Source organism: Pseudorasbora parva, chromosome 21 (assembly GCF_024679245.1).
Source record: "Pseudorasbora parva isolate DD20220531a chromosome 21, ASM2467924v1, whole genome shotgun sequence".
In the NCBI taxonomy this organism is placed as follows: Eukaryota; Metazoa; Chordata; class Actinopteri; order Cypriniformes; family Gobionidae; genus Pseudorasbora; species Pseudorasbora parva.
Window position 1 is genome coordinate 30,534,725 of NC_090192.1, and position 60,948 is coordinate 30,595,672.

Here is a 60,948-nt window from a genome sequence, read left to right on the forward strand (position 1 = left end):
CAAATTTGTAATTTCAATAAACTCACAATTGTAAGGCAACCAGGTTACTTACTTTTTAAGTTAAACCAACAAAAGACAAAAAAAATTTTAGATCAACATTTTTTCTGAAAATTGACTGTCAGTCATTATTCACCTTTTTCTTATGGTTTCTCAATTAAATTCATAAAAGTATAGAATATAATAGCATAGTTCTAATAGTACAATGTTTACTACGGGCATTGTAATGCAATGTTACAACGCAACCCCTGCACAACTGGGATTTAAACCACAGCTAGTGTCTTCTGCTGTTTAGATCAGCATTAAAGAACAATCTCAACTGTTACATAACAGATATAAGATTACAATAATATCAGATTTGTCTTATTTTAAATAAACACAAAAAAGCAGAGATGAAAAATGAACTTAAGACATGTACTTACTTTACTTGGTGTAGTTAAATAAATGTTCAGTGATATCTATATATTTTTTCTTAAAACACTATGTAACTAGTAAATACTTTAAGTTTAGTCATTCTGGGATGTGTGTAAAGTTTTAAACCATGTGTGTTATAACTAAACTCGCATTAGGGTTTTTTTTCTAGTATAGATTTTTTGCTCCGCTCACCCCATATGAATTTTTTTCTTTATAAAAGTTATTTGAAAATGTACATAGGATTCATTTAATTTTATGACTTCAATAAAATTATTGTAAACCTTCAATAAGAAAACTGTGGCTAATACAAAATTTTGGGGATTTTTTCTTTTTCTATTTTACGCATTATGGTGTTGCGCGCTGCTTTCTGTGTAAACAAACAGACTTTCTCGTTTGCGCCAGAATTAAACGACTGTAATTTTTGGTCTGTTTTTAAGAAAAGCAATTAAAATGGCTTAAATGAATAATTTGAATATAACTTTTCATTTGAGCTGCTTTTATGGTGTGTGTTCAATCACATCATCCGTCAACCTTACTTCCTCATTCAAAACTTGATTTTGGTTTGGAGAAACATATGGGTGAGTAAATGACTTGAATGATAGTACATGTCTATTCCTTTTCTTTTCCATATTTCTTCTGCTTTTGCGATACGAAAAGTACACCGAAATTAAAACAATGTAGGCCTACTTGAGTTAATTAAGTTGAAGTCTCATAAAAACTTTAACATGTATAGCTAATTCAGAAGTCTGTTGTTTTCCTCTTGTGTTACTACATTATAGCCTAGCTAGTAAAGTCATCAAATAAACCCCCCTTACTGGAGAGTATTTATGTAAATAAGGCATTCATTTTTGTTTGTTCATTACAGCGTTGAGATATTATTATGATACTTTTATGTTACTTTTGCGCTGTTTTTGAAACTTGAAAGCTCTAGCCCCATTTACTGTAACTGCGTAGAAAAGACCAGCACATTCTGTGAATCATAATCTCTCCATTACACTGGAAGAAAGTAAGTCACAGGTTTGGAACCGTATAACAGAATTTATATTTTTGGCTTAAATTGTGTAATATTCTGTGCAGTAAACACTTTCATATGACCACAAAAAAGTTCAAAATATCTGCACACATTTTAGTGCTGCCATTTCAGAGCTTTTTTCATCACTATTGAAACTGACTAAGTCACTTTTACCTGGCAGTTTGACAATAACCATGAAACAGCAGTCTTAGGTCTGGCAAAGCAAAACCACAGAAATAAAGAAATATCAAGGGGGAATAATAGAGATGGAGTGTATCAGGAGGGGAAGTAGACTCTACTCAGAGACACGGTTGAGATTACAGACTCAAATGAGAGCAAATGTTTACTAAGGGCTTGACGAGAGCAAGAGGGAGCATTCAGTCATCAAACAAACAAGCACAAACACAGATACACACACACTTTCTGCCTGGCGTTTGCTCCGTTGCTGGAAGATCTCATTAAACGCAGGTCAGCTTTTGTCTGCCCACCTCTGGGCTCAGACTTCACTAATCTGCCATCACAACTGCATTGTCCAGCATTACACACACACGCACAGATTTCCAGACACAAGAGCAAACACACGCTTGCTCCCTAGTGTGTGCTCTGTCTACAGGTCTCCAAATCCCGCCGCAAACAAACCACAGCAACACTGCTGATCTACTGCTAGCTTTCAGCACAGACCAAAAAGAGAGAGAGATGGTGGGGAAAATGAATGACAGAGGGGTAAGGCTGCCTGCTTTCATTTCACTTTAACCCTCATGTGAATTCTTCCCCTTTGATACATTCAGTCTGCTTAATGAGAAATGGGTTGAACCGAGCAAAAATGTCTCCTCAGACGGTCTCAGTGTATCTGTGCATACTACTGGAAATGTGTATACATTACAAACGGGTGTTTTTGATTTGAGGGGCCAGCCATGGTTGTGTTTGCAAAGGAAAATTTCACACACAAATTTGCTATATAATCAGCATGACTATATAAACCTAAAAGCGAAATCATTAGAGAAATCATTTTGAGACCCTAAATAACGTATTTAGAATGGAATACAAATAAAAGAATTATGAAGGCGATGCTGAAGGACATCTGACGGCACAGACCCAGAGCCCAGAGACGACAGCCCACGGTGGAGACGAGAGAGGAGGGAGGAGCCAAGGTGGCGGAGGCTGACATCAACTGGGAGACGACCGACAGAGGCGGAGCCGATGGATCCTAGGGTGCAGACAGAGCCGCGTGGGACGAGCAACATTGCTGGCACAGGAGGCCTAGGCGATGCTGCGGCCACAAACGTCTGAGGTGGAGCCAGACTGCAAGAGGACTGAGGAGATGCCAGTGTGATGGAGGACTGAGGCGTATCCGAAAGGGAACGAGGAGCCCGCTGCAGCCATAGGGGTGGAGGAATGGAGGTGGTGTGATGAGGTTGTAAGACTGAAAAAACTAGTATATGCCGAAATGTCTGAATGAAGAACAAGGACTCTCTGAGAAAATAAAGGAAATTAGCATCTGAGCTTATTCATAGAGTTAGAGTCTCTGTCCGAGACGACATCACACTGAGTGAATCATCTATGAATGACTCTAATTTACATGCCTTTCCTTTCACATGAAACTTCCCCCAAACTACTGCTCCCACAAACTTGAGATCACCTGAAATGCACCAGAAATCTCTTTGTTACAATGTCAATCCTCACAATGCAGTATTATATGTGTTTGATATCATTTGAAATGTCTCAGTGCGACTGGTACAAATATCTCAACTCCACAGAAGTTAACCAAAAGATAATCAATGTTTTAAGGGTTTAAAGATATCTTTCCTTGGTGTATGGTGGGTGTGGCTTTCAGCCATTTGGCCTTTGGATCAATACAAGTCTTGATCAATGCAAATTCCCATTGTGCACTCGTGTTTACATTTGAAAGAGTTTGTGCATTTGTTTCTGGGTATTTAAGGAAATGTTGCAAAGAGATCAAGGCTTGACACTTTAAACCGGTCAGCCCGTAATGCTGGATGTCTCTCAAGATAGCCAGCATTATGTAATTTTCAGAAGTCAGGTATACATTTCATTCTTCACTTCAGACTATTTGATGTTATATATGGATTACCTTTGAATTGACTATGTAATTGGCTTTATACATTTACCTGACTGTTAAATAAATTGTTACACTTTGATGGATTCTGACTTGCTCTGGAATTATTCAGGTTGGGTATAATTTCAACAAAGGGTTAAACGGAATAATTAAATGTGTACTTAAACTATTAAAAATGAATGACCAAATAACCAATTGGCATTCTAACCCAAATTCTAAATTATAATTAAATGGAGTCAGATAACGAGGAATTGGAATAAAATCCCCTTTTTCCCCGCTGAAAAGACGAACGCGCAGCGAACTTCACCCGCCGATCGTTAGCCTTCATTGGGACGATTTGGGCGGCCTTACAAAATGGTGACCAGCCTCCGTGATGTTGCAACTCTCTTACGAGCAACGTCTTTTCAGCAAAGTTTCGATTTTAAAATCAACAAGAGGTTTGAGCTTCTCTTTCTTCAGCTGTTCTGGTAAGTAAAATTCTTTTTGCCTTTTTAGAAATGTTTAGGGAAAAACAGACGCATCCCATATAGACACATTAATAGAATGGGTCGGAATACCCAATGCTAGACCGGAACCGCAATCCGGTGGGGTTTAAGAATTTAGATACAATCACATATCAGGGACATGATAGCGACAGCGCAGTAGAGGAATTAAAACTCATGTTATGGATTTTAAAATATTTCTTTGTCGGCGTAGACCTACAACAACTAAACCTAAATTGGAAAAACACCTTCCAAACTATTTCCTGAGACTCGATAAGCATTTGTAAATTAGAGCGTTTTTAAAATCAGCTAAATGCTTTCTCCGTTGTTTTATTAGCTGCAACAAACTAGCAACACACGATGAGAACGAGCAAACAATAGAATTAAAAATCTAAGTTTGTAAACAATTGGAAGGCATTTGTGATTTGATAGATACGCACGTTGATGCATTTGTTTATGAAAAACAAAGTTGGGAAAAACAGGCTGATGCATATGCAACATGTAAAAATGAAGAGAACTTTTTGTTTGATCAAAATTGGCTACAGCTATTATTGCCACACAGCTAAATTACTCGTGGCTACAAATGATTAAGAGGTGGTACGATTCAAATCTAAGATTGATACACAGAATGATAGTGATGTTGTTACTGTATTTTTGTTAAGAAACCTCATGATGTTTCTGAGTGGCTCAGCGAGCCCACGGGGCGTACAACGCCCACTCGGAGAACAAAGACTTTCTCTCTATGTTCAATGGGAGCGTTTAGCCAAATAAGTAACACCTAAATCTATCACATTTTGTAAATTCAGTTAAAATTGCCACTGTGCACTGAGCAGATTAGTCTGTAAATAGACTAAATCAAGCAATTAGGCATTTATAATCTAAAAAGAGATACAACGAATGTGCTTGCATCAGTCTTGAACCAGTCTTTCATATTCAAATGTATTGGCATGAAAATAAAATCCGAAACCTCACTCAAAACAGAATTCGAGCAGGAATTTGACTGCACTCAGCATGTGCTGCTAGTTCATTGGATGTTAACACCAACAGAGTCGCTCATTGGCCTTAAGCCTGACTGTTGTCGTGCAATCAATGTACATGCCAGCCAGTTGTGACTGCAGGGCCGAATCAAAATCATTATCTTTAAGACACTTTGGTAAATATGTTGTTGCGTTCGATTTAATTTTGATTTACTCTGAAATTATTGATTTTAGTGCATTAGGATGTATTGTTACCGCAAATCTGTCAGGTTAGTAACGGACTGGAGTTCAGTTTTTGGGTGAAGCTTTGAGGCACGCCGACTGAGATTTTAGAGTTCCGCCTAACGCTTGGTATTAGTTCGTATGCATTTTCAAATTTGTAATTGTACTAAACACGTGCGCATTGAACACACGATAGTTGTTTGTGTTAATAAAAACACCTAGGCTATTTAAGTTTATTCTTTAAAACACAAGATTGCTTTACTGTAAGTGTATGAAACACTTAGGATAAAGGTTGTAGATGCTATATGCATTCTAGACCATGTATCTTGAGAAAAACTGAATAAATGTGGTTCTTTGTTGAATTTGTTTGTCTCCCAGGTGGAGCATAGGATTGCCATGTGGCTACAGTGTTATTCAATTGCATTAACCATGAAAATGCTATAACGTATGTTGTGTTAATAACTCAGTGGATCATGTACATCCATGACACCACAAGACTACGCTCAGGTTAGTACACGGACTAAAACACAGTTTTTCGGTGGAGCATAAAAGCACACCAGGCTGATGTTTTAGAGCTCCGACTAACACATTGGCGTTCAGATACGTAGACTTGGACTGCGGGTTGAAAGACTAAAGACGTCTTCCGTTTAGAACAATAACAAATTGTTAGACCAATCTAAATAGGGCAACCCTAATTCCTGATTGTTGTAATATTGCTCTAAATTACGTAGACGTGGAAAACCACGGCATGATTATAGAAAGTCACCATTAGAGATAGTAAGTTGGTCACTTGAATCTGTGGTGATGGTCATGGGCCTCTGATTGAAAGCAGTTTGCATTAATTACGAGAATTCAAACCCAAGGGGACTGAACAAAAATATCTTGGAATGATCAACGTGTAGCACGGGCGTCCAAGATATCAGTCGTATGGCCTCTACTGACGACCAAGACTGACGAGTTTGTGAATACTCATGTTATCGGAATCTTGGTTTACTGACTATAACGCAATATAAAAGATTTAACCTCTGTCTACTTGACCAAGACTGATAAGTTTGTGATTATGGGCCCGCATACTGGAAAGTGCGAAGACCCTGTGACTCTAAGAACCTAATGAATGATTTCAATAAAGTAAAGAGTTAAGCAGAATAATCAGACATTTATTCATATTTATAAAGTATTAGAAATAATTAAAACGTTTACATTATTGAGTCAGATAAAATATTGAGGTAATGCATAAAGAAATGTATTCGATTTTAATCTTGTGTTGCATTGGTTCAATTCCCAGTGCCAAAAGGGAGGGGTTGTGCTGTTATCTTTTGCCTTTACAAGAACACAAGCTATATGTGTGGCACTGATAATAGCAAACCAATTCACCCTTCACCACATTTTTTTTTACAGGTCACAGAGACCTCAAATAATCGAATGTGTGTGCGACACCGTAAAACAAAATTCAAAGCAGACAACACCAAAACAGGTGAATCAGTTTCTGCCCACAGATCTGACTGTAAAGAGAGCAACTGGAAATAAAGCCATGGGAACCAACCCATCGGAATTCATGACAGTATGAGCGATAAAAGCTCTGATTAATCCAGAAAAATTCTCCAGCAGAACTGGGGTCTCTAATGCTCACAGCAGACTGTGAAGGCTCGACTGTAAGAACAGTTTTAAGGTGTCACACACTGTACTAAAACAACAGCAACAATTCAGACCTGGCCGATGAAACTCTGTTTCATGTGACAGCCAAAAGTTGAAAATTGCATCAGGCATAATAGTGCCAGTCAAATAAGTCCACATCTGACTGAAGCTGTTGATAATGTCAGAATTAACTGTGATTCTCTGCATTATTTTTGTCTCAGGTTTACAACTGCAATTCCTTGGAGGATGGACACCAGGATGGGGCTAACACCCCCATCAGAGCCAAAACAATGGAATTGTCAGAACAAGAGATGGGTGCGAAAACACTTGATGGGGTCATTCACACTTCACAAAACGTACCTCCCGGTGTAGCACTGGAACTAAATTTTGCAACACAGATTGTTATTGATAAGATTCCACCCATCTCCCAAAAACAAACACGGAACACACACTTCCTTCACTACACCCTCATATCACCTGAAACAGATCAAATCTGTATCAGGCTGTACACTACACATCAAAGATGGCATAGAGTCCAAAAGTGTTACTTCACTAAACATCTATTGTCCATCTTTTCACACCAACAGATCCAAATAGCTTCAAACACACAGGACAGGATAGTTGGTCCCATGATGACAGTCTCACGAAGACACACATAGCAAACGCTATTCACTACATCCTACCAACTCATAGGACTGCTCACTCACTCACTCACACTCACTCACACACACACACACACACACACACACACACACACACACACACACACACACACACACACACACACACACACACACACACACACACACACACACACACACACACACACACACACACACACACACACACACACACACACACACACACACTGTGACAAGGAATACACAATCTCCATTATTGTATGACTAAACATATTTAGATCTGCCTTAATTGCATTGGAAGATTCCTGAACACACACAGTGGTTATTATATATATATGTATATCTTCATAATTGTGATTGAATATTGAATATTATTGATGATGTTATTATTATATGCATATCATCTATTTAAATATATAAACTGCACTGACTTTTTGCTACATTTCCTTAGGTAATCCAGACCAAGAATACTTAAATTCCGCTGTCACTTTATCACAGTGATAGTGAAGAACTAGGTGATTAAATACCACCCCACCAATTATGACCTTAAAAAAAAAAAAACACTTGAGAGAAGGTGTACCAATCGCACTGCTGACGTGAACCCACATTGTTTTTTATTTTTGTTTTCTTGCATTATATGTTCTTATGCATTTCTCTATGGCTTTAAGTTCATCAGTGTTCAGTCGTTAAGTGGACATTAAGACTCTTTTCAGGTGTCAACTACGGAGAAGCCTTCCACCCATTGAAATCTACCCAGTGAACCACACCATTGGAGGTGTGAGGATTACACAAGGAGAGTCAGATTATTGGGAAAGTGCTACAGAAGCAGAAGCTTCCCCATGAAGAAGTGACATGTTAACTGAACATTCACCAAGGTCCGAGACTGACTTTATGAACATGCTGTGCTGAACCACAGGTAGAACACCTGAACACATTCACCCACCAGCTTAAACTCAAGCTACACACACCTGGTAAGACGGTGTCCTGCAGGTGAACAAAGAACCTTCCAAAGGGCTCTGCAGCTGCTAAGACAATTTCGTCATCTCAAGGATTGAACCAACGTCTAACCAACGTCTAACAGTGATCCCATAGGACCACCTGAGTTTGACCCATTGGGATCAAGAGGTGGAACTGTAAGACTGAAAAAACTAGTATATGCCGAAATGTCTGAATGAAGAACAAGGACTCTCTGAGAAAATAAAGGAAATTAGCATCTGAGCTTATTCATAGAGTTAGAGTCTCTGTCCGAGACGACATCACACTGAGTGAATCATCTATGAATGACTCTAATTTACATGCCTTTCCTTTCACATGAAACTTCCCCCAAACTACTGCTCCCACAAACTTGAGATCACCTGAAATGCACCAGAAATCTCTTTGTTACAATGTCAATCCTCACAATGCAGTATTATATGTGTTTGATATCATTTGAAATGTCTCAGTGCGACTGGTACAAATATCTCAACTCCACAGAAGTTAACCAAAAGATAATCAATGTTTTAAGGGTTTAAAGATATCTTTCCTTGGTGTATGGTGGGTGTGGCTTTCAGCCATTTGGCCTTTGGATCAATACAAGTCTTGATCAATGCAAATTCCCATTGTGCACTCGTGTTTACATTTGAAAGAGTTTGTGCATTTGTTTCTGGGTATTTAAGGAAATGTTGCAAAGAGCTCAAGGCTTGACACTTTAAACCGGTCAGCCCGTAATGCTGGATGTCTCTCAAGATAGCCAGCATTATGTAATTTTCAGAAGTCAGGTATACATTTCATTCTTTACTTCAGAGTATTTGATGTTATATATGGATTACCTTTGAATTGACTATGTAATTGGCTTTATACATTTACCTGACTGTTAAATAAATTGTTACACTTTTGATTGATTCTGACTTGCTCTGGAATTATTCAGGTTGGGTATAATTTCAACAAAGGGTTAAACGGAATAATTAAATGTGTAGTTAAACTATTAAAAATGAATGACCAAATAACCAATTGGCATTCTAACCCAAATTCTAAATTATCATTAAATGGAGTCAGATAACGAGGAATTGGAATAAAATCCCCTTTTCCCCGCTGAAAAGACGAACGCGCAGCGACCTTCACCCGCCGATCGTTAGCCTCCATTGGGACGATTTGGGCGGCCTTACAAGGTGGTCTGAGGTGGAGCCAGACTGCAAGAGGACTGAGGATATGCTGGTGTGATGGAGGACTGAGGCGTACCCGAAAGCGAACGAGGAGCCCGCTGCAGCCATAGGGGTGGAGGAATGGAGGTGGTGTGATGAGGTGGTCTGAGATGGAGCCAGACTGGAAGAGGACTGAGCAGATGCTGGTGTGATGGAGGACCGAGGTGTACACGTAAGGGAACGAGGAGCCCGCTGCAGCCATAGGGGTGGAGGAATGGAGGTGGTTTGATGAGGTGGTCTGAGGTGGAGCCAGACTGGAAGAGGACTGAGGAGATGCTGGTGTGATGGAGGACCGAGGTGTACACGAAAGGGAACGAGGAGCCCGCTGCAGCCATAGGGGTGGAGGAATGGAGGTGGTGTGATGAGGTGGTCTGAGATGGAGCCAGACTGCAAGAGGACTGAGGAGATGCCGTTGTGATGGAAGACCGAGGTATACCCAAAAGGGAACGAGGAGCCCGCTGCAACCATAGGGGTGGAGGAATAGAGGTGGTGTGATGATTGACCAAGGGGTAGCTGGTGGGACAAGGGGACCCAGTAGAGTCAAAAAGTCGAGGATGTCTGGTGGAGCCAAAATGGAGCCAGCAGGTCTACGGAGCGAGATGATCGCAGGCTGAACCACAGGATCTATCCACTCAGATGCTGATGGTGGTTGTGGGACCTGGGGCTGGATGCGACCGGAGATTACAGGAGATGGTCGAAGGGCTGCAAACCTCCAGCAGAGCTGGATGACTGGCTGAGCAAGGCAGTGACTGAGGCAGATGGAGTTACATCCAGGTGTCTGTGCTGTCTAAAAGGTTCTGATGATACAGATAAAGAGTCCATACAGTCCATAGTGCTGTCCAGGAACAGCAATGAAAAAACAGATGGGTGGGATAGGGTGGGAGATGATACCTCCGCAATGAAGTATATCAGCCAGTCCTGGCTGACTCGTTGTGGCGGGTAGTAGCTCTCCTTCTGCAGGGGGCACACACGATTCCTCTGTGGTTGCAGGTGGTGATATGGGCTCTGGGTCCGGCTGTGTTTGGACCGGAGGTAGACAGACACCACAGGATGGCGTCCCACCAGTTTAACCCAGAGGTGTCTAGGAGGTCTATGGTATGGTGGTAGTTCACCCATATCCAGAACAAAGATTTTAGGGTGTCATTATCGAAGGGTCGGGTCATGGCAAGACAACGGGATTGTTCTGTGAAAACAAAACACTTGTGACTCATCTGAGCCACAATACCGAATTTTGCAACATATTCCATTTTGGTACGGTTTTCTGTCAGCAAGGTGCAAACGCTGAGTGAAGGTGAGGAAATTAAATACATATGGTTATGAACTGACGAACAGCTGTGATGATGATTGGTGTCCATGGAACAGATGAGTGGCGCCTGGTGGGAAACAAAGACAAAGAAACATGTAACTGATGAAAACAAACTGAAAGTCTATGAGAGTGAAAGTAATGAATGAGTCCAGATAACTGTGACACTCACCCTCATGATGTTACAAACCCGCAAGACCTTCATTCCTCTTCAGAACACAAATTAAGATATTTTTGGTTAAATACGAGAGCTTTCTGAAGCCATCCGGCTGCAACGTCATTGCAACTTTTCAAGGCCCAGAAAGGTAATAAAGACATTGTTAAAATTGTCAATGTAACAACAGTGGTTCAACCTTAATGTTATGAAGCGATGAAAATATATTTTGTGTGCACTTTATTGTATAATAACTTTATTCAACAATTTCTTCTCGTCTGTTTCAGTCTCCTACGCGGTTGACGTCGCGTAAGCACTTCCGGGTTCTATGTCAGAATGCCGGCTCCTTATTGGTCGACGCTGTTCACATGAGCACCACAATATGTGATGCCGACGCAGGAGCCAGCTGAGCACTGTTCTGCCGTAGAACTTCTGTGGCATCACTGTGAAAAAAACCTTTTGGAATCTTTATTTTTTAAGAGTACAGAATGAGTTGTTTATGAATCAGACATCACGGCTTCTCTCATGAACTGCTGAGAATGTCAGTAACAACTTAAATCTCTGTTCATCACACAGACCTACTTGTTTATGTAGTGCTTAATATATGGCCCATTTTTGCATCTTCTTTGAAGTCACCATTCGTTGCAATTGCGTGCAAAAAGCACACTCAAATATTATTCAGAAAGTCTCCTTTTGTGTTTCACAGTAGAAAGTCAGTTACACAGGTTTGGGATGACATGAGGGTGAGTAAATGATGACAGACTTTTCATTTTTGTGTGAACTATCCCTTGAAGCAGTAAAGATTTGTCTTTTTTGTTGTCAGGACCTGCAAGTATTAGCTGTGTTTACTCCTGGCTGTGAGGAATAGTCCTGTTTAAGGTAGCTCATCTGTCTGAGTCGCACTCAATCTAGCTACAGCTGGCTTACAGCACTGCCTATTTAAAATGGAAGCCTATACAATCGTAATAACGCCAGACTGGCCTCTGTCTCCTTCTCTCTCACTTTATTCTTTGCTTTTTTTGTCTCGCTCTCTTTTGATCACCCACTCATTTCGGCTCATTTGAAGAACGCTTTGTCGGCATGAGTGTTAGAGTAACATCATTACCCAGGCCATGAAGTACTAGTCATGTTTAACAGAATCTGAAGTGAATGATGAAAAGACAATAAGACATTAATTGCACAAATTTAGATGTTCACTGAATAAAATGGATTATAAAAAAAGAATAATATGTAATGTAGAATTATCCCTGCACCCTTTCTCTCTGTCTCTCTCTCTCTCAACTCCTTTTGCTCTCTCCTTCTTTCTTCCATTCGATTTTTTTTTCTCCAAATGCCTGGAGGTCCATGGAGGGTTTTTCTCTTCCTTACTGCTGTTTAAAGAGATCACATAAAATAGAAGGAGAGACACAGGGGGGGCTGTAATTGTTCTGGAATATTGTAACTATGGTGACGAGCAGCCCAGTGATTTCCTTCCTCTAGCTTTATTATGGGAGTTTATCATGACCGGTGTCAAGTTTATATGTTGAAATCACTCAGGAGCTCTATGCTTCTTCTGCCTTGAGTGGTCTGGAGGGGTGGAGGGCAGCAAAGTAGTGGCAGCCGATGGACTTCTGAAAAAAGGGAGCAAACCCTTTGGGGCTTTTAGTCAGATTTTAATTCAAGTTCCAGTTCCATTTGATGTTTACATTGTTTTTGGGTTAAAGACAAATGGAACACCATTTACTTTATGCTTAGTAACTTGAGAACATTTAAAGGCGTATAAACATCTCATCAGTGTTCTTTTATTAGATAAGGGTCATAAAAGGTTTAAAGGAACTGTGCTGCTGTACCATGGGTGCTGCAGGCGCAATGATATTACACTGATAAAAACAACTTGTAAGATTTACTTGATAAAATCTTTGTAACAATTTGCACTCAGTTTTTCTAAGTAAAATTTACTGCTGCGATATCAAGTACAACTTACTTGCCAATATCAAGTAAAATGTACTTAACTATAAATGTAACATTTGCAAAGACATTAAGTAAATGTTACTTAATTATATTTAACTTAGCATGTTGTATTTATTAAAAGTAATCAAGTAAATTTAATTTTAAAAGGAGCATAGCTATTGTGAAAATTGTATAAATCTGTATTATTTACTCTTATGAAGTAATTAAGTAGATTTTATAATGTTTGTCCATTTGACATTTTGAATTACTTAGTTGAATTAATTTATATTACTCACTATTATTATGTAAATGTTGCTATTTTAAACCAAATAAATGTAATAATGTTCTCTGCATCAAATACATTTATCACAAATCACACATAAATACAATGAAGTTGAACAGTTTATTATGTCAAAATTTAACCATTAAATCAGTAATGTTCACATCAACTGATTAAGTAGTTAAGGTACATTCATTATAATTTACAATAACTGTAGAATTAACCATGTATGGTTCAACTAAACATCAGCAGCCAACAGTGGCATAACTAACATTAAAGGGTTAGTTCAGCCAAATATGAAATGTATCACATTTGAGTCCAAAAATAACAAAAACTACGACTTTATTCAGCATTGTCTTCTCTTCCGTGTTTGTGTTTAATCCTCAAATAAAGATTCAAACGGTGAAGAGAAGCCAATGCTGAATAAAGTCGTAGTTTTTGTTATTTTTGGACCCAAATGTATTTTGGATGCTTCAAGAGACTCTAATTAACCCACTGATGTCTCATATGGACTACTTTGATGATGTTTTTATTCCCTTTCTGGACATGGACAGTATAGTGTGCATACACTTGCATACGCTCTCGGACTAAATATAAAATATCTTAAACTGTGTGTTAAGATGAACGGAGGTCTTACGGGTGTGGAGCGACATTAGGGAGAGGAGTTAATGACAGACATTTCATTTTTGACTGAACTGAACTAACTTAACCCTTTAATGACGAGCACATGCATTGTCCAGCTGAAACAGAATGGTCACTTTTCCTTAATGCTCATTCATCGACTGGATCCTCTCGATCAGCTCCATGGACGACCAACTTAAGGATATGTTCAGCGGCAACACTGCGACTGTCCTCCTGCATACAGTTTGTAAGAAAGAAAGAACACAATTCCATTTAAGAAATAGAATTACATTTATAACATTACATTTTATTTTCATTAAAAAGGTGACGTGACCTACTGGCATGACTTTCATGTCGTTAGCTCACTAAAATAGAATTGCTGACATTCATGCACTTGTTGCTAACGTTATACATCAATGCTTATTTGGTATCAGAGTTCACCTGCCATCCAAACTTTCCTTCTTTAGTGCAGAGTGCAGACTTACTTATGCTTTGATATAATAATTGCTGTGAAATTTTCAGTGGATATAAAAACAACTAACTTAGACACTTTTAAAAAATGCTAACATTAGCTTGAGGACACACACACAGGCAGCCAGCACTTAATCACGGCCAGCTAACATTAAATTATTTTGAAGTTAACCAGACAGGGTGACTTTTTCGACAAGAACGTGGCTAACTACATTTAATCCCCTCTATCTTTGACTAAACACCAGTCTCAACTTTATAGAAGTGGAATGCTTTAGCTTTAGCTACCGTTATTGTGATTAAAACTCACTTTTAGTCAATTTTAAACCGTAACGTCTATGCAATAATCAAACCATCAAAACGAAGTACATCGTTATCACAAATCTAAAATAGAAAAGTCAGAACTTACCGAGAATAAGTCAGCCATATAAAAGCGACATCCCAAACCGACCGTCTCTGCCACTGAACCGGGATCTTTTTGAGCAACAACAAAAACGGGCGGGCAGATTCACTTTGCTTTTCAGATTAAAATTTACTTAGTATTTTTAGGTGAATTTGCTGTGACTATAAAACATTAAATACTATTTGTAAATATATGGTAAAATTTACTCTTTCTTCTCAGTTAATTTATTACATTAATAAATTGTGTAAATTTTACATAAGATATATAGTTCCAACTTAATCTTGATTTTACAATGTAATAATTACATGAATTAATGTAATAGATTTTACAATACCACAAAGTCATTTTTTTCAGTGTACACAGCACCTGAAAATAGTCGCCAGCACGATGTCTGTGCAAACAGGTTGTCACGTTGGTTATGTTGACGGAAGTTAGCCTATTATTTTCAGGTGCTGTGTATATCATTGCGCCTGCGGCACATGCTACAAGCAGCAAAGTTTCTTTAAACCTTTTATGACCCTTCAGAGTTGACACGCACAGAGATAAAAATGGTATACATGGACTTTTCTAACTCTGGGGGATAAGTGAATAAGCTAAGGTCCCAAAAAGTTGGCATGTTCCTTTAAGCAAAACCCAATTCTTCTCATCCATAAGAACACTACCATTCTAAAGATTGGGATCAGTAAGTAAATAATGTATGCTTTTATTCAGCTTTTTATTAAAATGCATTAAATTGATAAATAACAAAATATTTATATTTCAAATAAATGCTGTTTCTATTCATCAAAAAAATAAAAGTTTCCACAAAAAATAGTAAGCAACACGACATTTACAATAAGAATTGTTTCTTGAGCACCAAATCAGCATATTAGAATGATTTCTGAAGGCTCGTATGACGAGCCTTGTATTACATATAATCACATTATATGTAAATGTGTAGCCTGACAAGCCAGACCCACATCAAGATGTTTGGTCTGGAAACTCAGCATAGACAGGGCTCAATCCGAGGGGCGGGATAAACGGTTGTCTTTCAAACTCCCTCTGCACGCGATAGGATAGCGCTACACAAACAACGAGGGTGAAGCAGAGCTCGTTGATAGATTAAACATTCGCCATATCCGGTCGGCTAAACTCCGAACACATCTTCCCTTTTTAAGAATGACTTCAGTGCCGTTCTTTGTTCTAAAAGCTTATCTCCAAGTCTTCCAGAGTCACGGTCAAAGCTGATTCGAAAGACCGCCGCCGTTCGCCAGTTTCTGTGTTTACTAGTAGCACGCAAACACAACTCGGCTGTCGTCATTATGGCCCCACCCACCAACTCTATACATGATGTGATTGGTCCGGCAAGAGTTGGGCAAATACAGCTCAGAAGGGTATTGAGAGTTGCTAGACGGCACTTGCGGGCAGAATTTGCTGCCGCTAGGGTGCGTCTAGATTTCTAGGCTTCAGCCTCAGCGCGGATAGTAAGGAGCTCCGTGGTCTCGACTTGTGTCCAGTTTGCACACATTTCTGCTTGTTTAATTTTAGTTTCTTTTGTATGGGAACACTCTCTGCGTTTAAAACACCAACGAGCTCTTCTGGCACTGCAGGGTTGTGTTATTGAAAAAACAAGCTCTAGGAGTCGCACGATAACTACGTACACGTTGCGGCATTAGTTTCGGCTTTTGTTCACACAGCGCTCGTCCCGGGTCGAATACCGCAATATTACTAGGTCCCCGACCCGGGTCGAATTCGGTAATCAATCCCGGGACGTGGTTGCTTTCACACAGAAGGCGACCCGGCAATGTTCCGGGAATATTGCGGGTCCGACGTGCAGTGTGAAAGGGGCTTAAAAGTGGTCATGTCTGAGTAAGTGAGTTACTTTAAAACGAATTCAATCTTTTTTAACATTTAACCCAATCAGGCCAATTTTCAAACTGGTTTCGTCCATGATAGATGGCCTTTACTAAATCCTCTCACCTGACATTGATCAATTGTATGGCATGTTTTTGGAGCTCTATATTATAATTATTTTGTATCTGCATCATCATGTCTTCAATATCTTTTCATCTAAGATATAGATGATATATATCGAAGATATTTGTCCTCTTCGGTCAGAAGAGACAAGAATCTTGTCCTGATGCCTGTTCTACTAAATGTGCATATGGATAAGAGTGTTTGTCCTGTGTCCTTAAAGCACACAGAGAAACCCAGAATCCGTTTGCAATGGTTGTTTAACAGAAAAGGAGAGTGTGGCTCCATTAATTAGCCGGGCAGAAGGAGAAAGTGTCCATCCCAGCAGAACAGAGCAGCCACACGTCTCGGCCCGCATCGGTGTGTCTTGACAACGGACTTTCAGAATAACACATGCTCCTGGTGGACCACGTTCTCCACGCCGTCACAGCCAGCCTCGCTCATTATTCATCCTGCTGGAAAGAGGAAAAAACAAAAGCACAGGGATGAGGAACATTAGCACATAATCACCCGTGTGTCTGCACCAGACATATGAAAGCGGCTCATCTTTACTTTTTTACATGAACGTATGAGGGGAGGAAGGGGGGGCGGCAGTGATGAAGTATTTGTCAAAGTATTTTGTGGGCCCACACAACAAGGCATAAGGGAGAGATGGTGCAGAAGACACACTGATAGCCCCCCACCCCTCCTCCATCTTTGACGTTTACCACCCCCTTTTCTCAACTCCTTGTTCATGTGCTCGGCTTGTGGCACAGAGTCATTTATACATGAGTGATTAGAGGCCTCAGAACCAGAAGATATATTCATTTCCTCTAAATGAGCATTCATTGTGTGACATTTGGTCGCATCTGGGTTTAAAGTGGCAGTGGTGGATCTTATATCATGAATCACATGCACAAATGGACATTTCACATTTTAGAGATATGTTAGAAAAAACCTGGCCTGAATAAAAAATACATATTTTAGAAATTTTTGGAAAATGTTCACAGTAATGACTAGCTCTTATTACCAAAATGTGTTTGGATTTGCTTTTTTGTTTTTGTTTTGTTTTTTATTATTTTAATTCAATTTATTAATTGTTTTGACATTCCCATTATCACGTCGAATCATATAACTATAATGCACTATAAATTAGCATAAAGGGAGCACAACAAATACAAAATTATTTTAAAACAAACTAATATATATATATATATATATATATATATATATATATATATATATATATATATATATATATATATATATATATATATATATATATATATATATATATATATATATATATATACTGTGTTTGACCCCCTTTCGCCTTTAGAACTGCCTTAGTTCTGTGGCATTGATTCAACAAGGTGCTGAAAGCATTCTTTAGAAATGTTGGCCCATATTGATAGGAAAGCATCTTGCAGTTGATGGAGATTTGTGGGATGCACATCCTGGGCACGAAAGCTCCCATTCCACCACATCCCAAAGATGCTCTATTGGGTTGAGATCTGGTGACTGTGGGGGACATGACAGTGAACTCATTGTCATGTTAAAGAAACCAATTTGAAATGATTCGAGCTTTGTGACATGGTGCATTATCCTGCTGGAAGTATCTATCAGAGGATGGGTACATGGTGGTCATAAAGGGATGGACATGGTCAGAAACAATGTTCAGGTATGCCGTGGCATTTAAACGATGCCCAATTGGCACTAAGGGGGCTAAAGTGTGCCAAGAAAACATTCCCCACACCTTTACACCACCACCACCAGCCTGCACAGTGGTAACAAGGCATGATGGATCCACGCTCTCATTCTGTTTCCGCCAACTCTGACTCTGCCATCTGAATGTCTCAACAGAAATCGAGACTCATCAGACCATGCAACATTTTCTGTCTTCAACTGTCCAATTTTGGTGAACTTGTGCAAATTGTAGCCTCTTTTTCCTATTTGTAGTGGAGATGAGTGGTACCCGGTGGGGTCTTCTGCTGTGTTGTAGTCCATCCGCTGATTGAACATGTTTTGGCTTCACAAATAACGAGTGGTTATTTCAGTCAAATAGATGTTTTTCCCTTGTCACACCATTCTTTGTAAACCTTAGAAATGGTTGTGCGTGAAAATTAGATTGTGCAGATTGTGAAATACTCAGTCTGGCACCAACAACCATGCCACTCTCAAAATTGCTTAAATCACCTTTCTTATCCATTCTGACATTCAGTTTGGAGTTCAGGAGATTGTCTTGACCAGGACCACACCCCTAAATGCATTGAAGCAACTGCCATGTGATTGGTTGATGAGATAATTGCATTAATGAGAAATTGAACAGGTGTTCCTAATAATCCTTTAGGTGAGTGTATATCAGAATTTTCATGCATTTTTGTTTCCTCAAAGAACCGTTTTGTAAAAGGTTCTTTAAAGAACCAATTTTTTCTAACCATAACCTTTTGTGCAATGGAAAGCTTCTTTGGATATTAAAGGTTCTTCGTGGAAGCATACACCCTGCTAAAGAACCATTTAAGAACCTTTCATTTTAAAAGTGTACTTTAAGCTAAATTACTTTCAAAAAGTATGGTTTTCTTATGATTTGGGGCTGAAATATCCCCTGATATCCAACTTCTGAGCAATACATTGCAAGCTAGACTCACTGACTGCATAACAAACATTCATCAAGTGTTTTTCCATGCCGCACAAACAGCAGATATTAATATTGCACATTGGGCAAAACTTTCAAAAAACAGTTGTTGTGGTCTAAGACAGCAAGGCTTGAGTGATTCACTCAGCATGCTGACTCAGTCGTTCTCTTGTTAATTAATGAAATTGCTTGAATGGTTTCAGGTTGGTGACTCATTGGACTGGTACACTCATTGATATCTTCCTGTAGAGCGTGGGCGTCAGGCAATGTGCAGAGCCACCACACAGGATTGAGTGCTGAGTGCATGTGCTCGCATGGCATGTTTATCCACTTCATTATTTAGTGTTAATTAAGTTGGAAGCCTTCACCAGTAAGGCAGAACAGTAGCATCTGCTGTGGGACAGAGAAAAAGAGGGACGGACAGGCTTCCCAATCTGAGAGGAGGGGGCCGCTTTTCACGACCGCGACGAACGGAAGCGAGCGCCAACACGATAAGTCTTTAGTGGACCAATTAATGAAGTATGTAAGGTGGGGAGGGGCCAATGGGACAGGACAAAGCGCTAGCATCTGGGTGGGAAGCACATTACAAGAGCCTATTCTGCTGTTTGAACACCCATAAAAGGTGCATTAAAAAAGGGAGGCCCCCTTTAACACTTCCCCGTTGTGTACTAGCCATCCCTTCGCACATGGGCATGACCATAGAGCAAAAGCGTCCAATAAAGGTTTAATGGTCCTACAGTCACAGGACGGTCACCCCGCGCTTCCCAAAGTCCCCGGACTCTAATTGTCCGCAATTAAAAGGGAATCACGCAGGCAGGAAAACTGGCCAAATGCACCTCAGAGAGGTCTTGTCAAGAGACAAAGGGGACCGCTAATGGTTTTTTAATGTAAATATTTGTTGACTTCAGCATCAGGGCTGTGGAATGTAAAAATCTGATTGAGGGAACGGGAGGAGTTCTTTTCTTTGCCAAATGTAATTATTTTCAGTGCCGAAAAACTTTTCTCTCTGTAGAAGTGCTCTCAGAGGAGCTGCTGTTAATGTTTATTTGCGCTGAGAAGAGGGAGCACATCTCTCCGTTTTGTTTTTCAGAGAATCGGGGTGCAACCATAAAAGAGGTCAAAGGTCACTTTGTTCAACAAACACTCCTTATTTATTCCTTCTTCCTCATCTGCTTCTACCCTGCCAGTGCTGTCGGCAGAGATACAAAAAGTTCCTCACCCCCGAAAACATCTGCACCAGGATGCTGTGAATAGCAACTAAGCTGTCAGGTCCCTCTCAACCAACAAATTAGCATTCCAAATAGACCTGATTAAGTGAAATGAAAAACCACTGGGAAGAGTAAATAAATAGAGCATCCTATCCAGACCACCTAAAAGATTTCTATACTTAACAAGCCCTCAGAAGGGAAACATTTTGACTACGGCTTTGATAGTTTCACATACTAACAGCAGAGATGTTGACTATTTTCATTAGGTGTCATTATGCAATGTGGAATAGAGATGTTTCTCATTGCAATCCTGGGGAAAAGGGCAAGCAGGAGTTCCTCCTTTAATGTATAATAACCCAATATGAAAATGAATCTCATGAGAATTTGTTTTAAAATGCAGCAGAACATTTAGGTACATTCTCAATTAAAAATTCATGTTACCAGCAGGCTTTAGAAGTGGATTATTTATTATATATTGGCATATGCTAATAAATACGGCTCAACATTTTCAAAGTGTGCATCAGATTAAAAATTGATATTGCTTGTGGCCCTCAGACAGTGAATATGCATCTAGTGACATGGCCGTATTTATAGGCTCACTTATCTAAGGGGTTTCAAACAAACCTGAAGACGAACTGAAGTGAATTCAACCTGATTGAACCTGTCACTTATTGTATTTAGATTCACTGGTTACCTTAAACGCACAGTATCGACTATGTTTGAAATTGCGTGCATTTTTCATATTAAAGAAATTTGATATAATTGTGCAACATGCAAGAGACGTTTACACAGCTGTCTACAGCTATTAATCCCATGCAAATCTGCAAGGCACACCATCACTGGAAGCTCATGTTTATGGCGTCTCCTGAGACTCACAGAGTATGTGTATGTCTGAACCACATATGGTATGATCAAATACCACCTCATCTATCTTCATGAGGGTTTGATTCTGACTGGGTTTGACAGCACTGAGATTTCATTGTTTTTGATAGTGAGCAGAGAATAAACTGAGAACAAAGGTATAGTGTGCTGTGTATGTTCGCGTAGATGGAGTAAGTGGGCTTCAGTGTATTTCACCGCCTGATCGTGTATTGATGTAGACCATTTCAGGCTCTTTGGAAAGCACATGGGACAGAAGTGAGTATGAGGGATCTGAAATGAGAAATATTAAGCAGACATCTGAAGAGTGGTTTGGAAGGGAAGCATCAGTGAAGACTTGAAATGCACAGACAAGACTGCCATCTTCTGGCCTTAGAGTGGTGACACATTAATGAGAAAATACCTGGAATTTGAGGTTAGTGCATTTTGAAAAAGAAAATTGCTTATATAGACAGACCATTTTGCTCTATTTTCAATGGTTTAGCTTCATGTATGTGTCTATTTTCTTCTGTAACCAACCAGACAGAAAACTATTACTCACTGGGGTGAGATGGTAGACTCATGATGCAATTCACTACAGACTCATTACCGTCAGTACATTGGTTTCAATTAATGCATGAGATAAGTTCAATCATTCCCTAAAGACAGACTTAACATAACAAGCAAGTCGGTTGCACCTTTTCCCACAATAACTGTTCACTTCATTAAAACTTTCTCTAAGCACACCACGATGGGGCGACAGACCTTCTACGGCAGATCAAGTCCTCTCAGTTGCATTTTCTCAGAGCAAATTGGGAATTGATGGCGCTCACCAGCCTCGGAAAACAGATGGTAGTACGCCAGTGAAGGACTTCAAGGACTAGCTGTAGACAGGTGAGCCACTACAGTGAGCACAAATTGTCCTCTCTCTTTTGAAAAGTGCTTAGCTTGTCTCCAAAAGAGGCTTGGGAAGGGTAATGACTGTTATATAGCTGGAGAGTGATGGAAAATGGGTACAGCCGGACCATTTTGCTACCTTTCGCACTGAGCTTTTAGCTCTCTCTCCTCCTGTTATTTTACTCTGCTTTCCCCCCCTCTGTCTCTCCATGGCAGTGATAAAGCCTGAGAGAGATGGAGAGTTTCATAGAACAAGTTTGGCAATGAAGTGCAGAGGCAAAAGAGGTCCCTTACAGACAACACGGCCTGTCAAGCAGAGCAAAAGGAGGACCGGGGACTAACAGAAAAGCAGACCCCTGTGTCAGAGAGGGAACTAGTGAGAGAAACGAGATGAAAGAGGTTGTGTAATCTCAAATGAATGGAGGGATATCAGAAAACACAACAATGCGTAACGGTGTGACTGTTCAGATTGCTCACGGTTCGGTTTGTATCACAGTTTTAGGCTCATGGTTTCGGTACGGTTCGGTATTTGTTATGTCCAGGGAAAAATGAATACTGTCAAATAAAAATAAAGAAAATAAGAACAAATATTTAAAATAAAAGCAGCAAAACAAATAAATACAATTGAGCAAATATACTAATTAGTAATATAGTTAATTAGTAATAAAGTAATACTAATTAGTTAATAAAGTGCTTTTCAGGTTTCCTGGTAGGTCTAACATTAGGGGGACCAAACGTCCTGTTTTCCCTGAACATACACATTTTGGTTATATTTTTTTTGGTTATATTTTGTAATAACACAATGTTCTATCCATACAGAGGTGGCAGACATTAGATGTATTGTATTAAATGAATAAGGCATCTTTGAGTAGACTTCGGGTATCTCATTGTCCTGGTTTTCGGTAATCAAAATATATTCACCCTATCTAACATATTTTCAGGTAGGCTACAGAAATGGATCAAATGTAAAATAAAAAATGTTGACTGTAAAATTAAAGATTAAACCTTATTAAACTTACAAAAGCTCAAATGGCAATGATGTCCTTGTCTTTTGTTGTTTGACATTAAATAAACAGCAGTAAAGGTACTGCAATGTAAAAAAAAAAAAAATGTTGGTTTAACTTTAAAAAGTAAGTAACCTGGTTGCATTAAAATTTAAGTTTATTGAAATAAAAAAAATGAATTGATACAATGAAGGAAATTAGTTTAATAAATAGGAACTCAAAATATTATTGTATTTGAACCTCATAAAAAATGTGTTAAGTCATGTTTCACTGCGTCACCACAAATAAAACACACACAATTACCCAATATGCTTACAAAATATTTTAATATTTAAATAAAGGTTGTCGAATCTCAAAAATGTTAATCATATTAACTCAAATTTTTAGTAAGTTTTAGTTACGTGTGGGTGTCGTCAGGCAATGAGAGATCCAAGACATCCAAACTAAATGGGTTTCTTTAATAATCGATAACTCAAACAGATACAAGAACACGCTGGAGATTAAACGAGAACAACACACACATCAAACAAACGTTCAGAACCGGCCAGGAGTGAGGAAAGTGGGTCCAAACATAAAGGAGTGCTAATGACGAAGACCAGGTGCAGGGAATCCGGGGAAAGCGGGAGAGATGATGAGGGTGTGAGTTCAGGTGTGAGACAGGGAGGATCCTGGGAAATGGAGTCCGGGAACGGGCGTGACTATGACATGTGTAAAGTACTGTAGTCTTTCTCAACTGTATAAAGTTCACTTAGAGGGTTAGTTCACCCAAAAATAACAATTATTTCATTAAATACTCACCCTCATGCCGTTCCAGACCCGTAAGACCTTTGTTTATCTTCAGAACACCAGATATGTTTGTTAAAATCCATTGGCTCAGAACGGCCTCCATTGGCCACAATGTCATTTCTTCTCTCAAGACCCATAAAACTAAAGATGTCGTTACAAAGCCCATCTCACTACAGTGGCTCTTCAATCAATTATGAAGCAACAAGAATATTTTTGGCGCAAAAAAAAACAATAAATAACGACTTATAAAGTGACAGCCGATTTCAAAACACTCGTTCCGAAGCCTCAGAGCTAAACGAATCAGCGTATTGATTCATGATTCAGATCGCGTGTCAAACCACCAAACAGCTGAAATCACGTGACTTTGACTATCCGAGCTGCTGATTCGATACACTGATTCATAATGGTTCATATGAAGCTGTGTTTTGAAATCAGCCATCACTACTTAAGTCGTTTAGTTGTTGTTTTGTGCACAGCAACTATTCTAGTCGCTTCATAAAATGATTGTAGAACCACTGTAGTGGGATGGACTTTGTAACAACATCTTTGTAGTGCCTTTATGGGTCTTGAGAGAGGAAATGCCATTGTGGCCAATAGAGGCCTTTCTGAGCAAATCATATTATAGAATCAGATGCGTCATCAGATTTGAGATGAACTGCGGTGCAGGTGCTCACCGAACTGTGGGTGGGGAACGTGTGGTTCAACTTCTGTTTACCGAGAACCGTTTCACCCCTAGTACAAATACTGAGGATAACATTTTTGTTCTGAGTGAGCAAACAGTTCGCATCAGAGTTGGCCCAATGGATATTGACTGTGAAAGTTTGGTTCAAATGATTTTAAATTGTTTAAGCTTTCCAAAAGTTTTACTTTGTGTTTTGTGAACTTTGAGATTTACAGATACTTTATCCATTATTAAATTGAGTGTGTCTTCAGAGCTACCAATGCTTATAGCCAAACATTTGACTTGTGCTTGACTTTCACTGCAGCAAGAACCACACTCTTGAAGTGAAAAAGACCTTTGAGTCCAAATGTTATTTGATCAGCTTTTATTTCCCATTTATGAGTGGGTTAACCAAAGGAAATGGCTTGGTTTTTACAGAAAGAAAACAATTTACAAATCAGGGGAAATGTTATTCACTTTATTATAATTTCTGTTTATCCAAAAGTCCCCAGTACTGATTTTGTCAGTCATAAAATAAGCAGAATGGACAGTTCTAATTTAGTTTAATAAATAGTTTAATACTTAAAGGGATAATATACAAATCCATACATTCTACTGTTCAAAGGTTCAGAAATTAGTACTTCACCAAGGGCACATTAAATTGATCAAAACATGTATTGTTACAAAATATTAAAGTATCCTAAAAACAATGTATCACTGTTTATACCTGCCACATATTTAAAGTTGATTCTGAATGTGATTGAATATGAAGGATATTTAAAAGCAGATTTATGTTGATGTGTGTGTCTGTTACTCACATACAGCTATGCCTTCAGTATAAAAATATAGTGCATGAGCCAGAACAATTTTATCCCCTTAACTGTCACCTGCCCATATACGGGCATTCTACATTTACTTCACTATATTACTATTAAATCCTAATGTAATCATGACAAACTATATATTGTTTCAAAGGTCTAACACTCCTGAAGAGACATGTGTCCATTGTTTTATGATAAAAATTAGCAGCAGTTGTAACCTTTAACTACTTTATAATGAAAATCGTTTCTTATCTTGACTAAACACATAATTTCTTGACAAAACAAATATCATTTAAAGGTCTGAGTCTCAATGTTCCATATTTGGTGACTGTTTTATGATGGAAGTGATATTTGGACAGAAATTTACAGGAAAATACATCAAATAAAAAAATCAATAGAAATTTAATGACACCCGGTAGCTATTTTTGGTATAGCGCATAAACAAAATCTCATGGGGACTTTCACATTTTTGTGATATCAACTTCAAATTTGGAACACAATTTGGTTAGACATATGGCTTTGATTTCATAGTAATTTTAGAGTGAAACATTTTTTGTAAAATATTTATTTTATATAAAATAAAAATATTTAGTACTGTATTTTTCATTTTCAATAAATGGAAACTTCATTAACTTTTCTATTATTTTATATTTTGAAATGCTTTCACTTCAGCAATAATCTGCTGATTGTCATCTTTAAACCAAGACCAAAAGCATTCATGAATTACAGCCCTTTAAGTTTGGATGCAAACTTAGTAGTGTAATAGTGCATTTTCATGACTATTCTCAAAAAGGAGGGTGACAGTTAAGGGGTTTTTCTTTTTGCAGTTCTCTTTTACTTTAATGGGAAAGTGCGGTATGAATATGAATCTTTTGTGTTCCATTGAAGAAAGTCAGTCATACAGGATTTGAATGACATGTGGGTGAGTAAATGATTGCTTTAAATTATTTTAATGGTATCTATCATTTCAACCACAGATAGCGCCAAGGGATTCTACGATTAATGTGTATTATAAGTAATTTTGATCAAAAGAATCTGTCTACTTGATCTCAGATGCTGGATCAGGGGACACTACATCTGCCATTCAGTTTAACTATAGTATTTAACCTCTATTCCAAATGCCTAATTAATTAGGAACCAACTCTTATTTACAATGATGACCTGGCGAGGCACGGAGATAAGAAGCCACATGGCCACAAATGCACAGTGGATTTAGGCTCTGTGTTCAGTGATATCTGGCTGCTGAATCTCATACTCACTCCAGTCAAACCACACTTCTTGGGTATTTCTCTCTGATTTTGGATTTCACTTGGCTCTGGGTTTTCCTCATAGCCTGTGTTAATTACTTGGATCTTTGTAATCCTTTTTTATGGCTTATTTTCCTTCTGTGGTCTTGGCTTGCTCATAAAAGCTTCATAAATCATTTTGCATATCTTCATCAAGGCGGCAAAAGGCAGAATCAGAAAAGTAGACAAAAATCTTGTCATTTCTTTTTTTTCATACTTATGTAATATTTGCTCCTCGTTCCTGCTAGTGGTTCGATGGCAGAGCTCCAGGACTTGCGCTGAAATCTAATTTGAGAGGCTAGTACAGAGCCAAGTCCCAGAGCCAAATAAATCTGTTGGACCGTAGTGTTGGATGAGCATGAGCTCTCCACTATCACTACTCCACATCTCATGACCAAAAATGTTTATTTATTCTCTTTTTTACATATTTGTTTCTTCTGTCTCTATCTCTCTCAAGTTTCAATGTTAAAATTAAGTGCTTTATATTGATATTCAGTCATGATGTAAATTTTTCAGCCAACCCAGAATAGCTAATTCCCCATGGGTTCCTTTGGGAATTTCTAATGGGTTTTTAAAATAGCTGTTTTTCAATTTATGAATAAAATAAGGTCTGTGGAGCACATTCCTTTCACATTTTGTTTCGATAAGATAAATTGCACACAAACTTGAATTTGGCGCTCCATAATTGCTAAAAAGTTGCATAACATCTTAACTGTCCATTAGTCAAGCAGTATATGTAATTTTTGCAAAAGTCTTCAAGTAATGTTGGCCTCTTTTTATTCATAAATTTAAAAAAATGCTATCAAATGAGAAACCCTCAAGGGAGTCCATGCTCAAAAATGCCAATTCTATTAAATGCATTGAAATATCCAAAGCACAGTTATATATATATATATATATATATATATATATATATATATATATATATATATATATATATATATATATATATATATATATATATATATATATATATATATATATATATATATATATATTGATCACCTTTGTACAATGTTTAAATATCCATTTTGATCAATGTAACGTCCCTCCTCTTCACCAGTCAATGGCGTCATATCCACGTTATCCTTGGCTTCCACTCTTACTGCTGTAGAAACCATGGTAACACAGTGAGTCACATGAAAAAAAAATTGGAAGTAGTAGTTGAATCTAGCCAAGTTGAAGCGTCTAGCACGACACTCTGTTGTTGTTTTGCACAGTCTTCATGGACCACAAATATGTTATCTTACAGGTCTCATACAAATATAACGTATACAGGTGCTGACCCATGAAGAGTTTTGGACAAGAGGAGAAATAAAATACAGATCAATATCAGTGTAGCATTTCCACTGTTTAACAAGCCTGGTGAACAAGTCTATGGCAGTAATGCATTGTATGTTATAGATAAATAGTAAGTCATTATTTTTGCAAATGCTGTTCAAAATATACTTTTAGTATGATTGTTTTGAATATGTAAAACTGCACTGCGTTACCCAAGCACGTAACGGTTATAAAAACTTTATTACATTAGCTCATCCATGAACATGATTTGTGATTCCCATCGGACTTATTTCCATCAGCAGTGGAGGTGGAGACAACAACTCCCAACATTCGACAATCCTTCACAGCGTCATCAAGCTACACCTTTGTTATTGTTTTGAATATGCAACCTCTAGCTGTGAAAATTACATTCTGTGCCTTTAAGAGTTATATTGGCAATTGGTACCATAATTAACATAACAATAGCACAGTTAGTGTGAACTTTAGTCATATTAACAAATAAAACGACAACTGTCCAAAATAAAATCTGAAATTATTGAGGTAACAAGTTATTAAAAATATTACTTATAAAAAAGTAACTAAATGTGTCAATAATAGTATCAACTGGCATGAGTCTAGAGTCAGATCACTCTCTGTTGTCGCAGTTTCTCTCTCACACATTGTCACAGTGAAACTGTGTCTTGTGACACATTGAGTTAGTGTTAGCTTAACTGGCTTAAAAGAAAAGCACTCTCGGATGACACCTTAAAAGCGCTTTAAAAGCCAAAGCAAGTGCACGGGCTGTTCAGTTGAGTGCACAGAAAGAGAGTGTGCCTGCTGAGTAAACACCCCCCACCCCCCCTCCCCGCCAGCAGCATCTGATGGCCCATCCAGATAAAGAGCCATCACAAGTGCAACACACATCATCAGCATTTTACCCCAGTGCTTTTTAATGGGCAGGACAAACTTTGAATCCATTGCCTGTCGATGCATTTTATAGCTGCAATCAGACTAGGACCTGATGACTGTAGTTTTTGTAGACAAAATAGCTCTATTGGCTAGATTGAAAATTGAATTTAAAAGGATCTCTATTGGGTCCTTCTTGGGTGACTGCTGACTCTTGATACAATATTTTTTTCTGTACCGTATTCAGATCATTATCTCAAATTAATTCTATTCGTTTTGAATGACCACATAAATTCTCCTACAGGCAGCAATCGAAAATATCCCAGAAACGTATTTACTCACAGAGTTTTATCAGAGAAAGAATCAAACTGTTCTATACACTATAAACTGTAATTAATTATGTAAAGTGCCTTACGACCAGCAAGTTAGACAGTAAAAGTAAAAGGTTTCCGGGGAAGCGAGTGCTAGAAATTTGGTAGCTCCCCCATTTATACTGAAAACATTATTTATTCCAGGGAAGGGGATAAAACTGTGGAAAACGGAGAACAAAAATCAAGTTTAATCAAGACTGAGATAAAGTTGCAAAACTGCAGGCCAAGACTTGCTGTGGCTGAATGTTTAGGAATAAATTGCCCAAAAATGAACATTTTGTCATCATTTACTCACCCCCAGTGTCATTCCAGCCCCCGTATTTTCTTTTATCCTTTACAACAATAAAAAAGGCATCTAGCAGGATTTGTTAAGCTTCTGTTTTATATAAAAGGAAAGTGGAAGGTGATTTATACTGACAATTCCAAAAAATCCAAGAAAGTATCATAAATAAATTGTATAATATTTCATTGTCATATTCTCTATTCTATTTTATGATCTATTTTATAAGTCTTGAATGCCATCAAGTTTTAATGGTCAGCACAATGTACAAGCAATTCCACGTATCAGAAATAAAAATATTTTAATGACTAATTAATAATATAAAGAATACTAAAAACCAATTAATGGAAATGTTTTAAAATTTCTCTTTTAAGATTATTCAGATCATTCTGCCATTTACTCACCTTCATGTCATTCCAAACCTATAAGATTTATTTTTCTTTTGGAATACAAGATATTTTTGAAGAATGCCAAAGCTTTGGTTACCAATGACTTAATGTTAATTGAATGTCCAAAAAGAAAGAAAGAAAGAAAGAAAGAAAGAAAGAAAGAAAGAAAGAAAGAAAGAAAGAAAGAAAGAAAGAAAGAAAGAAAGAAAGAAAGAAAGAAAGAAAGAAAGAAAGAAAGAAAGAAAGAAAGAAAGAAAGAAAGAAAGAAAGAAAAGGCGACATTTCTCAGAAGATAGTCATACAGGTTTGGAATAACATAAGAGTGATTAAATTGTATAATTTTCATGATTGAAGTATCTAGCCCTTGAAGTTCTTTTTAACTGCACCACTAGATGGTGACAAGTAGCTTTATTGGTCTACAGGGAGATCATAGTCTACAGTGATATTTCACACAGAAGTGCTTTTTGTTATGTCCTATCTTCTCTGTTTAAAACCCTTGAAAGCAAGTAAACAGCTGAAGAAGTACAGTAGGGGCTCCAAATCCAACAAAATGTATTTAAACATGTTACCAAAGTCTGTTATCCTTTCTGTCTTCTTTATTTTGTTCTGATATGAACAGATACAGACATACAGCATGCTCATCAAATTTGACATTGAGGTTACCAAAATCTTTAATATTATCTTGTTGGATTAAGGAGCTGTAAAACTGGATAGTATCCTTTAATGACGAATCATACAACATTTACAAATTAAAAATAATAATTAAAGCTGTGGTCCTTTTTTTGTGTTCAAAATTTACAAAAATGATATAATGAGAATGTACAAAATAAATCCATTTTCCAAACCGTGTTTTGTCTTGCCCTGAATCATTATGGTACACTTATAATAAGTGTTTATATTGGGACTATTTCAGACCGGTCTGGTAGGAACCGCTGCGGAGGAGCACAGTCCCTGCGTGACTCGCCATAGACATAAACAGAGAGAAGTAGATCCGGCTGCAATGTTCTTCTGCAAGACGCATGCAGGTCAGTTTATTAACCGCTAGAGCGCAAAACGTTACAGACTGCAGCTTTAATGTAAAGAGATTTGCTGTTGACCACAGTAACTGGTTCCTTCAAAAGCTTTTCAAATAACAAACTTTGATTAAGATGTAACTGTCCAGTTCATGTTATTGTTATTCTATACAGTCCTTGTGACTTTTATAGTCCTTGTGTAAGACAAAGATTCTTATAAAGTAAAACACATATGGGAATAATTGATTATATGAATATAATATGATATCCAATCCACATTATCGCTGCTTATACGCTGATAAGACTGTGAAGTCTTGGTTCATCCATTTATACAATTGTAATATAGTATATTCAGAGACACCATCAAGGTGTTTTGTCATTGATCATTGAGTTACTCTAGTTGTCTGCAGCGTGATATCTTAGTATCCCACATTTTCTCATTCTACAATACTGTACAATATAAAATTATATTAATAAATCTAATACATTAATTCGTATTATTAATTAAACTTTTCTAAAACAATGTACAGTACTTTAGCATCTTTTCTGCTTCAGTCTTTTAAGTGTTACTGAAATTGCATTAATCTTAATTCATATTATTTATAATACTTTTTGTAATACAAGTTTTTTTGTAGCACCACTTCTTAGAAAGTCAGATAAAATATAATACTTTGAAGTAATCTGTTAAAAGATTTCTGATGTTTATACACTCTTGCATGGTTATTGTTACAATAGTTGTATATATATATATATATATATATATATATATATATATATATATATATATATATATATATATATATATATATATATATATATATATATATATGTTATTTTTATTTTTTAATTTTTTTACATTGTAGCAATAACCGGTGTAACCTTAACCATGTTTGCCAAATAGCACCAGTATCTGAAACAGTGTTACAGTTTTTCTCAGTCGCTTTGGGGTGCATTTATTACAACACTATTTATATTTATAACTAAACAACAGTTAGTTCAATCTCCACAACATTTAGCTATTTGTGCACCATAGTAGCAGTTTCTCATTTCTTCCAACAAATTGCAAATGCTTTTGGACATCCAACTCTTTTCATACAACTCTCTGTTGTTTTATAACATTATCATTTTCTTATGTCATGTCAGTCAAAAGTAACTATACTTGTGAATGCTGAATAGTCATTCCATATAAAACTAATAATCCTCATTTCATTGTTTGACTCATTACATACAAAAATGTTGAACTAGATGTCAAAATCTGTCAAGCAAATTTTACACATAATAATTTTACAAATTTTTTACTCACTTTTTTCTGAAAATGAAAAATTTCTCTCAGCTTTCACTGATGAGAAGGGGTGCATGAAGCATTAGTTCTATGTATGTTGTATTTTCAGTTCCAATATTTAATGCTATATTGTTTACAGTTGTGCACAGCTCTACCCAAAGGGAGTTAAGGGTGTATTTTTTCTTTTGCACAATGCTGTGAACAAATTAGAATTGCAAAGAGCATATGCAGTAAAAATGGGAAACATACATATTCAGTAATGTTTAACTTGAATGTATTTTTCAAATGGCTGTGCAAATAGTATATAGTGCTGTATTGAGCATTTTCAGGTAGTGTCACCAAGACTTTTTTGCATTTGAAAATATTTACAGAGTAAACTTTCATAATGAAAACATGACAAAGCCCTTTGACTATCTTGTCAGGACTTTTCATCTTGATGACACTGACCTGAATTTCTTTCCTGAATACTTGCTTTTGAGGAATGAGATATCCATTTTGAGCAAGTGACACACTTTTCTAGGTTATCAACTAGGTTTTACAGTTTGTACTAGTTGTTTTTAGAACTGCATTACCTAAAAAAGGAAATTGCAAATAAAAATAGTGATGTGAGAAATGCACTAAAGCGACTGAGAAAAACTGTAAATGAACACTAGAGTTAAAAAGACAAACAAGACACACCAATACTGGATCATAAAATGAAATCAAGGTTTCATAAGACAAAAAAGAATAACAAAAAATAACATCTCATTTAATATATGTTACATAAATCTTTGCTGTCTATAATTTTTGCTCTGCTCAACCTTCTGACTTTGCTTTGATAAGGTGACCATTAAACGTGATGTAGGTGTCAAAGTCATCACTGAACACCGCGTTCTCTCTCTCGCCCTTATAGAGCCGAACCCACACCTGGTCGTCCCTCTCAAGCTCCAGCATGAGGCTCTGGCTCTGCATGATAGAGCGATCGCTGGGCTGCGCATACAGGATGGCCATCTCCTGATCGTTCTTCATCACGTGCAGGTACGTTTCTTTTTGGTTCCAGGTGTGTGCATTTAGGCTAAAGAAATAGATGCCAGGGACATAGCAGAAAAACTTGCCTGTGAACATGTTGAAGTGTCCGTACAGGTTGACGAACTCTGTGTCGAAGATCATGGTTTGGTAGTAATCATTACTATGCAGGGCCTTCTTGCGGCCCACTGAGAAGGCAGCATAGTAGGACTTACAGGCTTCTCCGGGGGCACCGATGCTGCCCTTGGTTCCCTTCACACCATGGGGCCCTCGGGGTCCGCTTTGCCCTGACTTGCCCGATTTCCCATAGGGTCCGCGCTCACCAGTATCTCCTTTTTCCCCTGTAAGGGAAGGAATCGTAGAAAAAAATTTGAGTTTTAACTAGCATCATTAAATATGTTTTTACATTCTTTATCACTGATTTATCATCTCTCTTCCTGAAACCTTGTGTTCGGGTCAAGCTTTGGAGGGTGTTTTATTAAACCTCAAATTATAAAAAATGATGGCTTTCAATTGACATAATGGTCTTGTTTGTGTGGAGTTAAGACTGGATCGTTGTATAAGATTGTAACCAATCTGACAGCCATTTTTCTTCTGTTGTTTGTGACAGTTTGGTCCATAAAGTCACTTTCTGTGGTGGTTTGTCCTTATGGTGCATGTTTTCCTGCCCACAGGAGCAGCCTGTGATTAACCAGGCCAGGCCTATATCATTTACAGACAGTGAGATATTCAACTCTGGCGTTTATCCAAACAATTGTAAACAAGTTGTTCTGTAAATTCAAAAAATTCTTCCTTTTTATTCTTAAAATTGAATACATTTGTGAACCAAAACCTAAACATTTGAAGTATTGATTTTGACCGTTTGTACCTTTTAGAATGGTGATGTTTATCTGTGGCACAATCTGGTATTGTGGGTGTGGACTGGCGTACTGAGGGGACTCTTCTGCAGGGTCACAACATCGCCTGCACTCTGTTCCACTAGAAACACAAAAGAGGATGGATGGATGGATGGATGGATGGATGGATGGATGGATGGATGGATGGATGGATGGATGGATGGATGGATGGATGGATGGATGGATGGATGGATGGATGGATGGATGGATAGATAGATAGATAGATAGATAGATAGATAGATAGATAGATAGATAGATAGATAGATAGATAGATAGATAGATAGATAGATAGATAGATAGATAGATAGATAGATAGATAGATAGATAGATAGATAGATAGATAGATAGATAGATAGATAGATAGATAGATAGTACCTGCCATCTCTGTAGTATTCTGTGGATTTCTTATTATCTCTGGGCTCATATGGGTCTTTTTCTGTATCTCGGTATTGAGTAATGTACGGCTCGGCCCACTTGGCGAACACCACCACCAGCAGTACCAGGTTCGACACTAGCATCTGAGACAAGAATTATTACATCAAACTTTAATTATATTTAATAGTTTTTTTGTAATTTGTCTGTGTATTTTAGTTCAGTCTACGCGCGTGTGTGTGCGTGCGTGTGTGCGTGCGTGCACGCGAGCGTAGGTGTGTGCCCTGATGGCAATATCTAAAATCCTTATTCTTGTGGGGACATTTTTGGTCCCCATGAAGAAAACAGCTAATAAATCATACTAAGTGATGTTTTTGGAAAATGTAAAAAAGTAGAAAGTTTTCTGTGCTGGGTAGGGTTAGTGTAGGCGGGGATAGAATTGAAGCAGTTTGTACAGTATAAACATAATTAAGTCTATGGAAAGTGTGTGGAAACCAGGTGTGTGGACTTTAACCTGAATGCACATAGACTCATGGGGACTATGGAAAATCCCCACAAAGATAGTCAACCAGACACAAGTTTCTCTCTCTCTCTCTCACACACACACAGACACACACACACACACACACACACACACACACACACACACACACACACACACACACACACATTTTTTAAAATCAAAGAATCCTAGAGAAAAGTATTGATCACTGTTTCCACTAAAATATTGAGCAGCAGCTGTGATAATATTAAGAAATGTTTCTTGAGCAAATCAGCATATTAGAATGATTTCTGAAGGATCATGTGACACTAAAGACTAGCACTGAAAATTGCCATTGCCATTACATTAATATTTCAATATATCAAAGTGAAAAAATATTTTTTAAATATTTAAGTATATTCAATAATAAAAGTATTATTATTTACTGTATACTACAGAGTTGTTGAGCATAAGACAGTTATTTCAAAAACATTAAAACATCTTACAAATCCCAAACTTTTGAACAGTTCAGTATTTATATATGAATTTTGATTAGAATAAAATGAATTATAAGAAATTATCCTTAACTCAAACATATGGTAATTTAACTGGACCACTTAACTTATTTCTCTGAGCATAATTATTAATATCTGCACACTCATACTAGCTCAAATACCTATAGTATCACATGTTTAGGCCTTGTGCTGGATGGTGGGGTCGTGATAGGAGTCGTGTTATAACATGGCAGATTTAGTACCATCCTTGCTGTGTGTTATGTATCTGCAAAGGACCAGCTGGTTATTCAACCTCTAGCATTTGACTTATGATAGCTGAAAATAGTTTTCAGGTCAAAGCTAGGTAAAAATCAGCCACCATTGTGAAATTTCATAAACAGCATTCAGTTAATAGGCTTACACAACAGTTTGTGTGAATTTAAATTCTCTGTGTTATAAGAAAACATGAAAACATAGCCTGAAAAGTTATGAAACCAATGACAAAATGTCTTGGAATGTCTTGCCCTAATTTTAAATTGGCAATCAGTTCAGAGGAAACTTTTATTTCCCTTCTAAGGATACCCAACTAAAAATCAATTCAGTTTGTTTTCTGCCTTTCCAAACCATGAGGCAGAAAGGCATATAATGTTCAGTCATTAGCAGAAAATATTACACATAATGAACCAAGACATGAGCCAAAAATTCACTTAAACTGAAGAGAAAGTCTTTTAAGGCCAATCTTTATCCTTCTTTGGTCTGTTGGTATTGTAAGCTTTTCCAGTGACAAGGTACTTTTTTATAGAAAATAACAGTATAGTGTGAATGCTTTGCTGATTTTTAGATTACATTTTGCACTCATACAATAATCGTCCACTGTCTCTCTGAGAGCTGGTAAGTGATTTAAAATCATTTTCATATGGTTCATTTGAGACTTTGCAGGGGTATTCATGTTTTCATTGCCATATTGAAATATTTAGTTAAATGCTGCTATTCATAATTATGTTTTCGAGTCAGTTATAGGGTGTTTGCTAGTATTAGTTACATTTGCTGTATCTGTTCAGGCTGTTAAGTCACATCACATTATCTATTAGTTTTGTCACAATAAATCACTTTTTAAAATAACCTACATGAGTAGAATATCAGATTAAACAGTTACATTATCAGACCTTGAGTACATACTGAAAAATCCCACATAGTAGATAAAAAAGCCCACATATTTTGTGAGGAAGCTGCAGCAAAATGTTCAGCCATCCTAAACATTTAACAACCCAAGCACTGGTCAAGGCCATGAGCTGCAAAACCTTAATGTGCTGAGAATCAGAACACATTTACTTCTAACAGATTATAAATACTGCATTAACATTCTTGTATAAAAATATATGTTGTTTTTATACAAAGTTTGTGCATAAGGAATGCAACAACACAATCCATGGCCTGGATAGATTCATAATTAAAATGTTAATTCATAAAATAAATAAAAAAATGAATATTAACACCCTCCAAAACCATAAACATGTTTTGCAAGAAAAGTTTTTAGGGTGGAATTTATATATACAACGAGGTTGGTTATACTTTATTTTGAAGGTCCCCTTTAAACATTCTGTTCACAAAAAAAAAACACTAAATAATTAACATTGCACCTACATGTCAGAGTATTAGTTGACTGTGTTACACTTAATGTTGTTGTTACAGTATAATTATGTACTGAAATTACTGAATGATATACACTCACCTAAAGGATTATTAGGAACACCTGTTCAATTTCTCATTAATGCAATTATCTAATCAACCAATCACATGACAGTTGCTTCAATGCTTTTAGGGGTGTGGTCCTGGTCAAGACAATCTCCTGAACTCCAAACGGAATGTCAGAATGGGAAAGAAAGGTGATTTAAGCAATTTTGAGCGTGACATGGTTATTGGTGCCAGACGGGCCGGTCTGAGTATTTCACAGTCTACTCAGTTACTGGGATTTTCACGCACAACCATTTCTAGGGTTGAAAAAAAAGTAGTGAAAAGGGAAAAACATCCAGTATACAGCAGTCCTGTGGGCGAAAATGCCTTGATGCTAGAGGACAGAGGAGAATGGGCCGACTGATTCAAGCTGATAGAAGAGCAACTTTAACTGAAATAACCACTCGTTACAACCGAGGTATGCAGCAAAGCATTTGTGAAGCCACAACATGCACAACCTTGACGCGGATGGGCTACAACAGCAGAAGACCCCACCGGGGACCACTCATCTCCAGAAAGAGGCTACAATTTGCACAAGCAATTTGCAAAATTGGACAGTTGTGGAAAAATGTTGTCTGGTCTGATGAGTCTCAAATTCTGTTGAGACATTCAAATGGACTGGTAAATTGACTGCATTTATATAGCGCTTTCAACAGACCCTACGGCCATCCAAAGCGCCTTGCATATTGCCTCACATTCACCCATTCATACACTGACAGCGTTGTCAGCCATGCAAGGCGATCCTGCTTGTCGGGAGCAGCTGGGGTTAGGTGTATTGCTCATGGACACCTCAACACTTGGTCAGGTTGACCATGGATCGAACCACCAACCTTCCAGTTTGTTAGATTGCGGACTGTCATCATTAGTCTTGCTGTGTCCAGATGTGCAGTGTAGCAGCACTACAGATAATGACACACACAAAAATAATTGCACCGTAGGTCACATAGTAGCATATAAACATGCCTGTGATGATTTCATGGTCTGTGCAGAGATTGTGTTTGAGCTATGTAGAAAGCATGGATAATATAGTTTTATACTTTATCAGTGTTGCATATTAAGCATGCACAATCTAAACATGCCATAAAGTATTTAAAACTATAGACTGCATGTAATATTGAGATGAATAAGGTTTTCTGGGGCCCGCCACAGTGCAATGCAGTGATCCTTTTCTAATCATGAGGTTTAAGAATGACGTGCTGTTTAATAAACTCACTCAGATGAAGCCTCTGTTCTTCATGTATTTGTGTGTTTTAGGGTGATGTTTAATGTATGAAAAGGTCAGATCGCTCAATTTAGTCTGAAGTTCAAAGCAGTTTTAGGGCATCGCTTTGAGGTTGTTCACATCTAATCCTCCATAAGCTTAAGATGTGTTCAACTGGGTATATCATCTGACCCTATTTTTTGTTCTGCACATTGCATCAGGCATTATAGAAGAAGGGCCCTATTTTAACGATCTGAGTACGGTCTGAGGGTGTGCTTTTGGTAGTTTAACAATGGAAAAAACGGTCAGTGATGATAACTGCGTTGGGTTGAAACTAGCAAAAAAACACTTTTGTCACATCGACTGTCACATCGCGCCAGGTGTATCAAAGGGCCTGAAGACTCAGAGCTGTTATCTTGGGAAAAGGATGCTAGGGAAAAGTATGTTGCAATAATTTGGTGCCAATAATTGTGGCCAATATGAATCAGAGAAAAAAAATTGTAATGACATTTCCCTCCCCACTATTGTTTTACTTCAATTAAAGGTTATAATTGTGTGAATTAGCTTATATTTACCAAGGGTGTGAATATTAGTGAGGGCACTGTATATATATTTATATATTTATGGTCTTGAAAAAGGTTGCAAGCCAGATTATGTTTCCACGCACAAATATATCAATGCTTGTCTGCATCCTCAAAAAAAGCACCCATCAAAAGCACATTTTTTCATTGATTTTTCTGGTGCCATCTGACTTTTGGACTTCAAGTAACTGGGGGAAAAATTAACATATTCAATCCATTCAAAAGGCCTACTTAATAGACTGGGTAAACCCAGCCTGATATACCAGCGATTACATTTCGTCCAGCAACTCAGTCTGGAAACCTGTACATTCATTTCTACTGCTTCTGTTACACTTTTGTGGGAACAAATCACAGACTGGCTTATCCACCTGGTGCACTGTTGGCGGGTTTAAGACAATGATGGATAGAGAAGCGATGGGTTGTTGCCTGTTGATCACGCCTCTTGTGGTCTGATTGGTTGAAGAACTATCCAATTGTGTAGTTATTCGAATAATGCCAGTTTATCTTGCCTCTTGTGCAGTAGAAAATACAGAGCAAACTCCCGAGTCCCCAGACCAATGTTCAATTTTAAATTGAACTTGGCCTGGTGATAGCCAGACAACCTGCTTAATATTATTTCCCTTTTGATACTTTTTCTTTGATTATCCTCTTTTTCATGCTCAGCAATGTTTATAGTCCTACATCTGATATCCTAGCATGAGAATCTCTCTCCTTCCTGCGGATGTTGGGGTCTTGAGGTCATGTTTACATGCTCAGCACTTCACTGAGTCCTCCTTTAGTTAAGGCCCAGTCTTCTTGGCTCAATCAACATCTACCCTGACCTTTTTTTAAACATGTTACATAAGTAGAGAGTGTTTTTCACTTCTTTTCCAGAGAACATCACTCTCCACGCTTCGTTTTGAGAATATCTAAGTCCCTGAACCCTCTGTAGGTTTGAAACAGTTAGCGGAGAGCCAAGAGTCAAATGCATAAACATTTGAATGTTTTCTTTAGTCGTATAACATAACTGGTTTTGGAAAGTATTGAAAATTAAAACTGACTCCACACTGCTGGTTGTATATTGAACAATTATTTGGTGCACTTTATTCCAAAAAAAGATTTAAAACAAAAAGTTTGACTCCTCAAACTTTAATCAACATGTAGTAGGCTAATTAGCATTTTATTGTTTAGTTGTTTGAAAAAACTGGGGGTTTTATAAACATGTCCCCAACACTCTGGATGTCTTCCCTTTGGTTGAACAAGATAAGCCGAGGTCACTAGACTTTCAAAACATTAAGGCTACATCCAAAAACTAGGCAGCTGACTTGTTGCCTTTGCTGCTCTATAAGATGAAGGCATCTCAGGAGACAGGAAATGAAGCTAACATTAGATTCATACGTGCCTTGGTGCCTTCCTACATTGGAATGCATCCTATGGAGGTAGCAGTTTTCAGATGCAGCCTATATGACACTGTAATGGTCGTGATATGATGTCATACTCTGCCGTCTTTTTTATATACACGTTAGGCTACCCGAATTTACTGCAAAAATATGCATTCTGTTAATTCAGCCAAGAGGTCACACCATAATATATCTATCTTCTACTGGTCACACACCTTCACATAATGCAAATTCACCATACTTGAACTTTGGAACACAGCGCAAATGCAAAACTCTTTGCATTAGCTTGTGTCTTCCGTCTGATGCATTTACATACAAGTGAGTGGAAGTCAATGGAGCGAAATGTGTAGTGTGACACCTCAATCCCACCCCAAACTCATTCCGTGGCTGAGCCAGTGTTGTTATAGCCAGCCCAGTTTGGCTACTCAAATAGATTCTTCTACTAGTGGTGCATAAATTACACACTTCACCTTTTTGAAACTACATGGTAAACACGTTCCAACATTCCTAAACTGCAAACAGCTACTAAAAGGTGTCATAACAAATTCCCATTGTGTTATCACAACAGGTCATAATAACTATCTGCATTGTTCTTTTTGTCATCCCTGCACAAATCCGTAGGCATGCAATGGCCTGTCTGATCTACGAGGTGTGGCTTTGGTGGATTTTCTCAGTGGAAAACAAGTGTGTGGTCTCTGGTCAATGATCCTGCTGAATCTAGCGGATAAAAGTCGGCGTATTCTTCTGTGCTTGGTTCTGGGTCATATTAAGGTCAGGCCCACCAGGTGCACTGTAACACTTTTCTAAATTCTCCTGTCTGAGGTCAGCAGCTGAACATAAACAGTTCATCACCAGGGGAAATTTGGTCTCTTTGGCTAGAGAAGTGAGGTACTGTCTTGGTTTGGGTGTGACTAAACGATGGGGCTGGGACGGTGGATTTTTTCTTACAGCAAGAAGCAAGAAATTCCCACGGTTCAGTGGTAAACTGCTTTAAACTGCTTTTTTGAAAATAATCAATTTATGAAATAAAAAAAAATATTCTAGGCTAATATTTAAATAGTCTTTCCCAAACAGAGTTGGAAGAGAGTTATATTATTATTATCTTTTAAGAGAGTTATATTATATAAATTTACCAGTACTTATGAGTGCTGAGGCAGGTCCAGCTCAGTTTATTATTTCTGAAGCCGTTGGTTGTTGTTTTTTTTTGTTTTTGTTTTTTTTTGGGGGGGGGGGGGTGCCAGCTATTTGGCGTTGCCACCAAGTTAGCCCTCTCTGCTATGTTTTGATGGAAGAGGAGCCTATCTACCCGTTATTGTCGGCTGCGCTACCATGTGAAAGAATTGTGTTAAGCATGTGCAATTAAAAACTGAGGTCCTGCTTATGTGCCTGTATTTTATGCTTTAGTAAAATTAAATTCAGATTATAGGCTACAAGACATTACACATGCAGGTACTCTCGCATATAGGCTTAATAGTCAATACAAATGGAATGTTATAATGTTAACATTGTACTCCCCAACTCACGAAAGGTTGGATTTGCTCCATCTTTTGATGAAGTTTTGTTTAGAAAACCTTCAATCCATATACGACACATGTCATTAGACACAATCCATGTCATTAGAATCAATCAATCCATGGAATAAGACACAACGTGCACATATGTGCAGGCCAATGTTTTTTGTTTTGTTGTTGTTTTGCGGTGATAGACCCTTGGTAGGCGTCACGTGAACGCAGTAATGCGGTAACCATCCCAGCCCTAAACGCACCCCAGTGGCCTACTTTCAACCACATACCGAATATTCTGTGCTTCTGTCACTAGTCAAACTCATTTGAAACCCCCATATGCCAGGTTCAATCTACCATGTATCCATTCCTACTGTACATGCTTGGACCAACCTGCTATTCAGTATCTTCCCAATTCTTTGCAGCTGTTTTGTAATAAAGTTTCTTCCAAGGAAGTTGAATGAACCTCAGGGAATGAAAGTGAACATGACATGGTCTTTTGACAGAGTAAATAATCATCCATCTTATTAAGACAACAGTCATCTTTGCTTTCTGAACTTTAGTTCCTCAAGTTCATTCGGATGCTAGTGTTATCAGAAAAGGAAAGCTCTTGAAACGCAGCAGGGCTCAAGTATTTTGAGTATCAAAAAGTAAACTTTTTCCATACTTTCTTTTAATACCCTTAGCCTTGTGGAAAGACTCTAGTGGCCTCCAGTCCCATTGAGGTATTTTCCTTTTGCAGACAATTGCTGGGGGTAAACTTCAACAATCCTGTCTGTCTGCGAACAAGGTATTGAATAACATCATGTACATGTACCAACAAGTCTCTACCCTTAGTCTTATATGGGAAGGGGACGTATACAAAGAGAAGATACCACTTTTTGATTGTTTGTCTTGGCCATTGAAAAGGAGAAAGTGGTGAAGGATAGTGACAAATTGTGGTTTCAATGTATTATTACCTTAAGCACAATCGTTCGTGGGCTGCCGTTAAATGCAAAGCTGAATGTATGCTGTGTTTGGAATGGAATACGAACTTGCCAGCCACTTACTGAATACTTGGTATGCATTGTATAATGATACTATTTGACTAAAATAGTACTTTTAACTATGCATTATGCAACAACAACACTTCTAAACAGTAGTATACTTTATCATGTTGAGTGGCACCCAGTTCAAGTGTCTAAATATCTTGGAATCAGAACAAAAAAAATAATGAACTAATCACACTGGATATGGATGATTGCACTTTTAACATAGTATTTGCTGCAGAAATGATACAAGTGGTCAAAGAGTTTCCTTAAGCAATTCACACACAGAATCCTACAGTCCATTGTAATTTTTCTACGGTTTAACTTTTTAGTTTTTTTAGAAATACCATTCCTTTTATTTTAAACTAGAAATAGACTGCTGGATTTGGTGCTGGCCCTGACATCAAAGCTAAAAGCATGTGCTGTCACTTTGAAGTCTGTGTAGTAAAACACTGAGGTCAGTTTCACCCTTGACCCATATAAGCCACTGTGCCTTAACTACGATATCCTCCATGGCTCAGTGAACCGAGGAAAAACACTCATCTTCAGCTCATCTTTTCAGAATTTTGAGTTCAGACTTCATGGTCTGATCTCACAGGCAGGGTTTAGATTAACCCCAGATCAGGCCTTGGTTCAATCAGGACAGTGTTGGGAAAAGTTACTTTGAATAGTAATGCATTACAATATTGTGTTACTCAGTTACTTTTTAAGAAAAGTAATGTGTTCTGTTCCTTTTGCGTTACTTTTTCTCATCTGGGCTGAGCTTATTTTTTTTCTTCTATTTTGTCTATTCAGTTTAAATCTTAGAATTCTATGGGGTAAAAAAGTTAAAATTGTGGGATATAAACTCACTATTGCGATTGTGAAACTTGCAATCCTGACTTTTAAAATCGAAATTTATAAAGTCAGAATTGTTAGATATAAACTCGAAATTACGAGAGAAAAGTCAAATTTGTGAATTTATATCTCGCAGTTCTGACTTTATTTCTCGCACTTAAGACTAGTTGTCAGAATTGCACATTTATATCTCACAGTTCTGAGGGGGGGATTTTAGATGAATATCTTGCAATTCTGACTTTATTTCTCTGAATTGTGTGGTAAAAACTTGCAATTGTGAGTTCTAAAATCTGAATCGTGAGATATTAATACAATTCTGAGGGGGGAAAACTCTCAATTTCCTTTATTTGTATTCCCTGGTGGAAACAAGCTTCCATAATAACGTGATGTATTTCAAAGTAAAAAACAAAACAAAATCATATTTAATGAGAAGAAATGCAGTGAGGGACTTTTTTATCTACTGGGAATTGATTGGAGCAAAACCCCTGCTCATTGCCATTTAATGTCTTAGGAGGGGCCAAATCTGTAAAATTATGCAAGAAAACTCTGTTACACAACTTCTAGTATGTAGTTTGAAACATTTGGTGTGGTTAATCTGATGTACTGATCTTCATAGTGTCATATTTCCACTGTCTCTCCCAGTAGCAAGAGATGAGGCAATGTGAACTTGGCTTTGTGATGGCATGCCTCAAGAATTCCTGTCCTAGATTTGGTTCCTGCGCCCTGTGGCAGTGCTACTCATTCCATGGAGATTCACAAATGTATATTTTATGATTTCTTTTGTCTCCATGGAATTTATAATGATCCTACAATTCCCATGATTTAGTAGATATTCCTTAGGGATAGGGTGGGATCCATCACTAGCCAAATTAATTCGTTTTCATTACTTTGTAATATTAAAACCACATGAAACACAGGGTGTTGTCACATTGAAAAACATTTAACCCAGCTGTGTCCTTTCGCCTTGCACCTGCTGTTAAAGATGTATGTCTAGATTTCTAAGCTTGTTGAACCTAAGTCATTTTGACATTGCCTCAAAATAAAACACATACAATTATAGATCTGATTGGAGAGTATGCTTGTATATCATTCTTATAAGTTACCAACAACACTCATAAAGTGAAATAACCTGTGATTTATGCTCTGTTAATGTACTAATTCACTTCAAGATACATTGATAAGTCAGACAACACAAAGTGAAAAACAGAGCTAATCTAGGTATATTTTTTTGCATCAGGATTTCGTTTCCCTGACATCTGGAAAAGGTTTTACACACTGTGGCACTTGCCATTATGTGAAACCATGTGATTTGTTATTTCAAAGATAAACAACCAAACAAACAACAACAAAAAAAAGACATGCAGGATTATTGTGAGCATCTTACTCTTCCTAATGAACATCCCCTACCTTTATCTTGGCAAGTCCAAACTGAGGGTCCACTGAAGCTCTGCTGGGCTGCACGGAGGATGCTTGCGTAGCCTGGGCCGCGCTGCTCTGTCTCTCTGAGAGTCTGTCAGTGTTTTTAAGATATCTCCCTCCTGTACTCCCAAACTCAGCATGCCATGAGGATCCAGGAAAAAAAGTGCAGGAAAGGAAGACGGAGGGAGGAGCATGGATGCATCCAACAGGGTGGGGTGAAATGAAAACAAAAAAAAGGACAAAGTGAATAGAAAAGAAACCTTGCAAAAAAAGGGGCCAGAGCAGATCAACTGCATGGGTATGGGAAGCACTCAAGGCTATGGGACAAGAGACAGAGAAGAGCAGTGCATTAAAAGTAATGGATTGTGTCCCACCTTATTCCCAGACTTTTCAGACAAATGTTAAGTAGCTGCTTATGGTTTCAAAGAATCTTTAAAAAAAAACTAAACAAGATTAGCATTTTAAGAACGCAGGACTATATAGCCTCAAAATACTTAATTGGATTAAATAGGACTAACTTAAATGTACAAATTAGTTAAAATATTACAAATAATGTTCAAATTATTTACAAATTAGTTAAATTCATTGTTATGAGTATTTAGAACTTTATTTTTCTTTTTGAGTTCACAGCACTGACATATTTCAATTAAGCTGAAAACTTCTAACTAACCCACTGATGTCACATGGACTACTTTGATGATGTTTTTATTACCTTTCAGGTCCTTCTGGACAAGGACAGTATAGTGTGCATACGTTTTCAATGGAGGGACAGAAAGCTCTCAGACTAAATATAAAATATCTTAAACTGTGTTCTGAAGATGAACAGAGGTCTTACAGGTATGGAACGACATTAGGTTGAATCATTAATGACATAATTTTCATTTTTGGGTGAACTAACCCTTTAAGTTAAGTTAAGGTCAATAAAAATGACTTAAACTTTGAGTTTCATAAATAACAAAAAAATACATAATTAAAATGTTTTGAGTTCTGACAATAAATAAGGGCTTACAGTGACGTAAATAACTCATTTGATTTGCAGGAACTCAAAATAAAAAAATAACTACTAAATCCTTTATGTTAATTGTTATCAAAGTGCTAAGTGAGGAGCAATTAATATGTATGAGTACTACAAACTCAAAACTTGGTAGTTCTGCTTACTTAAAATTGGGAACATCATAACTCAAAAAAAATTAACTGATAACCTCACATTTTTTAGTTAGCCCAACTTATTCTGGTTTACACTGTAGAAGCAATGTAACAGTATTGGCATAATGTATATTTGTCTACAAAATATTTGTCTAATTTTATATTTGCCAAAACCTTCAGACCTTTAAAAAAGGTTGTTGTTGTTTTTCACAACGAGAGACATACAGTATAAATATAAATGCAGTAATATATATATATATATATATATATATATATATATATATATATATATATATATATATATATATATATATATATATATATATATATATATATATATATATATATATATATATATATACTGGGCAACTTTCAGTCAAGGACAAAAGGATGCAGTTCAAACATGGTTAGTAATCAGACTCAGGCTCTCCATATTTATAATCTCTGCAATGTGTTTTCCTCCAAGTCACTTACTTGATTCATCATGAAATGAGATGTGTAGTTGCTGTTACTTAGAAACGTCCTGATGTTTAAGCTTATGTAGCTACATGCTAAATGGTAAACATGTCTGCCAACAAAAAAGCTGACTGTATTCTAAATTGTATATAAAGCAGTGTAAGCAATGGAGAGTCTGTAAGTACATTATAAACACACGATTTTGAGCTTAAAGGTCATTAGTTGGAGGAATTTTCTTAGCACTGTAGATCAAGACATTGCCCTATGTATTGTCATATTAGAAACATTATACAAATGAATATCACATACAGACTTGTAAAAAAAAAATCTCATCAGAGCACATCACAAAAATGGTACAAACTTGAGCCGTGTTGCAAAAGGGTTTCTTTCCTGCTCATGTTAGTGCCTGCTGTTTATATCCATGACCACTAGATGTCATCATTAGTAAATAAATCTTATTCCAAAGTTCCAAACACTTCTGTCCACAATCATTCAAAAATAATCTGTAGAGTTGCTACTTTGAAGGCAAGTATCGTTTACCGGTAGTTTACTTGATCATTTTTAACCCAGTACAATTGCCATAAACCCGTTTTATAGTTTGCTATTAGGCCTACTTTAAAATGTGTACAATGGTAATAAAGAAGTAGGTCGACACTTTTGACTCGTGTATCTGGAAACTACAAGCCAAATGAAAAATGTAACAAAAAACTGTGGCATAGCCTAATATATTATGTATGTTACACACACACACACACACACACACACACACACACACACACATATATATATATATATATATACACACACTTTTTAAGGTCAGTAGGCAGACATTAAGAAGTGATAGCATTGTTCCAAACAACAAATTTAATATAAAATAATTATGTAGATAAGCATTTTTTAATTCGAAAGGCTATGCTTAAAATCTCGCAATTGACTATTTCAAAAGCTCCATTACAGGCTTTGTTGTTTTGAACGGATCTGAAGTTACTCCCATTACTCCGAGACATGCATTGAAAAACACGTGCAGGGCTGTTACGCAACCTGCTGGAAAACATTGCAGCCATGTGACCGTGTCCTGATTGGATACTGTGTGACCAATCAAAAGAGCAACCGCCAATTATCTAGTGGGTGGGCGTTTCCAATCGCCAAACACTTCAGACAGAGTACAAGATGTTACGCTGATCACTGTCCCACTGCCTTGATTATTACAAAGCATTTGCCTCACAGTGTTCCAGGAAAAGAGAGAGACACCGGCTTGGACAGTCAGCTGGACACCCATAACAGCAAACCAGATGGAGCACGAATTACACAGATGACGTTATGTCCTAAGATCTTAAGCCTTTGTTTTCCCAAACCAATTACGATTTGAGATCGTGGGGAAACCAACTATCCACTTTATATGTATTATATTACATTTCTATTTATTATGATTTAATTTTTATAAGACCTTCAATTGTAACTAATAACCTCAAATGTTTTGATATATACTATATATATATATATATATATATATATATATATATATATATATATATATATATATATATATATATATATATATATATATATATAGTATATGTAGGCACTGTATATTAGTGTACTATATATATATATATATATATATATATATATATATATATATATATATATATATATATATATATATATATATATAGTACACTAATATACAGTGCCTACATATGGATTGTTACAATGCTTCTAATGTAAACATGAATAAGTTGGGCTAACTCATATATATATATATATATATATATATATATATATATATATATATATATATATATATATATATATATATATATATATATACATTATAATAAATATTTAAAATATGACATGCCTATAAATAATACATACTTGTAATACAATAATACTTACAATATGGCTATTATTATTATATAAGTAATTGTAATCGAATATTGACTAGTATCTTTATGCAGCTAGTATTTATTTATTTATTTATTTATTAAAATATATACTTAATTCAGGTCCACTGTTGTATTCACCAATGCACATCGCCGAGTAAGATCTATGTGGGACGAACGTAAAGATGTCTACACTCTACATATAATGAAATAATTGTTGTTCGAGACAGTTAATGAGACTGACCTAATGAAACTCGTCCAGTAGAGGTGGGCAGATCGATACTAATATCGATAATATCGATACCAACGGTGGTATCGGTATTGATCGATACCAACGTGAAAATATCGATACTTAAGTTTCAGTTTCTCTCGTTTTGCGACCTGGCCGTGTTTGTCAAATCCTGCTGCTGTCACAGAGCAGAGGAAGCTCTCAAGAGAGTGCTGCTCGTGCTCGACACTGCTCTCCTCCCCCTCTCCTGTTTTGTACCGTCACGTGACCCACCACTATAGTGCTACCACCAGCAGTCAGGCGCGCGCATTTTAATTTTCAGCATTATATCGTATTACAAGGAGAAATTGTTTTACATTTTTTATATTTATTGTGAAGTAAAACTTTGTGACTTTGTTTATTTAAGAAAAAAATCCTGAAGTGAAAAAAAAAGTGCACTAAAGAGGAGAAACATTTTTTGTTAACATGCTACTTGAAAAGAGAATTTGTTTTTACATTTTTTATATTTGTGAAGAAATCATTTTGTAACTTTGTTTATTTAAATAAAGCAGAAGTAACCAAAAGTTGTTTCTGAACAAAAGCTTTTGTAGCACTGATTAATAACTCACAATGCAAATCACAAAAACAAATTAAAATTCATGAAAATTCATTTTGATTTAGGTTGAAGACGCATCCACCTTAATTATTAAAAAGTATCGATATTGGTATCGGTATCGGCGATACTGGCCCTGTATTTACTTGGTATCGGATCGATACCAAATCTAGCGGTATCGCACACCTCTATCGTCCAGCGGTTCTCCCACGTGACTGTGTCGAGCGAGGCGTTGCCAAGGGGAAGTGACGTCACAGCGCTACGTTCGTGTTCACCACAGGAGATACGGGGCCTGTGACAGCTTCTGCGACGGGGGTCTGTTGTTGAAATCCACCTCCATCTACATTATCCTTGGGGGAAATGATTACCAAACCGACAGGAGCATAATCTATAGATTCTAAGCTTTCGCCTGAATACAATATTGTGACATTTCGGACTTTTATATATTAGAAAAGGAATGGTGAAAACTGAGCTCCGTCGGAAGAATCCGAATTCTCTTCAGGGATTCGGGGGGGTTGGGGTCGCATAGAGATAAATAGGACCGTAGCAGTTAAATAACTCGTGGGAATATTAACGTAAAATCGAATTTGAGGACTGACAGCATCTGGTTTAAAAGAAATTAGCTGAAATACGGTCGATTGAGTCGTCCGGGAGAAACCAGTAAACAGCGATGGAGCTACGAGTTGGAAACAGATACAGACTGGGTAGAAAAATTGGAAGTGGATCATTTGGAGACATTTATCTTGGTAAGTATAAACCTAAACACACGTATTCTCTCTTGCCATAAAGCTGTCATTAATATGACACGGCTAACATGCTGTGTTGTTTTCTGTATCTGTCAACTGTCAGTGGCGTTTTTCCAGTCGTTATAACGTTAGTCCGTTTCAGTTTTTTTGGGGCATTTATATAAAATATCGTGTTTTATTACAATGACAAGAATTTATTTCAGACCTAAATATGTTTATTAAAGTTGCGGAGTATATAAACTTCACGTCTCTTTTGGAACAAGTGTATATAGTGGTTTAAACACTACAGGATGTCATATATGATCATAAAAATATGTGCTTTTGACATTAGACTCAAATGTCAGTGACATCACAGAGAAGACAACACCGTGATTGCTTTAAATTGAGGTGTAGTTTCACTGAACAAGTCAACAGGAGTTTTTAAACAGGTCCTCCCTCCTGTAACTCTGAGTAAATCTCACCTGTCCGTACAGGTTTCACTGAAAGCTCGAACCACCCAAAAGGCTAAACCTGGCACGTTGAATCAGCATTTGATGGACATACAACCAAGCCTAAATGTTGCGTTTGCAATGTACTAAAAATCGAGATCTTGCATTCAGAGCTCTGTGTTTGATTCATGCGGTCTGCGATAAGTATCACACCAGGATGTTGTTTACCATTTGAATATCTATAGTTGACGTTTAGAGATTGCATTGATGACAATAGAGAGCCATTGTTATTGCACTACAGGTGTGGATCACCAAAGTAGGTCATTATTTTAGCACGATGATACCATTTTATTAGTTCAGAATCTACCCTTACTGCTTCATACTCTTAACCACTCTGGTAAATTTTACCCAAGCTTGTGATTAAATGTAGGCTACTTGTGTAGAGCAGGACATGACGTGCATCTCTTATTCAGGAGGCATTAAAGGAAGTTTTGCAGCTGCTGGCCTTAATTCGTCTCTCTGGTCTCCTCATTAGCAAGGTTTCTCTCAAGTGGATCGAAATCTGTCAACCGAATGTTTAACTTAATCAAAGCACCTATAGACATCAGGCTCAAATGCAATCAGCTTGCTTTCATTTTGGTAGAGAAGCACTGTATGTAAGGGGACTTTGATCATCTTGTAGTGTGGAGAGACCTTTATCCCAAAGTTTTCTGGCTTAGATGGGATCGTTTCTGTCTGTCTGTGTGTGAGAACAGGGCTTGGTGGGTGTGGTCAGACCGTAAACTCCCATCTGTTTGCTTCTGTTTCATAACTTCACCCACAAACTCTTTGGTATGTCAGCATAATTAAGTGTTTTTGAATAATACTTAAATATCCAAGGTGTTATTTCGTGCCAGTGCTGCTGGAAGATCTTCAAATGATCTGCTATGTCATTGTCATAGAGGCGCAGAAGATCGAACCCAACCAGATTGGACTAGGTACACCTCTTACTGCTTTTACAAATCCACCCGACAGTCAGCATAAATGCAATACCTCTCCCTTTTCCTGGGATTCCTTTGCATTTGCGTCACTTGACATCATGGCAGGCCTCAGGTGTGTGAATCACCCTGGACTGTCTAACTCATCTACTATTCTGGGTCCTTCCCATCAGATGTAACCTTACAGTGTTCGGTTCAGCTTTATGATGTGATGCATGTTTGGACCAGATGCTACATCTATAGCTTCCCTTAGATCTCATTTAGCTATCAGACTGCAGTTTGCATTCAACACATTATCAGCAGTTTTGGCATCTTATTTCATGTCATTGTCAGTTCATATCAAGTTTCATGTTCATACTCAATATGGCCCCATAAAGAGTCAAATGTTAGTTTGTTTTGGTTTGGATGAGCTCTTGCATAACCCTGTTGTATTGGGTTTTTACTTTTCTTTAACTTTTTTTTTCTCGGGGCTGTAAAGCTGAAACAAGAGCAGAAGCCTGTTAATTACATTTTTCGTTCTTATTTGATGCAAACTAAATGTAATCATGGGATACTGACGGTTTATGCTCTTGGAATACATTACATGAGTTTCTTTGCTTAACAGCTTGAAAGGGAAGATTATCATGTATTTGTTTTTTAAATATCTCAGGAACCAGAAGATCAAGTCCTTAAGTTTCTGTTTAGGTGGCTATAGTTAGTAGTTTCAGTTTCAAAACTGATTTATTAAATCTGATTTATTAAATTATTTTGCCCATTGAAAACAAATTACAATATTTTGCATGATGTCCAGAGTGCTTCGTTGAGCCCCAAAAAATAAAATGGTGGTGGTAATCAAATGAAAAAAACTTAATTGAATAAATTAGAAATTTCAATACGGGGGTGATATGGCAGCGTACACAATATTTGGATCAGAACAAAGGGAAAAAAAGGAGAAACAAGCAATAAAAAGATTGCTAATGCACATTGTAGTCTTTAAAGAGATTTTTTATGCTACTTTTTTTATGAAACTTACCACATTCAAGTGTTGATTAAAAAAATTATTCATGAAGCTAGAATAAAACAGTAATCTGTTTGTGAGATGATGCTCTATTCTTTCTTTTGATATATTGCATAGATTTTCTTACAACACATTCTAGGGGCCATAAAAGTTAAAATAATGCTGGCTGTCAAAAAACTAGGTTTGTGAGATGGAGAAAAATATTATGACAGTATTTATTTATCAATGTTGTGATTTCAATTTTTAATTGTGATTTTGAGACCATATTTCCTCACATACTTCAGCATTTCTGTGTTTGGGTTAAAATTTGAAACTTTGATTTCAATAGAAAACCAATTAGAACTTTATCCAAAAGCTCTAACAACATATCTCTAGAACAGACAAAACAATACAGATATGGGTAAACATCACAACAAACAACCCAGACTGAAACTAGATCAGTGACAGAAAGATTATTGTGCTTTCTTCGGTGTTGTAAGCACACTGTATTTTGATTGCTCAATGACAGTAAATGTCCATTAAGCGGCAAAATTCCGCTCAACGCCTCCGCTTTGGGGTGTGTCTGTAGTGTGTGTTTAATCAGGTTTTTTTTTCAGCACACAGGCAATATACATCATCACATAATCATTACATATACACCCAATGTAAAGATACCACATTTAAACAAAACTAGCCAATTAACAATGAAATAACATACTTTTAACAATGTATAACAACTTTAACAAATCTCATTGCTTTTTCTCTGACTGAGTGTTAAGCTCAACTCTCATATAAATTAATCAAAAATGCTTGCATGAATACTTGTATTCAGCCAAGACACAATTGATCAAACTTTTGAATGTTAGTGTTTACACAAAGTATAAGGACAATTAATTAAGAACTGCAGTCGTGTCAGTTTGTTAGAGATTCAGAGTGTTCTGACCCGATTCACTGTTCTAATGTCTCTGTTACTTCTCTGTTTCTCGCTCGGCCCCAGGCACAGACATTTCAGTTGGCGAGGAAGTGGCCATCAAACTGGAATGTGTGAAGACAAAGCATCCTCAGCTCCACATCGAGAGCAAGATTTACAAGATGATGCAGGGTGGAGGTAATGAGAGCCGTGTTTTGTTTCATCTGTAAATAATGCTCTCAATAAAATAATGTAATCAATTAAATGTTTCATACATGCCAACAAGCATGTGTTGGGTTTTCAGGCTGTGTATTTAGGTGTTTTGTATGCTATCTTTGCAGTTGGCATTCCTACCATAAAGTGGTGTGGTGCAGAAGGAGATTACAACGTGATGGTGATGGAGTTGCTTGGCCCCAGTCTGGAGGATCTCTTCAATTTCTGCTCCAGGAAGTTCAGCCTGAAGACTGTCCTGCTGTTGGCTGATCAGATGGTATGTTACAAAATGAAGCAATCAAGTAGTTGTTTCATTCTTCACAGATTGTCCCTCAGGAGACAGTATGAAGTTGCTGACAAATGCTAAAATTACCATTCTTTACTCTTCACTTGCATATAAAAATGTATATGCCTTAGATCCACTCCTGATGATTACTGAAGCACTTTGAAATGCCTGACGACTAATTTTGCTACAAAAGAATAACCTTTTTTTGTAAATGTAATTTTGTAAAACTTGCAGATCAGCCGCATTGAGTACATCCACTCCAAGAACTTCATTCACAGGGACGTGAAGCCTGATAATTTTTTGATGGGTTTGGGAAAGAAAGGCAACCTGGTCTACATCATTGACTTTGGTCTGGCCAAGAAATACCGTGACGCACGAACACACCAGCACATTCCCTATCGCGAGAACAAGAACCTGACGGGCACTGCACGATATGCATCCATCAACACACACCTTGGCATTGGTAAGAAAACACAGTCTTGGCAATTAGCTTGTAAATCACTGTGCTGTGAAATTGCATCATTAATGTAATTTACTTCACAAGGTTAGATGATTTTAAAAGTCAGCAGTTTATCACACTGAGGGTCTACAATGGTGCAAGCACCTGTAAACCTTTAACCCGATTTAGTTTCTGTGTTTGCAATCAGATCATTTTTAAGTCACTAAACTCCAGGAAAGTTTTCCGCCCAATGATCCAGTAAGTGTATTCTTTCAAACATTCAGCCCAAAACAGCCCTAATGTAAAGAACCAGGCTGATTACATCAGATACATCAGAGAGGATAGAGACTTGCGTTGGTTTTCAGTGAAATTTTCATTCCATTTTGTTTAGCTTTAAAACACGATTTTGTTTCTGAAGGGCACAAGCCCTCCCATATCACACTGTGTGAAATGCAGACTGTAAGAATTGTTGTAAAAACAATTAAATAAAATAAAAAACCTATCATCTGTCCTAGAGGAAGGGATGGATAGATACCTTCAGCAGGGAAAAAAAATTGTGCTAATTGTGGTACCATGTTAATAAAAACAAATTACTATTTGTATTGTAAAAAACATTCATGGAAAATACTACAATTAAAAGACGTTTCTTTAAAATGTATTGCACATCTTTTTAATTGGGCAAGTAGATATGACAGAGAAGATAGATTATTATAATAATCTTTTAGTATGTAAAACATGATATGAAAGGCTTCAATACAGAGTGGCACACATCGCTTATGTGCATCCCGGGCACAGAATGATGTGATTATAGCAACATGACTCCCAGTGCTCCGCATTTAAAAGTCCAGGACACGAGGAGGAGATATTGTGCGCACAACTCCTAGTGTATCTCTGTATATCTCTTCAGAAGTTTGAGCCCCATTTTTTTTTGTTTTAAATTCCAGTCACTGTTCGTGTGATTCTGTAGTATCATGATCTAACAGACCCCCGGGTAGGGAATATAACATCATTTAGAAACCGCTATAAACTCTGGCGTCTATTTATGCAAATCTACAGAATCAAGAATAATAATAGGAACACTGAATCATCTTTGAGATAGTTTTACTCTGCTGACTGCCATAACCGAACATGATGCGCTGTTTAAATACTGAATGAAGAATGACTGACACCGCAGCAAGTTTGCATGAACTTAAAGGGTTAGTTCACCCAAAAATGAAATTGATGTCATTAATGACTCACCCTAATGTCGTTCCAGACCCGGAAGACCTCTGTTCATCTTCAGTACACAGTTTAAGATTTTTTATATTTAGTCCAACAGCGTATCTAAGTGTATGCACACTGTACTGTCCATGTCCAGAAAGGGAATAACAACATCATCAAAGTAGTCCATGTGTGACATCAGTTAGTTAGAATCTCTTGAAGCATCGAAAAAACATTTTGGTCCCAAAATAGCAAAAACTAAAAACATTGTCTTCTCTTCCATGTTTGTTTTCAAACCTAAAAAAAAAGATTCAAACAGTCATGAATCAGCGTATTGATTCATGATTCGGATCGCCAATGTCACGTGATTTCAGCAGTTTGACACGCGATCCAAATCATGAATCCATAAGATGATTCGTGAGCGTTTTAATCTTTGTTTGAGGTTTGAAAACAAACGCGGAAGAGAAGACAATGCTGAATAAAGTTGTAGTTTTTGTTATTTTGGGACCAAAATGTATTTTCGATGCTTCAAGAGATTCTAACTAACTAACTGATGTCACATATGGACTACTTTGATGTTGTTATTCCCTTTCTGGACATGGACAGTATAGTGTGCATACACTTGCATACGCTGTCAGACTAAATATAAAATATCTTAAACTGTTTCTGAAGATGAACAGAGGTCTTACGGGTGTGGAACGACATTAGGGTGAGTCATTAATGACATCAATTTCATTTTTGGGGGAACTAACCCTTTAATGTAACTACATAAATATTTGTCTGTCCCTCACATTAAGCTATCGAATGGCTTCAGAATACTTGGAAAATAGGGCATGAGAACTTTTATGGTGCTTTTATAGTGTGTAATAAAATGCTTGAGTATACATCATTTTAGATTTAGATCGGTCCGGTCTGATCGAAACCCCGATCTTGAAAAAGTTGCAGTATTGAAGCCGATACGGAATATAGGATTGGTGCATACCTAGAATGTGCCCTATTTAAACTCAAGTTCACTTTATGGTTTCTGAAAGAGGTTTGTGCTAGTTGTTGTAAAGAGTAAAACAGTGTGAGAGAGAAAAGAAACCAAATACATTTCTTAGTTTTTTATAATAAAAAAAATTGCACTCCCCAATAAAATCACTCCATTCATTATAAAATAATTATTTCCAAATACAGCTATTCAAGTCATCTGGTGAACATTTCTGTATTTCTTTATATTGCAATATATATCACAGAAAAAGTAAATGTCATGTACATTTTTTTACCTACATTTGTTGCGATAGTGCTGCTCTGGCTGTGGATACTGATCATTTGACGTCTTTTCCAGAGTGATTTTTCCTTTCCATTGCTCTGTCGACTCTGTATGACATCACTATGTTCATGCTCAAGTGGATGCATATATATTTTTAGCATTTCCCAGAAGAGTTTGATTTGTTCACGCATGTATGAATGTTATATGAATGCTTATTCATGAATCACTACAGTAGTAGTCATCCTTTCATGCTCCTACGCTATAATCAGCTTTAATTCTGTGTGCACGTATCTATAGAGCAGTCTCGGCGGGATGACCTTGAGTCTCTTGGTTATGTGCTGATGTACTTCAACTTGGGCTCGCTGCCTTGGCAGGGACTGAAAGCTGCCACCAAGAGACAGAAGTATGAGCGTATCAGTGAAAAGAAGATGTCCACCCCTATTGAAGTTCTTTGCAAGGGCTACCCATGTATGTTCAAACCCTATTGTAATTTCTAACACTTTCTAAATGTTAACCAGGCTTTGTATTTTAACCTAAAACACTTGGAATGTAATATGGATGTTTTTCTGTCCCTCAGCTGAATTTGCCACGTACCTCAACTTTTGCCGGTCACTGCGATTTGATGACAAGCCAGACTACTCGTACTTGAGGCAACTCTTCAGGAATCTGTTCCACAGACAGGGCTTTTCCTATGACTATGTGTTTGATTGGAACATGCTCAAATTCGTAAGTACATGTCGTATTTTGTTTTTAAATCTATGATCAACAGTATCTAAAAAATAATAGGCCTATGTATCAATCTTTTTGATTGTTTTATAATAATAAAAATAATTTAATTTAGTTATAGAACAGACAGTACAATTCAAAACTGAACTGAGCGCAGACCAGCGGCAGGAGTCAGATTTCATTTATCACGAGTGAGAAGCTGACAATATAGGCTACGGCGGAAGATTCAGTTTTAAAGCTAAATGTAAAAGCAGCCATTTAAGCGAGCTTGTTATTGTATGTTATGTTAAAAAAAATTATATACAATATGCCTAATCCTGGCCATATCACAGAAATGCCGATTCACATGGGACTACTATTAGCACAGTACCTCGGTGTTCGGCCAAATATGGTAGGTAATTTGCGGGGGAATTTTTACTTTACAAATTACATACATTGCCGATTCTCATGGGATAAAGATCACAGACATTCTCTGCAATTATTACAAATTACCAGAGGTCCCCAGATAATACTAATCCCGTGTGAATAGGGCTTAAGTGTTCATTTACAGGCAAAATTCAGGTGACAATTTTTTGCCATTTACACAGGATTTTCCAGATAATTTTGCTTGTGTTTTTTTTCCTCAAGTCAGAATTGTTTGAGAGAAATTACCTTTTTTGTTTATTTCATAGTGGAAACAAGCTTTGATAATTTAGTTCTGAACTACAATCTGTATGTGATTTCTTTTTTTTGTTGTTGTTGTATGGATTTTGCACCAAAGCATGGTAAAGCCAAACTCTGTTGGAATCATTGTTTGATTCATAATTTATAAATTTCATAAATATGCATTTACTCTCTCTTAGGGCGCTAACCGCACAGCAGAGGAGGCAGAACGTGAGAGGAGAGAGCGGGACGAGCGGATGAGGCACAGCAGGAATCCTGCCGCTCGAGGGATCCCAGCAGCCTCAGGCAGACCCCGCCCCACACAGGATGGTGCTCCTCCCACCCCACTCACACCCACCTCTCACACAGGTAAACAGTCTTTCACTTACCTCTGCTTCTTCCCAAGTGCTTGAAACACTGTTGTAGGGAGTGGTCTCTTGCTTCTCGTCTCACAGCAAACACATCCTCTCCGAGACCGGTCACTGGCATGGAGCGTGAACGGAAGGTCAGTATGCGGCTTCATCGTGGCGCCCCAGTGAACGTGTCGTCCTCAGACCTGACGGGGCGGCAAGACACTTCACGCATGTCCACGTCACAGGTATAAGGCAGACCCTGCTCATCCCAGCTTTCAGCAGAGCAGTCAGATCCTTAATAAACTTTTTTTTTTAAAACAACAAGTTTTGAGGCTGTCTATGTCTGAATGAACTTCTTTGTTTGTTTACTGATAAAAGAGATTAAACTTGGAAGAACCAATAGTTCAGTACCTGTGGCTTTTTAATTGTTACACTAGGAAGTCTTATTTCTGATGAAATGTTTTGTTGCTTGCAGTTATTGACCTTTTGATTCTCATGATCTCTATTAGCTTTTGGATGACGTTTAGCTTAAAATTGAATCTGATTATTAAATAGTTGAAAAGCCTTTTCCAGGAAGCTGGTGACCTAGCATTTGTAATTCTTGAAAAGTCATTTCAGCAGCATATATTCTTTCAATATGACAGACAGTAGGCACGGTATGATTATGGGTTGGTGTGAGTAGCATGTCCGTGCACAAATGATTGTGTTGTGCGGGTGAAAGGCTGTAATGTTCTCTCTCTTCACCCCAGAATAGCATTCCCTTCGATCACCACGGCAAGTAGTTGCTCATCACGTCCTTGTGTGAAGGCAGGTGCACCAGGTGAGTTTGATTTTGTTAAATTTGTTAAATCAGTTAGCTAGTCGTTTTAGCCTGCACATTGCTTTTTTTTCTTGTGCAAACTAATAAACTCTTAAAAATAAAGGTTCCACAGCGATGCCATAGAGAAACCATGTTAGGTTAATGGATTAATATTTTTCATAAAAAAATAATTATTAAACATTCCTCTCCAATTATCAGTCTATTATAATGTGAAAAAGAACATTTAGTCTCTTAAAAAGACTTGTTTAATTTGTGGCAATTGTCGTTTATTGTGTGTCCCTTATCTTGTTACTGTGTAGATTGTCTCCATGTCCCAGATGCCTCCACTTTGCAATATATGGAGCACGATGGGCAACCTAACTACACATGCCTGATTGACAGCTCTTCACCATCAGCTAATAGATAGGGCCGTCGGTCTCCCTCTTCTATTGACCAAACCAAAATGGTCTTGAACCAACCTGACCTCTTTTCTAACAGGCTCTTTTTCTTTTCTTTTCTTTTTTCTCTCACATTCTCATATTTTCTCTCACACTTTTTAAATGTTCTTGTGGACATGAAGAGCTATGGGCTGTTGAGAAATCACACCAGTAGGTTGACCAATCAGAGACTGGATCAGCCAGCCACACCATTGACCTTCCTTCACAGTCCCACCCTTATACATTCAGTGCTGCACAACTTTCTCTGGTTCAGGCTCCTCTCGATTGAGGCTTATGTATCGTCTATGTGGTTTAACTGGGTCTTGTTTATTTGTATACTGGGTTTTCTTTTGTATTTTAACCTGGGCAACAGACGAGTCCGTCTGGTGACGTTGTTTTACTTCTTTTTTTTTTTTTATTTACTCAGTGTATTTATTTTTTAATATACATTTTTAATAGGTTTCTTTCCCATGTTGAAGCTGGTGGTGTAGAGAGAATGGACCACAAATGGGCCAAAATCTCATCATCAGCTCATGGCAAAATGACTCCACAGCGGGGTTTTCACTCGTGTCCTCACGAAGGGACCCTGTGAACCTCGCCTGTTTGTACAATACTGCTTCCCCCATTATTGTGTGTCTTCTGTTTCTAAGCTGTGAAATAACTGTAAGATATTTGTGTAAATGTTTTCATGCAACTCTTTCGAAAGACTATAAAATGACCGCAGATGGGCTGAGTCTGAAAGTTATCACCAGTTATTTTTATCCACTCTTTCATAAAGCCACAACAATGAAGTGCCAGACTTTGGGGGTTTCGTGCATTCTGACTCTTGAGGATGTTGTTTTGACTGATGAATGGAGGTCATGCTTAGACCTGCAACATGTCTTTAGAAAAGACTGTTATACTCTGATGCGTGGAAAGGATGCAAGTTTGTGTTCTGATGGC

General features: G+C 37.4%; 2 protein-coding genes across 2 annotated transcripts; one reads left to right on the plus strand and one right to left on the minus strand.

The window, feature by feature from the left end:
- Nucleotides 1-33,075: 33,075 nt before the first annotated feature.
- On the minus strand, nt 33,076-45,480 carry c1qtnf1 (C1q and TNF related 1). The gene is made up of 4 exons (XM_067429447.1): nt 45,302-45,480; nt 34,661-34,803; nt 34,258-34,367; nt 33,076-33,730 (listed from the first exon to the last, which is right to left on the minus strand). The coding sequence occupies exons 2-4, from the start codon at nt 34,801-34,803 to the stop codon at nt 33,180-33,182; spliced, it is 804 nt and encodes a 267-aa protein (XP_067285548.1). The 5' UTR covers nt 45,302-45,480; the 3' UTR covers nt 33,076-33,179.
- A 4,400-nt stretch (nt 45,481-49,880) lies between these two features.
- On the plus strand, nt 49,881-60,169 carry csnk1db (casein kinase 1, delta b). Its single transcript, XM_067430421.1, has 10 exons — nt 49,881-50,368; nt 53,747-53,857; nt 54,001-54,149; nt 54,393-54,621; nt 57,347-57,517; nt 57,627-57,775; nt 58,618-58,786; nt 58,873-59,015; nt 59,520-59,590; nt 59,890-60,169. Exons 1-9 carry the CDS (start codon nt 50,293-50,295, stop codon nt 59,550-59,552), a joined length of 1,230 nt encoding a protein of 409 aa, XP_067286522.1. The 5' UTR covers nt 49,881-50,292; the 3' UTR covers nt 59,553-59,590; nt 59,890-60,169.
- The last annotated feature ends 779 nt before the right edge of the window (nt 60,170-60,948 follow it).

Bases quoted from the DNA above. Each gene is read 5' to 3' on its own strand.
- csnk1db (XM_067430421.1), top strand. From the start codon at position 50,293: ATGGAGCTACGAGTTGGAAACAGATACAGACTGGGTAGAAAAATTGGA. The intron at 54,622-57,346 runs GTAAGAAAACAC...ACGTATCTATAG, and splicing joins CAACACACACCTTGGCATTG to AGCAGTCTCGGCGGGATGAC. The intron at 59,016-59,519 runs GTATAAGGCAGA...TCTTCACCCCAG, and splicing joins CACGCATGTCCACGTCACAG to AATAGCATTCCCTTCGATCA.
- c1qtnf1 (XM_067429447.1), bottom strand. From the start codon at position 34,803: ATGCTAGTGTCGAACCTGGTACTGCTGGTGGTGGTGTTCGCCAAGTGG. The intron at 34,368-34,660 runs GTACTATCTATC...TTGTGTTTCTAG, and splicing joins GAATACTACAGAGATGGCAG to TGGAACAGAGTGCAGGCGAT. The intron at 33,731-34,257 runs GTACAAACGGTC...CTTCCCTTACAG, and splicing joins AAACATCACCATTCTAAAAG to GGGAAAAAGGAGATACTGGT.